This window comes from Zingiber officinale, chromosome 3A (genome assembly GCF_018446385.1).
Source record: "Zingiber officinale cultivar Zhangliang chromosome 3A, Zo_v1.1, whole genome shotgun sequence".
Classification (NCBI taxonomy): Eukaryota; Viridiplantae; Streptophyta; class Magnoliopsida; order Zingiberales; family Zingiberaceae; genus Zingiber; species Zingiber officinale.
In genome coordinates, this window is record NC_055990.1 from 104,550,097 (window position 1) to 104,622,185 (window position 72,089).

Here is a 72,089-nt window from a genome sequence, read left to right on the forward strand (position 1 = left end):
GTAGTAGTTTTGGCATGTAGGGCTACATGCTTTTCCTTAAAGCCCTCATGCTTCCTATTCTTATGGTAAATCGCATTAAAATGATAAAAATTTGACCTAGCATGCTTTTTACCATTTTGCAAGGAAATAGGCTCAACGAAAGTTACCTTCCTTTTTACCTTGGAGGCTCCCCCTTGACTAGTGCCTCCTTGAGCCTTGACCACTTTCTTCCCCTTGGGGCATTGACTTCGATAATACCCTTTTTGTTGACACAAGAAGCACACAATGTGCTCCTTGCTCTTCTTTGTCCCGGGGGTGGTCACCTTGGGCTTCTCCTTGCCCTTTTGTGCCACTTGGCCCTTCTTCTTGGCCAAGTTGGGACACTTGCTCTTATAGTACCCATGTTCCCTACACTCAAAACATATTATATGATTTTTATTATTAATTGAAACATTTATACCTTTGCTTGTAGGGGTGGCATCTTTTTCTTTGGATCCGGAGGTAGAAGCTTCCTCTTGATCGGACCTTGATTCTCCTCCATTTGATTTTTCTTGACTTGTGGAGGTAGAAGTTTCTTCCTCCTCTTCTTCTCTTGACCCGGATGTAGAAGCTTCTTCTTCTTCTTGATCCGGTGTCACCAAGGATTGCTCCCCCTCAATCTTAGAGGTGAAGGCTTCATCATCTTGAATATGAAACAAGGAGTATGCTCCCTCCTTGTTCCCTTCGTTGCATTCCCTTGAGGATGAAGCTTCTTGGATTTCCTCTTCTTCCGAGGTTGAGCATCTCTCAACCTCGGAGTCCTCCTCTTGGTCTTGCTCCACAGAGTCACCCTCTCTGGATTCTTCATGATCTTGTACAGTGGAGGGGATCTCTTCATGAAGCTTGGCCAATTTGCTCCATAGCTCCTTTGCATCTTCAAACTCTCCAATTTTGCAAAGGATGGTGCTTGGCAATAAATTGACCAAAAGCTTGGTCACTTTGTCATTTGCCTCGCACCTTTGGACTTGCTCCGGGCTCCATTTGCTTTTCTTTAGAACTTTGCCCTTTGAATTTCTTGGAGCCTTGAAGCCTTCCATTAGAGCAAACCATTGCTCTATCTCCATCATAAGAAAATTTTCGATTCTTGATTTCCAAGAATCGAAACTCGTAAGTGTATGGTGGAGCCACCCTTGTGTCAAATCCAAGCCCATCTTGGAATTGCATCTTGAAGTTGAGCTTGATAAAGTCTTGAACTTGAGGAATTTGCTCCAACTTCTTCACCCTCTAGCTTTTCTTGATATGCTTGACCCTTCCGGCGATGATTCCGGTGAAGAGCGGCCTTGCTCTGATACCACTTGTTAGGACCAAAAGTAGCTAGAGGGGGGGGGGGTGAATAGCTCGTCGCGTGCTCGTTGCTCGGTGTTGCTTGTTTCTTCAAGAATGCGCAGCGGAAAATATAGAAACAAACACAAACACGCTAACACTAGGATTTTACTTGGTATCCACCTCACAAGAGGTGACTAATCCAAGGATCCACACCAACGCACACACCCTCCACTATGAATAACACTCCTTTATGGTAACTACCAAAGGCGGAGAAGCCCTACAACACTCTCAATACAAGAAGAAGAAAGGGAAATACAAGTTAAGCAAAAGCTTACAAGATGTGCAGTAAAAACCCTAACCCTAACTTCTTCCTCTTGCAATAGATCCGCCTCTTGACTTGGAAAGCCTCCAAGAACCTTCAAGAACTGGCGATCACGTGCTTGTAGAGAGCTGTGGAGGAGCTGGAATGAATCTGAGAAGAGCGCGTGAAGAGATCGAAGACCACGCTCGCTGCGGCCTTTAACGACGCCAACGGTCGGATCCCGATCGATTCGAATGTTCCCAATCGATCGGGAGGCTTTGGATCGATCCACGGATCGATCCGAGCGCCTCTGTGCTCTGGAATCGATCCACGGATCTATAGCGCGAAGCAGCCGCGTCCCAATCGATCCACCGATCGATTGGGACCTCTGGATCGATCCAGAAGCTTTCTGTTCGCTGGGACAGGTCTGGATCGATCCACTGATCGATCCAGAGCCTGGATCGATCCACTGATCGATCCAGCACTTGGTTTTTGTCCAAAACCAAGTCCTAAACCTCCCAAACCAACATCCGGTCAACCTTGACCTGTTGGTATGTCATGCCTAGCATCTAGTCACTCCCTTGACCTGCTAGGACTCCCTTACCAAGTGTCCGGTCAATCCCTTTGACCCACTTGGACTTTTCTCTGTGCCAAGTATCCGGTCAATCCCTTTGACCTACTTGGACTTTTCTTTCATGCCAAGTATCCAGTCAATCCTTTGACCTACTTGGACTTCCCAACACCAGATGTCCGATCATCCTTGATCCATCTGGATTTTCCCTTGCCTGGCTTCACTCACCAGGACTTTCACCTAGCTTCACTCACTAGGATTTTCCATCTGCCTAGCTTTACTCACTAGGACTTTCACCTGGCTTCACTCACCAGGATTTCCATCTGCCTAGCTTCACTCACTAGGACTTTCACCTGGCTTCACTCACCAGGATTTCCATCCGCCAGCTTCACCACTGGACTTTCACTTCACTCACCAGGATTTCCATCTGCCTAGCTTCACTCACTAGGACTTCCTTCTGCCTGGCTTCACTCACCAGGACTTTTCTTCTGCCTGGCTTCACTCACCAGGACTTTTCTTCTGCCTGGCTTCACTTACCAGGACTTTCATTTTGCCTAACATCCCAGTTAGGACTTCTCAGTCAAGTATCCAGTCAACCTTGACCTACTTGACTTTTCTTCAATCAATATCTTATTGTCAAACATCTAAACTCAAACCAAGACTCAGCTTGGTTACCCAGGTCAACCTTGACCTGAGGGATATTGCACCAACAGATTTTAGGTCAAGTCAATCATGGAACTCATAATTCAAATTTTTTTATGGTTGACTTGAGACCTTAAAGGGAAGCACTTAGCCTTGATAGAAATACATGATAAAGAGGGCTAAGTAGAGATTACCTTTATCTCACAATGACTTGCTAGGATGATACAAAATAATTCACTTATGCTTATGACATTTTGATAAGTTATGAAATGTATCAATTTTAGTGATCATAGGACAACTATGAGGAAAGCAAATGTTTAATTAATGGGCATCTAGCCCATAGATCATAGTTGGATATTTTAAATATTTTGAAAATAATTCTATGTTTTATTTACTGTGGTAGAGTTATGTTGAAACATATAATTGCAAAACTAAGGCTCAAATTGATACAAACCTTCATGTTTTCAAGGTGTTTGAGTTTTTATCAAAAATTCAAAAATATGATGAATTTTCATGAAAACATATTTTTTTTTTTCTTGTTAAAGAACATTATAAGAAATATGTGCTCAAAATTTTATGATTTTTTGAATTTTCTGAAATTTTTTATGCATTTCTGAAGGTGGCTTCAGAATGCTGAAAATTGGTTTGGGTTTGTGCCAATCGACTACGACAATTAGCAGTCGACTGGTAGCTATTTTCCAGCACTATCAAGAGTTGGTTTTGGATAATTTTATGTCCACTTTGATACCTTGGTATATGTACTTGTTTGGTATAATTTTTGATAATGTCAAAGGGGGAGAAATGGGAAGGTTTAAGTTATTATGTGTAAAACTTGAAAATTAAGGATGAGAGCATATGTTAAGGGGGAGCTTGGGCTTTATGCTTCATGTTTACATATTGCTTGTAATTTTTAATGTTATTATTTGTGCCTAACTTAAACATATTGCCATATATAAAAAATGGGGAGATTGTTGGTGCAATCGACCCAAGTTTGATTGGTACGATCATGGTTTTGATGTGTGTGTCAAAGAGTTTAAATTAGACTTTCATATGTGTTTGATATGTGTGTTTGAGTCTTGCAGGACTTGGTGAAACACACATGAGGAGCTTGGTGCAGCTAAGCTTGGGAAGCTCATCCTAGGGCTCGGATCCTTGAGTCGGTGAAGGATGATGTGGAAGACATCCGAGAGACCGTCGGACGAGGAGCAACGGAATGGAGCCGAGGGAAGCGGACTTCAAGACAACGTCAAGGATGGCACAGAGAGGAGCCGCGGGCTTGGGTGCATCTGAGGGACGAAGGCCAGGGAAGAGGGTTTTAAGGGCGACTCCGGAGAGGATGAGTGTGAGTGTGTAATTGGGTGCAGTCGATTAGTGTTCGACTGGGAGCAAACAGAAACATTCTGTTCGCTCAGCCAGCAGCTACCAGTTGACTGGTAGTTTTATCAGTCGACTGATAAATGACCGTTGGCAAACCGTTGGTGCTGCAAAGTAGCTATTGGCTACCTCCAACGGTAGCACCAGTCGACTGATGGTTTTGTCAGTCGACTAGTGCCGAGATGAGTTGATATGATGATCAACTCTCTCCTCTTATATATAGAAAGCTTTGGGGCATGAAGGATGTTACTGATTATTGTTGAATCACTCCTTGTCATTGTCTAAAGCTTCCAAGTCATACTCTCTTCATCCTAAACCTAAGTTCATCTTCTAAGAGGAAGAGGGTCTTTGTGAGAGGTTGTACTTCACCGAGAAGGAGTAAGCTCTAGCCGGAGATTGTCGGAAATTGATCCACCGAAGGATCAAAGGTTTGTCCACCTCAAGTAAATGTCGTGGAGTAGGAGCAAGTAATCTCCGAACCACGTAAAGGAACTGTGTTAGCATTTGTATTCTTGCTTTGCTTTCATTGTTTTAATTTTAGTATATTCCACTTGCATAAACTACCGTGTAGAGAAGCGATCGATTTGGGGGTGTCGTCTATCTAACCCCCCCCCTTTAAGCCGGCCACCGATCCTCCTACAGATTTAACTTTAATCCATACTGTCGCAACGTGCCACAGGTTTTCTTCATATCCGAGATAAGGTTTGTTGCTATAGTAGACTTGATAAGGATGACGTCTACATAAACTTCCACGTTCCACCCGATTTGCTTCCTGAAGATCTTGTCTATCATCCGCTGATAAGTAGCTCCTGCATTGCGTAGACCGAACGACATAATTGTATAACAGAAAGTACCATCGGCTATGATGAAGCTAACTTTCTCCTGATCCTGGGTGAGAGGGATCTAGTGGTATCCTTGATAAGCATCAAGCATGCAGATCCTCTCACAGCCCAAGGTTGAGTCCACCATCTGGTCGATCCTTGGTAGAAAGTAACAGTCCTTAGGGCTATCTTGGTTGAGGTCTTGGAAGTCGGTACAGACCCTCCACTTATTATTGTAGGAACTTTCGAGCCGCAAAAACTGCTTTTTTGCGTTGCGAAAAACCTCGAAGTTCTTGCCACGAATCCGTGCGAAGATAAAAATTTACATATACTTAGTTTTCTCCTAGATCTACACTAGATCTGCATGGTAGAGATTATACCTTTGTAGCGAAGTCCTTCGCTTATCCCGCTCGTCCAAAAGTTGCTGAATCTCGTAGAGTGTCAAGTGAACACTCCTCTATATGTATCCACACAGACAAAAGGTGGATAAAAACCACTTAGAGTGTGCTAGCACTCTTGGTGGTCTCGGCAATGGAGGATGAGAGGGAGAAGAGAATGTAGAAAGGAAGAAGAAGACTTGAATTAGCACACAAATTGCTTAATGCCTCACTCATGTGGTCGGCCACTTAATGGAGAGGCTTAATGCCTCACTCATGTGGTCGGCCACTTAATGATGTGGCCTTGATGATGTGGAACGCCATCATTGGCCAGCCAATGCCAAGTCACAAATGAGGTGGCATTTGGTCAAGGCAAACTTGACCATTCATCTTCCCTCTCAAGTCAAGTCAAACTTGACCTCTTATCTCCCATGGTTGATCAAATTCAACCTTTGATTCAAGTTAATTTAATTTAATGAATCTCTATTCATTGCTTTAAATTGACTCAATAAATCATAACCTAAATTAGACTCATTGGACACATGAATCAAATTGAGTCCAACTCAATTAGTCTAATTTGGATTACTCTTAATCTAATTTGGTTCATCATATGAACCTAATCCTCTTGGTCCATCATATGAACACAATCTCTATCTAATTGCCCTTTGTGTGTGACCCTATAGGTTCTTGTAACGTTGGCAATGCTCCTAAACCCATTTAGAAGCATAAGTAATGAGCGGTATCTAATAACACATCATTACTACCCAAGTTACAAGAATGTTGAGATCCAACATCACCTTATGACTACTAATTGTGACTCTCACAATATATGATAATGTCCTTCTATCCTTGACATCTAGATTGATCAACTGAGGCATAGACCGTGTCATCCTCTAATCAATCTATATCTTGAACTCTAAGTAGACTCACTATAATCAAACGAGCTCAATATCTCATATTGACTCATTTGGGCATGACCATGCACTTAGTGGTCTCACTCTATCAAGAATCATGATGTCACTCCCGTCATATAGGAGGGATAGATCTCATCTACATCACTCACATCCCTTCACATAATTTGTTACATACTCAGTAATCGCCTTTATAGTCCACCCAGTTACGGGTGACATTTGACGAAGTCAAAGTATGCAACTCCTTATGTAGGAAACCATGGTGACTTCAGGTCCAAGGACTCATAGTCATATTAATAGTCACATGAGAAAGTATATGACATTCATATAACGTTCCATGATACTTTCTCATGGCGGGTCATTCAATATACATTGTCCAATGCATACCCATGTGTCAACTTGATATCTCTATATCCATGACTTGTGAGATCAAGTCATCGAGTTGACCTACATGCTAGTCTTATTGCATTAACATTGTCCCTGAATGTTAATACTTGACTAGGAATGATTAAGAGTAATGTTCTCTATATCATCTCACTATCAATTCAACCAATCGATTGATATAGATAAGAACCTTTTACTCAAGGACGCTATTATACTTAGTTATTTGGCACCAATACAAGTAAGTATAATAACCATAAAGAAACGTCTTTATTAGTATATAGGAATATGATACATCGAGTCTATACAACAATCATCATATGATTGGCTCTAGAGCTCTAACTAACAATTATTAGGTTGGACACCAGGACCATGTTAGAGAGCTAGGGGTAGAAATTGTACTTCTCTAACATGTCCTGCTTTTAAGAGCTGATCAACTTCAGCTCGAATGATCTTATTTTGTTCGGTCGAGAAGTTCCGCTTCTTCTACTTCACCGGTCGGGAATCAGGCAGGAGGTGTAGCTTGTGCTCAGCTACCTTGGGCTTGACTCCCGGTGGCTCCTTGGGGGACCAAGCGAAGACATCCCTGTTGCGCATCAGACATTCAACCAGATCCATCTTAACCTCGATCGACATGTCGCTAGATATGCGGGTGATGCTCTCCAGATGCTCAGGATAGAGCTAGACATCCTTCCAAGGGATGGGCTCTTCGGCTATAGGAAGAGGCTCCTCTTGGATGACGTGGATTCTCCCATCCTGGGTTCTTTGAGCTTTGCGAGCCTAAACCTTCACCATGTCGACGTAACACCTGCAGGAGACCAATTGCTCGCCCTTGACTTCCCCAACATAATCGCCCGAGAATTCCATCTTCTAATGGAAGGTGGAGGTTGCCACTCGGAACTCGTGCAGTGCGATTCTTCCTAGGATGACGTTCAGGAGAATGGAGAATCTACTACAATGAAAGTGCTCCTCCATATCACCAATGGTTCGCTACCCAAAGATATGGTTGGCTTAATTTATCCCATTGGTCTTACCTCATTGCCAGCGAACTCGTACAAGGAAGTAGCTACGGGTAAGCGTCGATCTGCATGCCTTCGAATGCATTCTTGAACAGCACGTTGACAAAGCTTCCGGTGTCAACAAAAACCCTGGCCACACGACTGTTGGCGATGACAACTTTAATTATGAGGGCATCATCATGAGGGAGCTCACCAGCGTCGATCTGCATGCCAGGTCTTGCGGCAGAAAGCTGATTACGGGCCCTGCAACTTGTTCCCAGCTACACCCCAATGCATGTATCTCTAAGCGGCGCTCATGGGACTTTCGAGTTCGGGTGGAGTCTCCATCAGTGGGCCCCCCATAGATCATGTCAATCTCCCGAATGACGATATTTTCCCTATTTTCTTCTTCCGGGGATTCCAATGGCTCCTTGCCCCGACTTGGCTCCTAGGTTCCTTGACCTGCATTTTCGGGCGGGGATTTACCTGATTGCCCTGTGGCAGCAGGCGAGTTGGCTAACAGCTTCTGAAGCTTGGGTGCGATCTCAAGCGAAGGCAGGCCTAGTTCAACCACCCGCCGAGAATCTCAAGCGATTTGGACGCAATCTCCAATGGAATGGGTGTTGAGCCTATGACAGGTACAATAATGGGACCCCCACTGATCGGGTCTGGGGGCTTGGACAACTTCTACCCGTTGCACCGCCCTAGAATCTTGATCGAGCGAAAATCTTGGTCGGGCATCCTTGGAACGGGAAAGGGTTGAGCTGGAGGTTGGGGCGGCGCCTCTTCTTTGATTTGTTGGCAGAAGCAGGTGCCTTGTCTACTTTCCGCCGAGCCACCTGGGCTTCTTCTACATTGATGTAGTTGGATGTCTTCCCCAGCATCTCATCAAAATTCTTTACTGGCTCCCGGATGAGAGCCCGGAAAAACTCCCCCTCCACCAGACCGTGGGAGAAGGCTCTCATCAAGATCTCTGAGGTAGTGGACGGGATGTCCTGGGCTACCTGGTTGAAGCGTTTGATATAGCTTCTCGAGGGTTCCGCAGACCCTTGCTTGAGTGCAAAGAGACAGTGGTCTATATTCTGATATTTCTTGCTGCTGGCGAAATGACGCAAGAAAATGTTCCTAAAATCCTGAAAGCAGATGATGGATCCATTCAGCAATCCATTGAACCACTTTTGTGCCGAGCAAGAAAGAGTGTTTAAGAACACTCTGCACTTGATGGCGTCGCTATATTGATGCAGCAGCGCAGCGTTCCAAAATTTTCGGAGATGATCCTCTGGATCTTTACTACGATCGTATTCTCCAATACCTAGGGGCTTGTACCCCTTCGGTAGCTTTTCCTCGAGTACCCTTAGAGAGAGGACTATGACTTTCCTCTTCTTTGAATCTCTGGGCGGGGAACTCTCGGTCATAAAGACCTGATGTTGCTCTTTCTTATTATAATAGTTGGGCCCTTGTTATAATAATATGGACCCTTATTATAATAGTCTAGGCAGGGTTCGCGATTGAAGGCTTGAGGAAAATCTTCGGGTTGTTTCCTCTTAGATCCCCTGTCAGAAACGAGGGTTTGGTCCTTTGAAACTGCAGGCATCTTGTATGGATGTGAAGCAGTAGTGTGTTTTTCGGAAGCCGCTCACCTCTTGGCCTCCTTGAACAGTTCGTACTCTCCTACTGTCATGGTGACATTGATCTGTATCCTCCATCGTCATGCTCCAGAACAGGTGAAGGAAATTCCCACAGATGGCTGAGATAGCGTCGGTATTGACGGAGAGACGACTTGGGCACACCTAGCGTATGTGCACCGAAAAGACGCACGTGGAGCTTCCAGACAGTGATGAAGAGGTCGGCGGTACTTAGGCTCTACGCACACTCAAACAAGCACACGAAACGTTAGAGACCAGAAACCAGGGAAAAAGCCCCCGACGTAGGTCCTCCGATGCTTAAGTCAAGTACTTTTCCACCAGAAGAACAGTGTATGAAGGAAAAAAAGAACTGTAGAAGACGAGTACGTATATGCACGTACCTGCTCAAGGGAGAGGACCTCCTTTTTATATGACAATGCGTACCTCTGGAGCCTAACCAATATCAGAGAATGTCGGGTGTCGGACGATGGAGGCCACGTGGTGCCCTCTCATTGGTTGAAAGAAGGTTCCATTCTCGGGCAATGGCCAACCACTGGAATATTCCCTAGCTGATGACGGTTATTCTCTGACAGACGGTTACGATTCCCTGACATTATTTGTCTCTTAGCACTTTCTGTCCTGCCCGAGTTTGGCTACGGACAGCTCGGGATGACCGTTCAGGTGTGTCATTTGACTCGAGTCTTGATAAGGGGGGTGAGCTGTGGCGAGGGTCCCATCTTTCACGCTTGGATCGTTGAAGGGCCGACCGGGAGTTGTCTTACTGAAAATACCAGGATTGGCTATGCGGCCCGAGCTGAGGAAACCCAACCAGTCGGGGCAGGTTAAGCATTACTCCAAGCTGCATCTTGTGTCTCAGATCTGGGACCCTGATCTGTCTGTACCCAATCGAGAATTATGCGACTAATGACGTTAGGCGGCCTAACTCCTGCTTTCCCCTCCTAACTGCTGACGGTCACGTCTCTTTGACTTCTCACCGCCTGGTCTTATCAAACTCCACCTTTATGCACCGTATCAATATGTATTCGTCTAGTTCTTTTGATTGTAAAAATACTATCAAATATCAATTGAAACTGACTGATTGACCTAAAGATCTCAGAATGACATAAAACAAGTTCATATGTATTCATCTAGTTCTCTTAGTTGTAAAAATACTATCAAATGTCAATTTAACCAAATATATTTAGAATGGTAATTTTTTTAACACGAATGTATTAAAAAAAAACTAATCCGTGTTAAAAAAAAATCACTGTTCTCAATATATTGGATCAAATTAATTTTTAAATGGACAAATATAATAATAAAAACTAGACAAACTCATAGGACCTGGTTTTACGTGATTCTGAGCTCTCTAGGTCAATCAACCAATTTTAGCTGAAACTCTTTAGATTCATTCGGTCAAAATTGGTTGATGGACCTAGAGTACTCAGAATGATGTAAAACTAGGTCTTATAATTTCATTTAGTTCTTATAATTATATCCATATTCTCAAACATCAATTTGACCAAATATAATTTTTAAACATGAATTAATTTTTTAGATATATTCATATTTAAAAAATCATTATCCTCAATATATTATGTTAAATTGATATTTGATAGTATTTTTACGATCAGGATAACTAGAGGAACACATAGGAACTAATTTCATATTATTCCGAGGTCTTTAGGTCTTATCAGCGGATTTCGGTTGAAACCAGCCAAAACTGATTGATGGACCTAGAGACTTCAGAATGACACAAAATCAGTTCCTATGTGTTCGTCTTGTTTTCCTGATTGTACAAATACCCTCAAACATCAATTTTACCCAATATATTGAGAGCAATAATTTTTTGAATATGAATTAGATTTTTTGGACATATTAATATTTAAAAAATCATTACTCTCAATACATTAGGTCAAATTGATGTTTGAGGATATAGATATAATCATAAAAACTAGACGAACTTATAGGTCCTAGTTTCACGTCATTCCGAGTACTCTAGGTCCATCAACCGATTTTGGCCAAATGAATCTAAAGATTTTTTGACTAAAATCAATTGATAGACCTAAAGAGCTCAGAATGATGTGAAACCAGATCTTCTCAGTTCATCTAGTTCTTTTGATTATATTTATGCCCTCAAAAATTAATTTGACCAAATATATTGAGATCAGTAATTTTTTAACACGAATTAGTTTTTCGGACACATTCGTATTCAAAAAATTATTACTCAATATATTTGGTCAAATTATTTTTGATGGAATTTTTATAATCAAAAGAACTAGACGAACACATAAGAAATTTCATATCATTCCGAGGCATCTAGTCCATTAGTCGATTTTGGTCGAAACCGGCTGATAGACCTAGAGACCTCAGAATGACATAAAATCAGTTCCTATGTATTCGTCTAATTATCTTGATTGTAAAAATGCTATCAAATATCAATTTAACTATATATATTGAGAGCAGTAATTTTTTAAATACGAATCAATCAAAAATAGTTAAAAATTGATTCAACTAAGAATAATAACAGGGGTAAAAATTAAAATAGGTACATGATTTAGTCATTTATAAATTATTCTATGTGATTTAGTAATTTTAAAATTTTACATACGTACTTCAGTAAACAGTTGAAACTAATTTATAAGTTGAATAAATTAATATATATATATATTAATATCTTTTCGGTAAATTCGAAACAGTTTTTGGACATTTAGCCTCTAGAATATTAGTATCTTTGAACTCCAGACGTTTTACCGCATCTCCTTATTATAGAGATGTGTGACTCTCGCCCATACTTCCATCCGTGACTAGAAGTACGGGGCATCTAGAAATGTGATAAAAGGTAAATATATTCGTCCTAGCATCGTCGTCTCAAAATCAACACAAAGAGGTAAATCATGGTGATTGAAAAAGCAAATGGCAAGTGGAGAGAGTTTACACAGGGTGCAAGGATTTTCCCTCCGCCAGCCCCGAGAATCAACCCCAAGACAACTCAGCTAAGCCCGTGAGGACTACAAGGCATCTATAAATAAAAATGTGGAACCGCCACATCAGCGGCCCCCCTAGAGCCGGTCCCACGGATATGGAGGGAGGTAAATGCAGGTACACAGGTGGAAAGTGCATGGCGGAGACGTTAACCCCAGGCAGTGACACCCTGGGGATCGACCCCTAGACCTTTCAGCCACAGAACCATGCACTCCCCATCTGTGCTACGCCCTGGGGACTACAAGGCATCTATAAATGATCTGATGGGAGGTGAGCGAGAGTCAGACACCCCTCCCCATGTACGGGGCATCCATGACTAGAAGTAAATTGATATATAGAACTATTATTTAAAATTTTAATTTTATCAGAGTTTCGATTTACAATCGAAATGATACGATTTCGATATTATATTATATCGTACCAATATAATTTCAAACATTTTAAATAAAATATTTTTAAACAAATTATGAGCTCATGATGCCACCATGAGTCTGCAAAGGTCCACAATCATGGCACCTCAATGACCCTACGAAGGTCGTCAAGTCGTCGTGGGATGACAACGCCCTAATAATTCCACAAAGATCCTGACAGCCTCCGCAACCCCACGAGTGTCGCCATGAGATTGCAACACCCTTACAATCCGATAGAGGTTGTTGTAGGATCGTAACAGCCTATGCAACCGCATAAAGGCCGTCATGGGATAACTAGAGCCTCTGTGACCCTGCAAAGGTCGTCATGAGATCACAGTGCCTCTACAACCCTGCGGAGGTTGTCATGAAAGTGCTGGTGCCAAGCAACAGATGGAATAACAAATTCTGCCCATGCCTCCCAGCATAGTATGAAATTTTAAATCATGATTATAACACTTGTTCAACAATTTTTTTTCCTCTTTTTCAACATATTTGAGTACATAAAAATAAGAACTTTCACAAGCCTTGAGCTATGTATGTCTTTTACACTGTAATTGTAGCATTAAGTGAATAACACTGACCTCTCTAGAGAATAAGACTACACACACTCATCAAACCCCTGGATTAGTTGTAAGAGAAAGCTATCATTAAGTGGGATCCTGATTCTGAAACAGGAGCAAAATAGATGATCAATCTCTTCCCCGAACATAAAAAGAATATGAATAAGGATCCCCACATTCTGATCCTGATACATATGAACAATCTTTAGTCGCCTTGTGGACTTTGATAGTCTCTTCAGGCTCTAATGTCGATACCATTCGAAATTAATCCACTGTCTCTTTTTGGTTGCATCTGAAAGGGCCTCTAGCCTTCTTCACAAGGTGCAATGCAAAATGGAGTTGCTTGCCTTTATGTTGCCTCATTGACTGGTGTGTCGCCTTTATTATGCGTAGTACATGTACAAGCTGTTTGCAGCGGCACAGGCTATCAAATTTTCAGTTGGGTGCCATGCCAAGTGAAGCAATTTGATTGCGGGATCGAATGAGTTCCCATTGGCGTCGACACTGGGGATTTCTGCTCCTGTAGTTGATTGACGCAAAATGAGAAGTCCTACTGAAAGTGAAAGTAGTTAGCTTTTTTGCATGACTGACCTCGTCGGACGACGCGTGTCAAACTGCAAAGAGATCTGGAAGCTCTTGTAGCGTTTTGCGCTTGTTTCCTATCATTAAGTGAGAAAGGTAAATTGAACTGTCATAAGGGCATCAGGGCCAGGAGCGAAAACTATACATTTTAAAATTAACAAATTTGTAAAAAAAAACCTAAAATTTTAATAATAAACAACGACAACCAAATTTTATCTCACGAGATGGGATCAGATATATAGATCTTTTTACACCATTGAATTCTATTTCTTACTATATTATCATCTATACTTAAATAAATTTTATCTTATTTTATTGTTGCTAACTAAGCCTTTTTTGTCTTCCTCTTCCTCACTTAATATGTATGTTTGTCATACTTTCACATCGTCTAACTGAAATATTTATTAGTCGTCTAAGTACATGCTCGTACCATCTTAAACGTGTCTCTCGGAGTCTTTCCTCAATTGATGCAACTCCGACTTTCTCTCTAATTCTCTCATTTCTTATTTTATCTATCCTCGTATATCCACACATTCACCTTAACATCCTCATTTCTGCAACTCTCATCTTCTGCTCATGTGCTCGAGTCATAGCCCAACATTCAGTTCTATATAACATAGCAGGTCTAATTGCGGTTTTGTAGAATTTTTTTATAAATTTTAGAGGTACTTTAAAGTCATATAAAACATTTGACACTCTCCTCCATTTCAATCATCTTGCTTGTATTCTATGTAAAGCATTTCTCTCAATCCCTTCATCGTTTTACAAAAAAAAAAATCCTAAATATTTAAAGTTTTTGGTTCCGGACAACTCATCATTTCCTATTTTAACAATTATCTCATTAAGTATAATATTGATAAACTTAAATTTCATATATTCTCTTTTTATTCTACTAATCCTAAAACTTTTTCCTTCTAGTGTTTCCCACCAAAATTCTAGTTTAACATTTACTCCTTCCCATATTTCATCTACCAAAATAATATCATATACAAATAACAAGCACCACGGTATTGTGTCTTAAATGTATGTAATGAGTTCGTCCATAATTAATGTAAAAAGATAGGAACTTAGAGTTGATCCTTGATGTAGCCCTATTTTTATTGGAAATATTTCAGTTACTCCACCTCAAGTCTTTACTCTGGTCGTTACATCCTCGTACATATCCTTAATTAGTTTAATATCTGTTACACTAACACCTCTCTTTTCTAAAATTCTCCATATAATTTCTCTTGAAACTCTATTATAAGTTTTTTCTAAGTCAATGAATATCATGTGTAGATCTTGTTTTTGCTCCCGATATTTTTCAATTAGTTTTCTAAGAAGATGTATAGGTTCTATTATCGACATTCTAGGCATTAACCTAAATTAATTTTCGGTTATCGTGGTCTCCTTAATCTTTTTTCTATTACTTTTTCCTAAAATTTCATGATATGACTCATTAGTTTATACCCCTATAGTTTGTACAATTTTGTACGTCTTTCTTATTCTTGTATAAGGAAACTAGAGTATTTACTCTCCATTGATCAGGCATTCTTTTCATTTTCAATATCATGTTAAATAATTTTGTAAGTCATTCAATACCTTGTTTCCCTTGACACTTCGCACCTCTATCAGAATATCATCTGGTTCAATGGTTTTTCTATTGTGCATCTCATTTAAATCTTATTCTACTTCTGAAATTTAAATTCTACGATAAAAATTTAAATTTTTATACTCATTTGACCTACTTAAATTACCTAAGTTAAGTTGATGAAAATACCTCTTTCACTGCTCTTTTATTTCTCAATCGTTTACTAGTACCCTATTACATTCATCTTTAATACATTTTATTTGGATAAAGATCTCTTGTCTTCATTTCTCACACTTTAGTTATTCTATAAATATCTCTTTCTCCTTTTATATCCAAATTTTGATATAATCATTCAAAAGTTTCATTTTTTTACTTCATTCACTACTTTCTTAGCCTCTTTCTTGGCTATTATATATTTTTTAAAATTTTCCTCGTTCTTACAAATATATAATTCTTTATAAGCGGTTCATTTTTCCTTCACTTTCTCTTGTACTCTCTTATTCCACCAAGATTCCTTATTTAATGGTATATGTTCCTTTGATTCACCGAGTACACTCTTAGCTTTCAACTTTGATACCATTTTATCCCATATTGTATTAGAGTCACCATATATTTCACTTAATACTTATACTCCTACCTTCTCTTTAAATATATTTTGTTTTCCATTCCTCAACTTCCACCACTTAATTCTAAGAGTCGTATATATTTTCTTTCTATTGATATTATGCTTGAGGCGTATACACAACACTACTAACCTATGTTGGATAGTTAAACTTCTCCAAAGATGACCTTGCAATCTTTACAAATCTTTCTATCCTTCTTTTCCTGACCATAAGAAAATAAATTTACGATTTATTATTTCCACTTTTGAATGTGACTAAGCGTTTTTCTCTTTTCTTAAATAATGTATTAGCTAACATAAGGTCATATACTATCGTAAAATCTAATATAGTTTTTCCTTTTTCATTTCTCGTTTCAAACCCATAACTCCCATGTACAACTCATATTCCTTATTTTTCACTCCAACATGCTCATTTAGATTATCTCCTATTAAAATCATTTCATTTGGCGAAATATTTATAATACTTCATCTAAGTCGTCTCAAAACCTTAATTTGGTAATTTCATCTAATCCTACTTGTGGTGCATATACGCTAATTATGTTCATAATTTCTTTCGTCACTATTATCTTAAGGGTTATAATTTAATCCGTTTTTCTAACCACTCCTACAACTTCATCCTTTAATGAACTATTTACAACAATACCACTCTATTTCTTACTTTACTCCTTCCTGTGTACCATAACTTAAAACTCAAATTCTCTATCATCTTTGTCTTCTCGCCTATCCATTTTGTCTCTTGTAAATACAAAATACTAATTTTTCTCCTAATCATCGTATCTACTATCTCCATTGATTTACCAATGAAGGTTTTTATGTTCCATGTTCCAAATCTCCTGCAATGCGTTCCTTCCGAGGAACAACCTCGCATTAGCACAATAGTTTAATTGATCTATTCATTGAACATTTGTCATAGTTTTAACGCTGACGGATAACCTAACGCAACCCTTCTCTTTTATCCGAGCTTGGGACCGGCCATGACTAGTTCCTCATGGGCGGAGTTTCCTAAAATTTTTAAATGGAAAAAAAAATAGCCCCGAATTTTAAATTGCATCACAAGCTCTCTAGCTGGCATATATTGTGTGGTATTTAGTGAATGAAAGAATGCCCATTTCCTCTCTTTCAGCTAATCATATGTATGATGTTTTCTCCCAATCGAAAATAAATCATAATATTCTCTGATAGTTCAATTCAAGAAGAAAATTATAGTGTGTATCAGAACCTCAGTCACGATTGACTACTTAATTTAGTAACTGAAACGAAGAACTGAGGCCTTACCTCATTGGATTTTTACTGGCTTCTAAAGTTGTTGATTCGTTGCTTCCAGGAACACAGCCAAATACACGAAAAAGGTTACTGCAGTTGAGCAATGCAACATTATCAATTTGCAGGACTAAAAAGCTCTAAAACAAAATTTTTATAATCAATATACTCGTTATCAGAAGGGTTGGTAAGTAATCATAATACCTGTAAGAACCAGTTGCCACACGCAACCCATCTCCACTAAGACAGCATTCAAATTTGTCAAAGATGGAATCATTCTCGTATAGATCACACAACTGCATCAACAAAAAGAATAATTTCATATTGTAATGACCTATGTAACAATCAATTCCTACAACATGTTCTTAAAAAGAGAGATATCAGATAATCCACCCTAGGCCTCAAGTACTCATGAACGTCAAAGGTTGCGACTGGAGCTGAATCCATGTTTATATCCCAAAGCTGTAAACCCGCAAAAAAGAAAAGGAATTATGGAAAGGGAGTTGAAGGTGAGAAAAACAAAAGATCATATACTAGTGTAACATTTCCTTAGTTGAACCAAATATTAATTGAAGAACAAATGGAAGAATAACATCTATGTCAATGAAAATTCCAAGGAAATTATTGGACATACTACCATGGCATAAAGTATTTGCAACAACTAGAAGCACATGAATTCTAAGTCACTTTACCATTGTTTCCCGGGTCTGCTAGCAATCATACTAGAGAAGAGCTTCAATGTTTCTAGATTTTCTTACTCCAACTATTTTTTAAAAGCAATTGTTAAATTAATGCTGATGCACAACATCATATGAACATTATGTATAATAGAGTGTGTATCAAGAATTGCCCCTATAAAGCACAGGGAATTGCAGTTAGTTATGTTGTGATGGAAAGATTCAGTAACAGATCAGTGAACGTGATTTCATTTGAAAACTTCACACGTACATGATTATATATTATAGAATCTCTAACTTCATTCTAGGATTAGGAGCTTCATAGTTGGCTAGATGATAATGGAAAATCATTCCCCATCCGTTTCTTTGCCCCTTTTCATTTCTACCCAAGGGAATGGAGGGAAAGTGTGGGGTTCCACTCACGTTTTCGCTCACACCAGTTTATCTCTGCACTTCTTCCACTGCAGGAAACCAGTGGTAGAGAAAAGTAGTTCATATAGTTGATTCTCACTCAATGTGATATAGTTGACTCCAATTTATTGGGGATTCTTAATTTCCTACATTTGTCTATTAGAAAAAAAGACTGAATCTAATAACATCTGGACTGACTCAAAGGAGGGTGCACTATTCTTTTAATCTTGAATATTTGAACATAGAAACTCTAGTACCATTTTGAATTTGTTAGGATCATCACTTATTTCTTTTATATTCTTGGTAGGCACCTGACATCTCACGATTGTTGTTGAACATGTTTCAAGTACCATGGATTTCCAATTGCACTAGAAGACAGATCAGCAGTGCATGGATGAGCACTACCACTACTTATTTAATGAGATTTTTAAGCTCGGTTACAACTGTAAAGAATTTGTTCATAGCCTTTAGTAAGTACAGCCTAGGATCGTGATAAAACAACTTCCACACCATAATTTTTTAATCACCAACTAAGCAAGAATATGTTATCTGAATTTATATACTTTGACTTTCAGAATAGATGCCCCTCTCATGTATGATGTTAATGAATATGAAGATTGGATGAACATGACCTGATTGGTAGGAAATTTAAGTAGGAGTTTCTTTCTTGCAGTACAAGACCCTAACAAAAAAAAAGGAAAAGTGAAGAAACAAAAATCTTCTACAAAAAATAGAGGGCAAGGACCTTGAGGGTCATATAATCACGACTTAGGATGTGTCTTCCATCGTTTGCAAATTTGATATCCGAAATAGAGGCAATGATCTCAGTGAAAAATGATCTTGAACCAGGTGCCTCATGATTCTCAAACCTGTAAAGAAGAATGTGATAATAGCTACATATAAAATGCATGTAACTGAGTAAATCTAGATTCATGTTGTATCTAAAATTTTAGTCAAGAAACATTGAGCTTAAAACAAGAGAGGAAAATTACTTACAGCATAGAATGGTTATCACATAATGCTGATTGACGCAAATCTATAAGCCGGATAGATCCCTTTGAGCTACTATATGCTAACATATTACAATGGACTGGGTGGAATTCAGCACAAGTTATAACCTCTGAAATTTAATAGAATGTAGATTTAGTGTTATAAAGAATAATGGCCACTAGAACTAACAAAACCTAAAAGTAAATAGAGAATAATGGATGAAATGCCACTGCCAAACATGTGTCCGTAGAGATATGTTCAAGAACTATCCACAAGACAATAGTTCACTGAATTATGACCATAACAAAAATGAAAATTAGATAAAATAAGGTTGAACACCCAAAAAAATGGAGTAAGGTTGAAAATATCAAAAAAAAAAAAAAAGATTGAAAATATTAAAAAAATGGAGTAGGGAGTGGTCATCTAAATTCATAAACAAAAAGACTTGAAGGAAAAGAGAACCGCAACGAAAAATGTAAATGAAGATGACATGGAGCAGAACAACTATCCATGAAAAATGAAAAGGGAAAAGGGTTATGCAAAATAGGCAGCATCAAGCATGCAAAAGTGCTAGATTGCATTTTCAAAAGAACGTAGTTCATTTTAACCATAGCTCCCATGTCTTCCAAAGCAAATTATTTTAAGACTAACATTTCAAGTCATCGGTACTTGCAAGTATAGATTAAATACCTGTTAAATCTTCCATATTTGCAGGTTTGACATCAACAATATTAAAGCTCTGACTGCTAATTTCCAAATTCCACAAATTTATTCGAAGATCATCTGCTGATATAAATGTCTCACCATCACTGTGAAGCAAAAATTGCCAATGAGTTCAGAAAAAAAAAATTCAAATATAATTGACTAACACACAGACACATTAGACAATGACACTAATGTGAGCACGTGCAGTAATGCACATATTATATAGGCAAAAGTACACGTAAGGATCAGAAGCGGATAACGAATCATTTGTCTCAATTTCTGGGTGTGAGCTACAAAAGATGTTATCCTACAAGTGAGCTCCATGTAAAGTCATTACGTCTTAACAACTCAAGGTGGATCTCCTTTATTTAGGTTGAATAATTCTTCTGAAATGCACATACCATTGCACATTTTACTCTAATTAACTCATCTAACTGGAAAATTTATTTGTCAGATTTATGGTAGTATGTCAATCTTGAAAAGGCACACAAAATTTGAAATAGGGTAATTTTCTTTAAATCATTCTAGAAGAATAGAATATATTGCTAATTGAAGAACGAACTTTATCCAATGCAATCCATACATGAACTTTGAAGTTATTTATTTTTCAATATTCCATCGAATTAAACGGATAGACAATGACAGAAAGCTATCTAGAATACTTGATAAGCACTTTTCAGTTTAAAATTCACCAGTGCTCTTAGAACTGTGTTGCTTCTAGCAGCAGATCTCTCCCGAATTGGACCAGCAAAAAAAGTAATAACAACGGGAGGAAGCAGGTAGAAAGAGAAGAGGAGAATATGAGAGAAAAGAGTAGGAAAAAATATTTAGAAACAATGCTTTATAAAAGTTTGGTTGGGCAATATTTATAGCCATTTGATAAAATAGGCTTGTTGACCATTATGAATCATGTAGAGCACTTGAGGTTTCTATAGAATTTGAAAATTTGGATCTATGTTCAATGGATAGCACATTAAGATTACCATAATCCAAAAAAAAGGAATATTTTCCTATGTATACAATGGATTCTATTAACAGGCCACAATCTTGATCAACTCTCTTGGCCTTATGTCAACTTAATTAGACAGAGTGAAAAACTGGTCACTTCTAGGGAAGTTCCAGTATGTGATTAAATTGAAAAATTAGATCCTGTATAACATGGCAACAGAAACATAGTTCGTATAATTGACAGAGATGGCATATTCAAAGCTAAGTTAAATTACTCCATATACAAAATTACAATTCAAAGAATTCAAACTGAGAAATAAGTAGATTATGCAACTGATATACTAATAATTGGATCTGAATGAACCTGTTAGTTGAAATAGAGTTTATGTGGTAATCATGAGCATGAGCATATATTCTTCGACATCTCGCAACAAGGCTCTTCTCATGGCTAGTCACCTACACCACAAGTAAACATTTGCATAGAATAAGTCAATTCGATCAAATACAACGGCTCAGTCAAAATTTCCTAGCTTCAAAAGTGTACTGATAGCCAGATATGGGATTGAAACAGGTCATGTTAAAACAACTTGACAGAAAAACAAATAAACAATACACAGAATGAAATAAGAGAATTATCAAGGCAAAATATCATTTGTATATATTAAGGTTTTGATCCAAGTTAACAAACTATTGTCAATTTCCAGAGTAGCAGGCGATGGTTGAGTACAACTACCACTGGCAAACGTAGTGAAGGAAACCCTCCAGGAGGGAAGGATAAGTCATTGCTCAGATACGTGCTTCCGGAGCATCCATTAGAAAGAGATGGAGTAGGACTATTTGTAGTTGAGCTACCACTGCAGCCATTTCCGACAACCCTTGAAGCATCTAAGCTCATCTCAGCAATTTGTTTGACCTTCTTTTCTTGTACCTGTTAAAATACATCAGAAGCAACAAAAATGAGATAGAAACCAACCTACAGTAGTGGTAATTGTTGAAATAAGGGCGCACAAATGGCATACTTAAGAGAATTAAAGAAGAATAAAACTAAGAAAGGAAGGAAATATCAAATATAACAGAGGAACAAGCATATAAAAATGATTAGTTTAATCCATCCATTTATGCTGTTAACTCCATAAGCAATGCATGATGGCAGAGCATGCTTATCATATTTCAGTAATATATTCACCATTCCCACAACAAAAATGTTACAGATCAGAACTAACTTTCAACATGTAACAAAAGTACAACAAAGAATTCCCAGTGATGGGATATAGTATACACACTAAACCTTATAATATAAGAAAAACAATAAAATTATTGCATAGACTAAATTTTGACAGAAGAATAAGCAAATATCTTTACTGAGGATTGTGCCAATAAAATAAGGTAAGCTATATAATAATAATATGCTTTTTATTACATTCTTAAGTTTGCATAGTTTGGTCATCTGGACCAAAATTACTCCGTACAACAGCTACATAATATACAAAATCTGTTCCATAACCTTTTTAAGCGTGTTCTTCATAAATTCCAAAATCTCTAAAATTGGTAAACCAATATTTATACCTCAATGAAAATGTCCCAGTACAGAACCATTGCTATGCCAATTCATAACAGCAGAAAAAGAAAATCAAAATTGTTGCAGAATTTTGATCTATGGTTCACAGAAAAAGAGTAGTGTATTCAAGGTTTAGAACTGGGTTACCAGCGAATGAGAATCTGCTCAGTAATCAATATGTAGAACATACTTGGGAAAGAATGGAAAGGTAAAGACAAGTAAATTTAAAGGAATAACAAAATGTTTCTACAGAGTTAGAATCTATTAAATTCCTAAGCCATACAGAGAATTCAAGATATGCAAGGATCACCTTTTTAAAACAAGAAAGGAAGTTAAACTTTACCTTCCAGTATTTAATTGTTTTATCATTAGTTGAGAGAAGTGATAAAGCACCATTAGCTGTTTGACACCATCCGATTTCATTAATCTTCTCCTCTATTTCCAAGCTTTTGAGATAGTCAAACTGAAACATGAAATCAAATAAATTGAGGCATATAACTAATTGATTTCTCGTGATAATGTGATCCTCATGAAGTACCTCTGGTTCATGGCTTTGAAACTCAGTTTTGTAGCGAAACTCAGCATGCCTACTAATCTGATAATCCTGTGCCTCTAGATCCTTCCGAGAGCCAAGCTGCAGATGAAAAGATCAAATGAATAAAGAATAATGAAAGATATTTCAGTCACATGAAAAAGCACAAGAGGGGAGCAGTGATGAACATACATTTCTAGTATCTGTCCTCTCAAACAAAACAACACGGCCTCCTCTATCTCCAGTTGCAAGATGGTCTCCAGTTTTATCAAATTCTATTGCTGAGATGATATCCACTTCAATAGAAAAAAGTGCATGTCAATAGACAATGTGTCAAGTAACGGTCAAAAAACAAAATAAAGATATTGCCATCAAGATGACTAATAAGATAATTATTGGCACGTTCAACCAAGTTGTATTTTTCTAAGCCCACTGTTGATGCACTTATTTACAGACACCATGACAGCCAATTTACTTCAAGTTGTCTGCAAAAATTTCCATTTTTCAAGTGATATATTTCAATAGGCACACATCACGTATGGATTTGGCACTCGGAAATCCTCATTATTTGCACTGCTTGTGTTTTTTTAAGACTTTCACTTCATTATTTCATTAAACTATCAAATCTTGTTTCTTCGGCAGCATACAAGCATAAATCTCCTTGATTTTATCCATTTTGTTAGCATACTGTGGATGAAATCTAGTTATTGAATTTGACCTCATGGAATATACAGGTGAAACAAATGAGGTACACTAATTTTTTTAGTTATGGTGCATGATGACAATCCACAGGAATGAATATTTTCCTTTCCTTTCTGAATCATATTCATATGTGTCATGAACTTTTTGTAAATTTTATGTAGTCTTTCTTCCTTTGTTCTTTAGTTAGATTAGTTCATTTGAAAAGAATCACATATTCAGTATTTTGATTTATAAAACCTTGTTGTCCGTTTTCTGTGTCACCCTAATTGATCTCCATGATAAATAGAAACCTTATAAAGAACTTGAAAAGTTTAGAAGCTCATGATAATAATTTCTCATCATATACTAACTAATTAATCTTAATTTAATTCTTGACCAATTGTGTTCAAAATTGTCGCTGTAAAAGCAAGAGGTCCAGAAATGTGAGAACCCCTAAAGAATCTCATTTAATGTTGGTCATGCCTGGTAACAAATTAGATTATTCTACAAATGAGACTAGCGAATCAAGAGAAAAGTAAGGAGAAATTACATTATAGAAAAGGTCATGCATTAAAATTATGAAACATCCAACCACGAGGGACAATGAGTATGGATGAACATTAGCTAATGAAATTAATAGAAAGGGAAGCACAGGGATGAGAAATGAGTGCGTAAAATTTTCCCAGGATAAGCACCAATCAGACACAAAATTTAGCAAGGTAATACTTCATCCAGGAAAATCATGTATTTTGGCTCGATCGTCAAAATCGAGCCTTTTTATTGAGAACCCATAATACGTTAGACATCAGAGATTCAGTTGCATCTTCGAGATGAATCAGGAATAAACCCGGTTTGCATTTTGCAACGTCAGAATCAAATCTAACATCAAAATATAATCTTTTTGTAACTCCTTAAGAAATCCGAAAACTCGGCTCCAGCGATCCAACATTAAAAAACAAAAACAAAAAAAAAAAAAAAAAACCCAAGGGATCTGATACAGCAATAGTGGCGAAGCAAAGATCTAACCTTCCTGGACCTCCTCCCCCGATAGGCGCTCCCCAAAGACCTGCGAGAACTTCCAATCCAAAGGCGGCGTCACGGACGACGATGACGCCGCCGGCCCACCTTTCTCGCCACTGTGCCCGTTCATCTCAGCAAAGGAATTCCGGCGAGATCGGATCGGGTCCAAACGGCATCAACGATCCCGCGCATGGATCAGCGGTCAGGAGCGGCTGGATTCGGAGCCGATTCCCGAGTCGGACATGAGGGTTTTCGGGCAAATGGGGCGGGGGCGTTGGCGGGGGCGGTGGCGATGGGGACAGAGACGGAGCAGAAAATAGAAATAATAATAATAATAATAATAATAATAATAAATAAATAAGAGAGGAAAAAAAAAGGCCCTCGATCCCTTTCTCCTGCTCTCTCATTCCTTTGGTTTTGCTTTTCTGCGTTAATTAAAATAGTTAATTTTAAAAATACTCCTAATATTTAATTATTTTAAAATACCGCTATATATTTTTATTTTATAATCAGGCGTTTTAACTTGTCGACTAAACTTGGAAATAAATAGTCCTCCATAATTCATCTACCGAATAAATTTAAAACATAACTTTTATTTATTCTTTTTAGTAGTTTACTAGTGTATCATATCCGTGGGACAGTCATTAATTTCTATTGACTCAATGGTTTCAGAGATAATTATGCACTTGTCCCTGTAATTAATTGTCAATATATATGAAAAAACTCAAAAATTTTAAAGAATGTCTTTTGGTCGTACCATAAAAGGATATTTTTTTTCAAATATTATCAAATCGACATTTATGTTCTATAATTTTTCATCGATAATTTTGATGAAGACGCCCCTAAGATTTTAGATTGCCCAAAGGGCACCCTTAAAGATTGCCCAAAAGGCACATCCTCTCTTTTCTTTTCTTAGACTAAATTAAACTTTAATTTTAAGTGAAATACTATTTTAATTTTTTTAAATAATGATATATAAAAAATAATATATAATTAATCAACTACTATTTCTCATAATCTTTAATAAATTTATCTATTGTTATTGAGTGAATCCAATTAAGAGATATCAACTTACATTATTTATTTTCTATAATTTTTTTAGATAATTTAAGTGTCCAAACTTTGCCATTAACTGTCGCCTTATATATGATAAAAAGTGAAACTGTCGCCTTATCCAATCTCCCCACACTTCCTTAAAAAGAGATCAATCATGGGTGAGACAAGCAACAAGCCATTTCACATCTGCTAAAAATCAATTCCAAATCAATCCCGAACTTATATGTGACAACACTCCTGCCTAACGGCTCCTCTCATTACAAGGGCAGATGTGTTGCCATTAACTGGACTCTGACCCAAAGCCAAATTGTTGGGCATAAGGATCGAAACCTGCTCTCTCTCAGGGCTCGAGGGATGACGATGTTGCGATAGCCAATTGTCGTAGGCTTGGTTTGGATTCATCAGTGAACCAAACTACCTTTTTCATCAAGAACTTTACTAAATCCAATCGACAATTGTCATTACAGAAGATTCATTGAATATATGAACTCAACAAATGTGCCTTCATTTATAGTAACGAACAAGTCTCTACTGGATGAGGATGTGTGTGCCCTCTTCATTCACAGTAGTATCGACTTGGGCCGGTGACTTCCTTACTAGAGACTTGGGGAAGTCGATATCATCTTGCAGGCACCTTTGTTGTGGATGAGACAGAAGCATGCACATTTGCTTCAGTATGACCCGGGAATAGCTCTGCCCGCTCTCGAAGATGAAGCCTTCGTATTCACTTACATGTTCAAGGGCGTCGACCAAGGCATCGTATACTTTCTGGGGGCAGTTCTCTGTGCTAGGCTTGTCGTGGAGGTAGATGACATCCATGGTAAAAAATTTCTGGCTAACCGGCCATTGATGCTGGGGACAAACCGATGATCTGCAGTAAATGAGTATCTGAAAGCAAGATGATTTTACCTTAGGCACGAAGTTCAGATTTGGAGCCTATAAGGAAGGCAATATAAACATTGGAAAAACATAATTTCAATGTTGACATTACTGAAAAAAATAGAGCGCAGCAGTAAAATTGTGACCCGGAAATAGAAGTCACGGGTTTAAATCATAGAAACAACCTCTTATAATGTGAAATAAAACTACATACAATAGACTCTTACCAGATATTCTGACAAGCTTTTAAATTTTGCTAGGCGCTAGTCGGGCGGCAAACCAGTGCCTAAAGCCTAGGCCGCATAGGCGGGGACTAGGCGCCGCTAAACGGATTCCTTGGAATCCCTTAATATATGTGAATTGTGGACGATGTCATAAGTAAATCTAAATAGTCTTAAACAAGTTCATAGCAATGGAGATCTAACTATGTATGCTGAAATAAATACAGATTTTTCAATACCAAAAAATGAAAAATTAGAAAAGAAAACTAACAGTTTTGTGCAAAAGAAATATAATAGACTCAATAAATACAAGCAAAAGAAACAGTTGAACAGTAGAACATGCAGTAAGTCATCATAATCATGTAGTAAATAGTAGAACATTTATCCAACTCGAATTTTAAAACCTTACTATAAGTTAGAACAACTTTAGTGGTGGAAAACATTAGAAAATAGTAGCAAGAGTTCAATTCAAGATTACATCATTATGAACCACTAAGTAAAATATAATTGTTGAATAACATAAGTCATGTCTTAACAAAATGAGTTCAAAATTACACAACTAATAATATGTCATAGACTTATATTTATTCTACTTCTCCATAATTTTCAATAACTTGTTTTTCATCGAACACAAATTCAATATCATTATTGTGATCTTCCTCTTCTTCAAATGCAAAATCATCTTCATGAAGTTCTCTCACTCTAGAGCTTTTTCGTGGTTGTAGATTTTCATCTGCTCCACTTGCTTCATCAACCATTTGCCAAGTGAGCTCGAAACCTAGTTCACTTTCATCATCTTTCCCACCATCCACAATCCAACTCTATGCATTTGAAGCATCTTTTGCAAGGACATCGATATTCCTTTCTTTTTCTCTTTTTTATTTGTTCAACAATCTAGCATTAAATTGGACAAATAATAGATTGTTCAATCTGTTGGCATTCAACCTATTTCTTTTCTTTGTATGAATCTTAAAAAAAAAAAAAAAATATTATAGTTAGTTCATGGATATAAACTTTAAAAATTATAGTACTTTAATTAAAGACTGAAAGTTTAAAACTTAATCTTTCAAATGTATTCCAATTTCTTTCACACCCAGATGAACTTATAGTTAATAAAAGTATCCTCAATGTCACCCTTAGCAAGTTGGGTGTATAAGCACTGTATGTACTCTACCATGCACATGGATCAAATATATCATCATTTTTTTCACGTGCTTTTGCTGCCAATGCTTTTCCAAATAACTTAGTTTTATCTCTATATTTTATAAATTCTTATTAATAATTGTATCTTGTAGATCTAACTCATTGGCATGTAAAATTTTTATGCATTCAAAAATCCCGATCGCGGCCTCCTCATAAAGAGCAATAGAACTATCATTATAATAAAAATAGGAATTCAACAAAAAGGCAATGGTATGCAATGATGTATCAAGTCTGTCCTTCATTTTTAACTCAATAATGACTACGATAAGCTGATAATTTGATTCCACGTTGTTTAGGATCACCTTGATATCTTCTTTAGCTTGAAGAAGCTCCCCATATAGAAATTCCATCGATGGCTTTCTATCTCCATCTACTAATCGAAGAATTCTTACCAAATGAGCAAATATTTTTAAACAAAGTGTCACACAATTCCAAAAACTCATGCTCATCATTGTAGAGTAAGTCAATTTCCCTTTGTTTGTTTTTGACCATTTATATTTCTCCCACATCACTTGTAAACATGACCCTTAAACTAACTTTTTTTTCAATCAAACTTTGCAATGTGAGGAAATTAGATACAAATTTGGTAACTCCTAGTCGGACTATGTCTCTCTTCTTTATGAAACTTCTCATCATTAGCAAAGTCTTACGGTGAGCATAGATGAAAATGGTAAAAGACATGGCTTGCTCAAAACCTTTTTATATCATGGTAGCTTGCTAATACTTTCAACCATGAGATTAACGGTGAGTTGCACATGAACTCCAAAAGATCCCTGGTCATTTTTCTCTCATCAATTTAACTGCAGTCATATTATTGGTGGCATTATTTGTTACAATCTGAACAATATTCTGAGCTCCTACTTGTTCAACATACTTGTCAACATATTCAAAAATAAGTTTAGTTGTATGTGTCTCGTCTGAAGACTCCTTAGACTCTAAAAATGTGGTACCCAGCTTGCAATTAATACACATATTTAAGATGCTTCTTTTTCTATCACTCCATGTATCTGTCATGATCGAGCACCCATTTTTTGCCCATTCTTCTTCATATTTGTTTAGCAACTGCTTTGTTCTTTTAACTTCGGCTTTCAACAGTGGATCCCTAAGTTGATATTAAGTTGGAGGCTTAAATCCTGATCCAAATTGACCCACTGCCTCCATTAGTTGCTTGAAGCTATCATTATCAGCATTGAATAATATTCCATTTTCATAAATCATTTTCCTAACATATTGTTGAACTTGTTGAATTCTCTCTTTGAAAAGAGTCTCATTTTATATTTTTTTGGCGAAGCACTTTACTCCCACTGGAGCCTACATTTTCTGGAACAATTGTCGATGCATATCTATCCATGGGGCTAAGTAGAAGAGGTTTTTTAATTCCATCTATCCCTTCAATTTCAGGACCTTCTTCGTCAAGAGAAATAGTCACCTCTACTCTGCAACCTTATTCTTCTATTATTTTGTTCTTCTTTCTTTCTATTCCTCCCTTCTAAAATAGTATATTTGCACTTATTTTTATCTTCTTGAAATGTTTTTCGACCAGATACATTTCCAAGTATATTTGTTATGTGCTCCTTGATCCTATACACTCGACATCGTTTTTTCATACAACTTGTATTTAATTTTGTCGAGGTTCTAAGGATCAATCGACATCCCAAACTCTCATCCAATGTCATTTGACTTTCTCCTAAGAATTCTGAATTTAGATTGGGTGACAGATACTGTCGAAGATGGATTACTTGCCATTATGATAATCTGAAAAAATTATATATAACTTAATAAAATTAATTATACGATATAAAATATAGCATTAACAAGTCAAGTCTGAGAATATTTTTTTATATATCTTAATCCAATTAATAAAATTTATTAGATATTTATTAAAAAAATAAATTTTAATCTGCTATATAAATTACTAATATTTATCAAAAAATTAAATTTTAAATATATTATTTATATATTTAAATCTGATTATATAAATTAATTATGTTTATTAGAATTTTAAATATAATTTTTATATATTTAAATCTGTTTTATATAAATTAATAATATTTATTAAAATAAATTTAAATTTTAAATATATTTAATTGGGATAATTTAATTAGGCTTTATGAAACCCTATTGAAATTATCCCAGCTAGGAGTTGTTTTATTTTATTAAATCCTAAGAACAGTATCGTGGTCACGCGAAACCACGCCATGCGAAGACTGCAACCACCGGACGCCTCACCGAAGGCGCCCGGCGAAGTTCGATGTTGCTTCCAACGGCACTGGAAGAGTCGTGGAAAGCTTCCGATGCCACAGCATCGCGAGATGCCGACGGACACATCCTGTGATGCTTCCGGTAACTATGGACGCTTTCGGAGATACATCCGGCGCCACCAGAGACGTGCCGCAACAACAACTCAGCAGGATAAACAAAAAAAAATAACAAAAACAAAAAAAAAAGGAAAAACTTACAGGAAGCGACGAAGCCCGAAGCCGCAGCGATGAGAGAAGACAAAGAGCCTCTTCACGCAAATGAGCAAATTAAGATTTTAGATTTACAATCATATTAAAACTTAAAAGCCTAAAATATCATCGTTGCAAGGCCCGCCGAGGCCCGTCGAGAGCCGCCGAGGGCCACCTAGGTTACCCGCCTTGTAGGTTTCCGACACGGCCTGCCGCCACACAGCGCCTAGACAACCGCCTAGGACGTTTTTTCAAACACGGTATCCTGCATTGATGGGAATTTTGTGCATCGGGATATGACCGAAAAAGACATATCAGAAAGTAGCCCCATGGGCAAGTGAAAGAACAAAAAAAAAATAAAACAAAGCGATCCGGTGCATAAAGCTCCTACCAATGTGGGGATCTCATAAAAAGATCTATTATATAGAGTGTTACCCTACTTTACAAGAGATTGTCTCCGTGACTCGAAACTATAATCTCCATGTCACACGGCAGCAAAGTGCAATAGCAGTTTTGAGCAACTTACAAGTATAAAACACAGGAATGAAATGAGGCAATCGATAACATTAGGGATGATGTAGATTCAGATGAAACCATCTATTCTATGCCAAGAAGGAAAATGATTTCGTAATAGAGCAAGAGGTAAAGCAGCTGAACCACAGATTTCAATAACAAATCCTTGGAATTCTAATTAGTACCAAAGAAGAAAGAGACATTGAGAAGAAAGAGGCAGAAGCGATAGTTTAACTAAACAGAGGCATTCAAATAGCTAACCATTATTGACAAAAAAAAATTGGAAATTATAATGCATGCTATGTCGCAAGCTATATACAAATGCAACCATTGAGATATCACATTTACCACTCTGAAGAGACGACTCTGGGCACGGGATTTTTTGGCTTCATGGGTTGCTATACGAAAAAGTTGTGTGATATCAGCAAACCCGTATGATGTATCAGCTGCAGTAAGTGCCCAAACTGCTGGCAACAGCAAATCAACCTCACTGCTAAAATCCTTCCTAACCTTCAAAACATAACAGCTATCAGCACTTGATGTCACTAATTCAATGAAAAAGTAAATAGTAATTCGGTCACACTTAATTGACGATAATGAATAATTATACTACCATGCTACTCTATCCACCATTGTATTGCATTTTCCTAGGAATCATGTTTAAACACCAGGCAAGAGACAAGTTATCAGCAATTAACTTTAATAACTGTTAGTCTTCAGTATAATGTAAGCTATAACCTAATACAACAATCATACAATCAGCTAACAATTACCGCTTAGCAGCAATTGAGAAACAAGGCTCCATGGTATTTATGAGAAGCTGCGCTACACAGTTGTTGGGTAAAAGATATTTGCCTAATTCTCACGCTTGATTGTGAGTCAAGTCATATACGACCGAACTTATTGATGCTGCTTTATTGGCAAGATGCAGAAGGATGTTTAATTGTCTGACGTCTTTAATAGATCAGAAGAAAAGAAATAGATTATAGTGTCAAATTCCTATGACTATGTTTACTTGGAGGGAGGAAGATGAAGAGAAAGGAGAAGAAGGTCATGAGTGGGAGGAGAGAAAGGGGTGATCCAGTATATTTGAGGCGGCGGTTTTAACGGAGAAGAGGTTTGCCAGGGAAAGACTGTTTTAACCCTGCACAACTGTCGTCAACACCCACCACAGTGCACTCTGCCATGGTCAGCCTGCTTTGCGCCCAATGACTGATCTCTCCTTCAACTACAGCAGGCTCATCCCTTTCAATTTCAACCGCATCATTGATGTTGCGCAATCTTCACGATGGTCTCTGACTGATGCAATAGCAGCAAACTCATTAACCATAAAAATTAGGTATGACAATTTCCTCCAAACCTGATAGAGAATCGAGGATATTGAGAAATTTTTTTAACTCAATAAAATAATCAAATATAAGGATTTTCGGATTCGGGTATGAAGACAGTCCAGTAGAATCTTACTTAAACCTGACCCAAATACCCCTATATCGAATGATGTCAATGTCCTAAAATCCCATGTAAATAGGGGTGAGCATTCGGTTAATTCGGTCCATAAATTAACCGAATTAACCAAAAACCGATTTAGTGTTGGCTAACCGAATCAAATCAAAGTTTTACTAAAACTGAATTAACCGAATTAGTTATTTCAGTTAACACCGAATTAACTAAATTTGTTTAAAATAATAATAAAAAGAATTTATACAAAATTAATATCAAATTAACCGAATTAACCGAATGTTCACCCCTACATGTAAAGGTTCTTGTCTTTTAACACAAGAAGCCTCTTGTAATTTAGCTCTCCAAGAATATCAAGAAAACCAATACTACTTGATTGAACGAGTCTTTATCTAGAAGAAACTTTCACAAAAGAAGATCTCACTAACAGACTTAGATATTCTGGGATACTTATTGTCTTCCACATTGATCTTGCCCGCGAATGTCGATGTGTGATTCAGTAGTGAATTGGCTATCGTGTCAACTTAATTGTCAATCACCAAATAATAATGAGGATGATGATGTGGTTGAGAGCATAGATAAAAATACACAAGAAGAAGGTTAGAATGACGGCCAGGGTTCCCAGGCACATTCACTCCGACACTCAGGTTAGAGGAAGAACATGAATATTAGGATTTTGATGTACATAGGTGTATCTATGTATACCTTGGATGTCGAAAAGGACTACTTTTTATAGAGAGAAAGCACACCTTTTTCCTCAATTCCAATCTTCATGTTATCATTATTTAATTCCTTAAATAATCTCCGATTTTTTCCTACTGCTGCCTTTTTCCTAGAATAACCAAGATTAATAGACTTTTTCCTTTTATTCGAATCCTCACGATGTCATTATTTAATTCCTTAAATAATATAAAATTTATTCACACCACTGTCTTTTTCATATAATAATCCAAGATTTACACGATGGTTGTTCTTTTCCTAAAATAGTCTCTCCTACATCATTCAGGATCTGGGAGACCCGAGAGACTGAAGAACCAAAAGGGCCAAGAGGCGAGAAGGCTGAGCCGAGTCTGCCGAGAGACAAGTAGGCTATGGAGGCCCAAGAGGTCAGGAGGCCAAGGAGCCACCCGAGAAGTCATGAGGCTGAGAAGCCGAGAGGTTTGAGAGATCAGGAAGCCTAAGGAACCAAGGTTGAGAAGTCGAGAGGCCTGAGAGGTCAGGAGGCTAAGGAACCGGGAAGCCCGAGAGGCCAAGAGCCGAGAGGCCCAATATTCTTATTGGAACCACCTCAACAGTTTTCACCAATCCTCTCTTATCTATGTGACACCTACTAATCACTCCCCGGATAACAAGTCTCCCCTTCAAGTTTAGTCGAAGGAGGCAAAAGGAAATGATCGTATCTGCCTCGACTGCTTAAGTCATGTGGCAAAATTCATTGTATATTTACGAAGAGATTATGCATTAAATGCTAGCATTAATGCGGCCACTACTTTTCAGCATGTCGCTTGTGTCATCCGCCTTGATTCCTGAACTCAGAATGCATCAGCGTGCCTCCAAGGTTGCATCACATTAATGTGATAGGACTCACGGCAAAGAAAACTAAGCGTCTTTTAGCAAGTAATGATTACCTTGAGTTTTTATTTGTCCCATGTGCCCGATCGTTTAGTGAAAAATCTATCCCGCCTTTCAACAGTAGAGATCTAACAGTCCTTCTTGAATGAGTTAGGCTATCTTAGGTCAGATAAGAACGCTTCTATACACTCTTGCTGATTCTCTCATCGTCGCTTATTCGTCTTCAAGTTTCTTCTTCACCCAGGAAGTGATTTCCATCCGTTTTTATTATCCTTTCTTTCATTGATCCCTTGGTAGTGTCTACCATGGCTAGTGAATCTTCTTCCGCTCTATGGTATAGATACACTGCTTCGAGTTTTACTTATGCATCTCTAGATCAACCGAGGACGGCTTATGGAGTCCTAGTTGATTATTTGTTAAAGCTTTCAAAATGGCCGATCGTCCAAACCGTCCTCCAGGCTTTGAAACCTCCTTTCGAAGCCACATGTTCTCTGGTATAGATACACTGCTTCTAGTCTTACTGATGCATCTCTGGATCGACTGAGGATGACTTATAGAATCCCAACCGATTATTTGTTAAAGCTTTCGAATGGCCGATCATCTAGAGTGTTCTCCTTCAGGCTTTGTAACCTCCTTTCGAAGCCACATGTTAAGCGGTCTACGTTTTCCTATCCTTGTTTTCTTCATTGAAGTGTCACAATATTTTCATATCCCGTTATCGCAGCTTGACCCTAATTCTTTCCGTATTTTGATTGGGGCGCGATACTATTTTGTTTGTATCGCATTCCACTGTCTTCTCGCCTTTTCCATTATTTTTCTTTTAGCCGAAGAAGATGAAGGATGTGGTCTTCTTCTTTTCTTCCCTTCCCATTCTGGATTAATTTGATTAAGGAGTTCCCTTCATCACACAAGGGATGGAAATCCCAATTCTTTTTTTTTGTTAAACCTCCAGGCTCCATTTCCTGGCCAACTCAATGGCAACGAGAATTACTTCCTTCTACTTTGAAAGACTACCATGCGAAACTACCATAGTGCGTCCCAAAAGTTGCTTGGTTTGTAATTCAACAGCAATGTCCTACTTGAGAAAGGACTATTACACATGTTTGGGTTTAGCCCCAAACCAGCTCATCTTATCGCTTCATTTGGTAAGTGATTCTATCCGAGAGCAGAGTCGATGGACGCTGGGGATGTGACCCTCCCGTTGATTGGTTGAAGACTCTGCAAGCGTAGATCTTCCACCGACGTGAATATGCAAGCACAATGCTGAGCTGGGGAGGGGTTCCCCGGCGATGGCCCTCCGACGCTCCAGTAAGATCTCCGGCAGAAAAAAGTAGAGCAAAGGGGAAACGAGAACTATAGCTACAGTGAAGAAGTGAGCATACCTCCGTCGAAGTCTGGGGGTCCTTATATAGGGCTCCTCAAAGGCGCGCACACGCTCCCCGAGGCGTGCACGCTCCTCAAAGCATACCTGGAATGGATGTGTCAGAAAAGCGTGTCGGACACCATACCTTAATAGCACGAGCATATCTCTGACGTGACGATAGAAGTCTCTCCCGTACGATTCTCTGTCTGACCATGCTGGCCATGCCTCTTGTTGGCGGCACTGGTTCCTAGGAAGATATCGCCAACTGCTCCCCTTGTCTGTTACCGGGCCGAGCGGAGGAACCGCTCGGCTAGCGCCTTCCCCAGGCCGAGCAAAGGAACCGCCCGGCTAACGCCCTCCAGGCGACACCCAGGTCGGACCGACTTGGATGTCCGCTCGGCCGGTGATTTGATGTCCGAATCCACCCTGTCGAGCGAGTGAGCCTTAACTGTCGGGTTGACGACGTGTCCCTTATTAGCCGAGTGGGATGGTCGCTCGGTCTCCGTCTCTTCTTGCCTTTGCCTTATGAGCGTCGGAAACTCGGCGTTAGGCCGAGCTGTCGATATGTCAGGTCGGCTATTCTTCCCGCTGCTCAGGAAGGTAGCTCGCTCGATCGGCCGCCTGCCCTGGATGTTGACCGCTTTGACTTCCTACCGGGCGAGCCTCGTCTTACCACCGGATCACGTGCCTCCCCCTTAAGTCTAGTCGAAGGAGGCTGCAAATCTGACTGACTGGACAAACAGCCTGGTGAACGGTTGGCCGATCGGCTAATAGATGAGTCGGATCCCGCTCGATCTCTGTGGGGCTGATCTTTCTCCCCCGGTCGGTGCTTCGTGCCTTTGTACTTAGTATTTTGGATACTTTTCCTCACCGCTTTCGAAGGGGCGCGAGTCGGTCAGCTAATGCTGACGCCGTCTCAATCTTCTCGTGATGCGCGCAAATCACTTCCATTAAGGCCGAGCACGTGCCTATTAAATGTTGCCTTGTGGGAAGACGCCACGTGTCGTCGGCGCAATCACCGCACGTTCGAGGTGGCAGCTGCTGATGTGACGTTTGGCGGTTCGAATTCAACGGTCGGATGTGCACTTCGATTCCTGTGCCCTAGATCGGACGGTGCCGATCGATCGCGCCCATCTTTATAAAGCTTTAACGTCGCTGCTTCTTCCTTTGCGTTCTATTTCTGCTCTTCGACCGTTTGCTCCGACGACTTTGCTTACTCCCAGTGCTCCGGCAACTCCCAATTTTCTCCCCCGGCGCTCCATTTTCCCGTAAACTTTGACTTCTGTTCCTTCGTCTTCTCTTCCGGCCTTTACCGTTTTCCGGTGTTCCGTCATTCTGTTTAGTGAACCTCTTGTCAATCCTGCTTCGTCTTTCCGTCGACCCCCTTAGCAAATCCTTCTGCTTCTTTCTTTTCTGACTATGGTCAGTTCCTCCCAGCCAGTCGACCCGATCCCTGGTCTCTGGTATACCACCATGGAGATCAGGTTTGATGCGGGCGACGCGACACACCTCATTAGCGCTTTTGACCTCCCGCCCGACCACGAGATCGTCCTGGCCGGTCCGTCCGATCGGCTACACAACCCGCCGACCGGCACTATTTGTTTCTTCCGAGACCAGTTCGTGGTCGGCCTCCGGTTTCCGATTCATCCGTTCATAACTGAAGTTTGTAATTTTTTTCGAATCCCGCTTGCCCAGCTCGTCCCCAACTCCTTCCGCCTGTTGTGCAGCGTGGTGGTGTTGTTCCGCGTGCACAGCATCCCACTGACCCCTCAGGTCTTCCACTACTTCTACTACCCCAAACAATCCGAGCTGGGCACCTATCTGTTTCAGTCCCGTATTGGCCTGGTTTTCTTCGACAAGATGCCCTCCTCCAACAAACATTAGAAGGAGTACTTTTTTTATTTAAGACTCCCCGAACCACTTCCGAACTCAATGGCAGACCACCCTGCCACCCCCGCCCGAGCTGATGAGGTACAAGACGCAACCGGATTACCTCCACGCCGCTAATATGTTGGCCGGGCTGAAGTTCAACATCCACAAGCTGCTACCAGAAGGCGTGATGTACATGTTCGGGCTAAGTCCGAGCCGAGTGAAGCTCCCGAGCAGCCTAGGTATGGAATTTCTTAATTTTCTTCCTTTGAGTCTAACTGATTATGTTCTTCTCTTGCAGCCGACATCATGATGCGTGTTCGAGTAGCGGGTATAATGAAGGCTAAACAGGCCGAGATCGAAGCAGCTGCTGCTAAGGAGATGGAGCGGCTCGGCCTGACCCCGGTCGGCTCGCAAGAGGGCACAGTTGGGGAAAATACAACTGCAGGCGACGGGACCGCCGAGCGGACGCCCAGCGTGGGAGGGGCAACCGAACCAGGCTCAGTTCACGGCGCGCCGCCCGTCATTCCTGCTGAAAGATCGGGGTCCTCGGGCGACGAAGTACCGCTCTCCCGCAAGAGGCGCCGAACGGAGGTGCCATCTCGATCTACTACTTCAACCATCCAAGCTTCTGCGGGGGAAGGCGTCCCATCCCTAGCCCCCGCAACAGTGGAGGCTACTTCCTCTTATCGGACTCCGTCCGTGGCTGAGCTACAGGAGCCGCTCTCCGTTCAGCCAATCACCTCGCTTCCTCCGGCTAGGCGAAAGATAACCCGATCAGCCATTCTTCCCGTCCACCCTGCCCAAGCCTCCGGTCCGTCTGCCTCTGCCCAATCAGCGTCGGGTGGGAGACGATCCGTCACCGCCATCCTTCGCCTGCCGACTGAGGATCTTCTAGCGTCGGGCGACCAGCCCAACTCTCCCCAACATTAAGTCTACATCCGGGGTCGGCTAGCCCGCGTCTGGGAGAAGGCGAGGGCGCGAGCGGCCATGAAGCCCCCGGTGCACTGGCTGACAGCCATTTGGAGATGCCCACCGGGGTTAGTATTTGCATTAGTTCATAAGTTACCTCCGCTCGGCACTAATTTCCGCTCGACATTAATTTATGCTTACAGTACTGGGTGGAGAATATCGCCATGTGCCAGCGGCTGGCCCAAGTGGAAGATGAGCTGAAGAGGCTCAAGATTTCTGGAGAAGCCTCTTCCCAAGGACCATTGCCCGCCCGTCTGAAGGCTGAGCTGGAGCAGGCCCAACGACTCCTCACCGAGGAGCAGCAGAAATTGACCGAGCAGGCCAGCAGGCTGGGCCAAATAGAGGCACAATTGAAGACTTATGATGGGATGCTTGACCTGACCTCCACGAGGAAACAACGGGCCATCAGAAAAGAATAAAGAAGCCCGACAGTTGGCCGAAGATCTGAAGAAAGTAAAGGACTCCCTATCTACCAAGCGGGAGAACCGCTCGGCCAAGGAGGTGGAGTTTCAAAATCAAGTGAAGCGTTTGGAAGAGGAGTTGGAGGCCTCCCGTGCTACCCTGAAGACCTATCAGGAGGTCGAACAAAGTCGCTTTGCCGCCTGGAAGCAACAGTACCGGCGCTCGGACGAATTTCTAGAGAAGGCGACCAACCGTATCGTCCACTCGTTCGAGCTGGCCATCAACGCCACGCTCATCCAGCTGAAGGCAAACGGCCACCTCCCTAAAGCTTTCTCCGACAGGGATGTCAACCGAGTCCAACTTCTTGAGGCTATTCCTGACGAGGCCTTTGACTGTATTGAGTCAGCGAGGAGTCTATCAGAGTGTTTTTTGTAAGCCATCTTTTGTAAGCCTTAACTGTATTCCTGCAGTTTGGCAGCGTCTATCAATGAAATCCTTTTGCGTTTTTTTCATATGTTGTTTGCTTGCTAAGTATTTGGCTGCGTAGTCCCGCACCCATGCTATTATTGAAATATTCGCTTGGGATCATACCTCTAGTTTTAGCATATGCGCTAGACGATTTTCTAAGGCCGGGGATTTTATAGTTGCCGCTTCGACTCTAGGGTTTAACGTCGTCGTTCGACGATCTTCAAGGCGGGGTTTTTATAGTCGCCGCTCCGACTCTAGGATTTAACGTCGCCGCTCGACGGTCTTCAAGGCGGGGTTTTTATAGTCGCCGCTCCGACTCTAGGGTTTAACGTCGCCGCTCGACGGTCTTCAGAACGGGTTGGGTGCTCGACGATAACTTTGTAAACCTTTGCTTTAGCTTTTAATCGTGCAGCTAAAGGACGCAGAGAACGAAGATTACATGGTATTAGTTACATCAACGCACCTTTCACCCAGCTCAGTACAGCTGGAGGTGGTTTGCACTCCATGACGCTCTAGCCTCCGCCCGTCCTCGTCTTCTAGGTAATAAGCGCCCGACCGAAACTTTCCCACGACCTTGAAGGATCCGGCCCAAGGAGCCTCTAGCTTGGTGACATCCCCGACTAGCTTCACCTTCTTCCATACGAAGTCGCCGACCTGAAAAGATCTAGGTATTACCGGTTGTTGTAGTTCTGGCACATCCTCTGTCGGTAGACCGTCAGCCGAACGACTGCTTTGGCGCGTGCTTCGTCCACCAAGTCCAGCTCCAGGAGTCTCCGCTCGGCGTTCTCTTCGCTATACTGCTGCAGACGACTGGACTCAATTCCAACTTCAACAGGGACGAATGCTTCGCCTCCATAAACCAAGTGAAACGGTGTCACTCCCGTCCCCTCCTTTTGGGTCGTGCAGATTGCTCATAGCACGCCCGGAAGCTCGTCTACCCAGCTGCCTCCGACGTGGTCGAGCCGAACTCGAAGAATTCGCAGAATCTCCCGATTGGCGACTTCAGCTTGTCCGTTGCTTTGGAGATACGCTACGGAAGTGAAGGCCTACTGAATCTCGTAGCCTTCACACTATTCTCTGAGATGTTGCTCGGCGAACTGTCTCCCATTGTCGGAGACGAACCGACGCGAAATTCCGAATTGACATATGATGTGTTGCCAGATGAATTTCTGAACCATCTGCTCGGTTATTCTTGCGAGCGGCTCGGCCTCGACCCATTTGGAGAAGTAGTCTACCGCGACGAGCAGGAACTTTCGTTGGTCGATCGCCATGGGGAAGGGCCCCACTATATCCATGTCCCACTGATCGAACGAGCAAGATACTATGAACGTCATCATCTCTTCTGTGAGGCGGTGCGAGAGGTTGTGATACCTCTGGCAGGACAGGTAGGTGGACACTGTCCGAGTGGCATCCGCCTGGAGGGTTGGCCAAAAATATCGGCCAGCAGTATCTTCCTGGCCAACGACTGACCGCCCGGGTATCCTCTGCAAGTTCCTTGATGCACCTCCTGTAGAATGTACTCGATGTCTTCTGGTCCGACGCACTTGAGTAGGGGCCGAGAGAAAGCTTTCTTGTACAGTTGATCCCCAATCAGTGTGAATCTTCCTGCTCTCCTTCTTAATAGATGAACTTCCACCCAATCGGACGGTGTAATTCCCGATCGCAGGAACTCTATCAGCGCCGTCTTCCAGTCGTTTGGGAAGGCGAGTCCTTCCATCCGATCAACGTGTGTCACCAGAGATACCTGCTCGATCGGCTGCGATATAACAACAGGCGATATGGAGCTGGCTAGCTTAGCCAGCTCGTCTGCCACTTGATTTTCCGCTCGGGGTATCTTCTGAATAACCACCTCCTGAAAGTTGGCTTTTAACCTTTCAAAAGCTTCGGCGTAGAGCTTGAGTCGAGTGTTGCTTATCTCAAATGTTCCAATGAGTTACTGAGCGGCTAACTGAGAATCCGAGTGAATCAAGACCCTGATCGCTCCGACATGTCGAGCGGCTTGCAGACCTGTTATAAGCGCCTCGTATTTGGCCTCGTTATTAGTTGCCCGATATTCTAGCCGAACGGACAGATGTATCCGTTCTTCTCCCCTCAGTAGTACACCGACTCCGCTCCTTTACCGAGTGGACGATCCGTCCACATATATCCTCCAAGTGACTTCTGGCTCGAGATCCTGTACCTCAGTGACAAAGTCCGCCAAGGATTGTGCCTTGATGGTCATTCGGAGCTGATACTATATGTCGAACTCACTAAGCTCCATTGTCCATTTGATCAGTCGCCCGGATGCTTTTGGATTGAGGAGGACTCGACCCAGATGGTTGTTTGTCATTACTATGATTGTATGCGCGAGGAAGTATGGTCGAAGCCTCCGAGCGGCAAGCACCAACGCAAAGGCAAGTTTCTCGAAACCAGTGTAGCGGGATTCAGCATCTTTTAAGATATGACTTAGGAAGTACACTGGTTGTTCCTCGTCGTTCGGCCGCACCAACACCGAGTTGACAACGTGCTCGGTCAAGGATAAATAAATGCGAAGCGGCTCGTTGGCAGCTAGCCAATACAGGCAGAGAATTCAGATATGCTTTTAGTTCTTCAAATGTCTTATCACACTCTTCATCCCATTGGAATTTGGTAGCTCGGCGCAATATCTTGAAAAAAGGGAGGCTCCGGTCGACAGACTTGGAGATGAATTGAGATAAGGCAGTTATCCGATCGGTGAGGCGCTAAGTTTCCTTCAAATTCCTTGGCGGCGGCATATCTTGCAGCGCCTTTACCTTACTAGGGTTCGCCTCGATGCCCCGCTTAGTGACGATATAACCGAGGAATTTTCCACCCTTTGCGCCGAACAGACATTTGCTCGGGTTCAGCTTAATTCCGTATGCGTAGAGCGTCTGGCAAGTTTCTTCTATATCTGCGCAGAGGTCGGCAGCTCGGAGAGACTTAATGAGTATATCGTCGACATACATTTCCATGTTTCATCCGATCTGCTGCCGGAACACCTTATTCATGAGCCTTTGGTAGGTAGCCTCAGCATTCTTTAGTCAGAACGGCATCACGTTATAGCAATAGGTGTCGTCTACTGTGATGAAGCTCACTTTCTCTTAGTCCTCCCGAGCGAGCGGTACTTGGTGATATCCCTGATACGCATCTAGCATGCATATCAGCTCGCACCCAGCTGTAGAGTCCGCTACCTGGTCGATCCTAGGCAGTGGGTAGAAGTCCTTTGGACAGGCCTTGTTGAGATCTCGAAAGTCGATGCAGATCCTCCACTTGTTGCCTGGCTTTGAGACTAGCACTACATTCGCGAGCCAGCTTGGAAACTGGACCTCTCTGATATGGCTGGCCTCCAAAAGCTTCTCTACCTCAGCTCGGATGATCTGATTCTGCTCGGCGCTGAAATCCCTTTTCCTTTGCTTCACCGGTCTTGCATCCAGTCGAACGTGAAGCTCATGCTGCGCTATACTCGAGGAAACGCCGGGTAGTTCATGCATGGACCTGGCGAAGATATCATGATTTCGCTGAAGGCATCTGATCAGCTTGGCCTTCTGCTCAACTTGCAGGTCGGCTGCTATGAAAGTCGTTGCCTCCGCCCGGCTAAGGCGTATCTGCACCTCTTCTTTCTCTTCATAAACTAGAGTACGAGGTTTTTCGGTTATGGCGTTTACCTCATGTCGAGGAGCTTTCCGAGCGGACTTAGCCTCCGCCTTCACCATCTCGACGTAGCAGCACCGAGCAGCCAGTTGGTCTCCTTTGACTTCCCCGACCCGGTCCTCTACGGGGAACTTGATCTTCTGGCAATAGGTCGAGACTACCGCCCGGAATTCGTTGAGGGTCGACTGGCCCAGGATGACATTATAGGCTGATGGGGCGTCTACGACGATGAAGGTGGTGGTCCTGGTCCTTCGGAGCGGCTCTTCTCCAAGTGATATGGCCAACCTTGTTTGACCGATCGGCTGGACCTCGTTGCCGGTGAACCCGTACAACGGATTGTCATTGGTAGCAACTCGGCCCAGTCGATCTGGAGCTGGTCGAAGGCCTTCTTGAAGATGATGTTAACCGAACTTCCTGTGTCAATAAATATGCGATGAATAGTGTAGTTGGCAATTACCGCACAGATAATAAGGGTGTCGTCGTGCGGTACTTCGATCCCATCGAGATCCTTGGGACCAAAGCTGATTTCGGGCCCGTTCGTCCTCACTTGGTTGCATCCTACAGCATGGATCTCCAGTCATCTAGCATACGACTTCCGGGCTCGGTTGGAGTCTCCTCTGGTCGGTCCACCTGCTATGATGTCGATTTCACCCCGAGCGGCGTTGCTTCGGTTTTCCTCCTCCCGAGCGGAGTGCCCGACTTGCCCGCGTGAGGCTGGGGCGCGGTCGTCACTCCTTGCTTGATGATGATGTCGCTGCTCGGGTGACCGCCTGATCTCCTCTCATCGCCCGGTACTCGGCCGCCTATATCGCAGTTCGGGGGAAGGCGATCGACGGCGATAACTCCTGGGAGTCGGCTGGGCGACTACAGGGACTCCACTCCGCGGCAGTCTCAGGTGTTGTCGGTGACGGATTGATGGAAGACACAGAACATAGGAGTCCATACCTTTACCTTGGGCCTTGGTCGTTCGGCCGCCACGTGCTGGACGACGTGTGCCCTTGCTTCCTGATGTGGTCGTGCCACATCGGCTCGGGGCCCTCTTGGAGGCTGATGGCTGGTTGGCGGCCTTCGTTCGGCGTGCACAGCCGGTTCTAATGGCGCTTCTTTCCTCCACGTTGATATACTCGTTGGCCTTCTTTAGTATATGGTCGTAATCGCGAGGCGGCTTCCTGATCAGCGAGCGAAAGAAGTCTCCATCGATAAGCCCTTCGATGAAGGCATGCATCATAATTTCGGATGAGACCGTGGGGATGTCCATGGCCGCCTGGTTAAAGCGTTGAATGTAGGCCCGTAGAGTCTCTCTAGGCCCTTGCTTCATAGAGAACAGACTGACATTGGTCTTCTGATACCGCCTGCTGCTCGCGAAGTGGTGGAGGAAAGCCGTTCGGAAGTCTTTGAAGCTCTAAATCGATCCGTCCGACAATCTTCGAACCCACCGTTGTGCTGAGCCAGATAACATAGTGAGGAAGATTCGGCACTTAACTCCGTCGGTGTATCGATGAAGGGTTGCAACGTTGTCGAATTTGTCGAGGTGGTCGTCCAGATCAGTTGACCCATTGTATTCGCCGATCGCCAAGGGTGTGTAATGCCATGGCAGGGGATCCCGCAAAATTGCCTCGGAGAATTGGCGGTTAATCCGCTCGGGAGACGAGTTGGCTAGGGACGCTTTACCTTTTCTTGCGTCCCGAGCGGGAGCTTCGTCCGATGAGGACCGATCCCGATTCCCTTGCGCTATCTCAGATGGCGTCTGGAACAAGGCTCAATGGAATGGAATTGAGGCAGGTGGCGCTTCTACCTGCGTGTCGGTCGGACCTTTGTTTTGCCCCATATGGAAAGCTGTTTCAACCGGTCTTCTTGCGCCGCTTGGCCTTCAGATGCTGAGGTTGCTTGTTGCGTCATCCGATCGACTAGCGTCTTCTGTTGCTGCTCTATTATCTTGGTCGCTCGCGCCTGTACGAGCGCGTCGAGCTCCTCTTAAGAGAGCGTCACAATATGCTGGCGTCCAGCTTCTTCCATCTTCTTGGCTCGGATTCAGGTGCGTTCCCACAGACGATGCCAATTTGATCCTATCCGAGAGCTCAGTCGATGGGCGCTGGGGATGTTGCGCTTCCATTGACTGGTTGAAGACTCTGCAAGCGTAGATCTTCCGCCGACGTGGACCTGCAAACACAATGCCGAGTCGGGGAGGGGTTCCCCAGCGATGGCCCTCCGACGCTCCAGTAAGATCTCCGGCAGAAAAAAATAGAGCAAAGGGGAAACGAGAATTATAGCTACAGTGAAGAAGTGAGCATACCTCCGTCGAAGTTTGGGGGTCCTTATATAGGGCTACCCAGAGGCGTGCGCACACTCCCCGAGGCGTTAACGCTCCTCAAAGCATACCTAGAATGGATGTCAGAAAAGCGTGTCGGACGTCATACCTTAATAGCACGAGCATATCTCTGACGTGACAATGGAAGTTTCCCCCGTACGATTCTCTGTCTAACCATGCCGCAGGCCATGCCTCTTGTCGGCGGCACTGGTTCCTAAGAAGATATCGTCACCTGCTCCCCTTGTCCTTTACCGGGCCGAGCAAAGTAACCGCTCGGCTAGCGCCTTCCCCGAGCCGAGCGGAGGAACCGCCCGGCTAACGCCCTCCAGGCGACACCCAGGTAGGACCGACTTGGATGTCCGTTCAGTCGATGATTTGATGTCCAAATCCAGCCTGTCGAGCGAGGGAGCCTTAACTGCCGAGTTGACGTCGTGTCCCTTATTAGCCGAGCAGGATGGTCGCTCGGTCTCCATCTCTTCTTGTTTTTACCTTATGAGCGTCGGAAACTCGGCGTTAGGCCGAGCTGTCGATATGTCAAGTCGGCTATTCTTCCCGCCGCTCGGAAAGGTAGCTTGCCCGATCGGCAGCCTGCCATGGATGTTGACCGCTTTGACTTCCTACCGGGCGAGCCTCGTCTTACCACCAGATCAGTAAGAATCCTCATCTTCCCAAGTTTTGATATCTAACTGAAAATATATTATTTTTTACTGACACAATGATACGAGCATCTCTGACTAAAGGGATGAAGTTTACAACGACAGAGATTACCTAAAAGCATGTCAAATAGAGATCATCGACCTCACAGAGACAACCCCTGGGGAAGGAGCATCACTAGCTCCAGCTACAGCCCCAACAAAGGAGACTTCCCGATTAGCGGCAAGGCATCAAGCCTGATAAGTCAGTCGAGATCTCCTACTGGTCGACCTAATGCCTCGATACCAAATTCATCTGTAGAGTCAAAAGCTCCCCTCAGGATTTCAAGAAAAAGGCGTTGCTCGTCCGACCCCTGGACCAAACAAGGAGATCCCTTCTGTTGAGTTATATACTATAAGCCTAGCTTTTGTATGAACATCTGTTTTGAGATATTTTGAAATAAGAATCACCTTGGTCAAATATCTGCATTTTATATTTATATATATCGATGCAGTTGTCCATTTAACTTATATTGCAGATAACATGGTGTGTGGTGTCATACAAAAGATCATGTTATCGGTTCCTTATAAAATTATAAATAGTAGCTCACAACCAAGATGGATAGGGACAAACCATTGGAACGGTTACAGTGTAATTTGATATTAATTTATCTTGACTATATAATTACACTAGTACACTATGTGTGTATTGAGCAGGAACATTTGAAGTTGTTCGATTTATACTGACTATATAAAAGAACAGAACCTCTATTATTATGGATGTGCGTACTCTTAATCCCGATATAATAACAAACACATATACTTAGTATTTATTTATTTAACTTATCAATGAGTGAGATTTATTCATTAAATCAATAGGCCTGATAAGTTGGGAGATAGTATCATTTATATGGTATGTTGTTGATTATAAAAGAAAACTGTGTCCTATTTATTTAGGTTGTTGATGTCCCCTTGAGGAGCTCATAAGGATTATCATGTAAATCCTACAGGTGGACTTAGTCCGACATGATAATAAAGTTGAGTGGTACTACTCTTAGAGTCAGATATTAATTAAATGAGTTGTCAGTAATTTATTTAATTAACGGACATACGATATCTTAAACACAGGGAGATTAACGCACTCATGATAAGTAGGAGCTCATATTGTAAATATGGGATTAGTGCGGTAATTCAATAACTTTAGTGGTATGGATTATTATTGATGAACTTGAGTTGAGTGTTCAGGTCGAACACAGAAAGCTCAAGTCCATCAGGAGGCTAAAACCAATTCCTCCTCTCGGTCCCTGTTGTAGTCTCTATATATATAAAGTCTCACGTCCACCCAAGCTCTGCTTCTTACCCAAGCAAGGGGTTGGCCAAGCCTTGCTTGGTGCCCAAGCATAGGGTCAGTCAAGCATTGCTTGGTGCCCAAGATAAGGGTCGGCCAAGCCTTGTTTGGTGCTCAAGCAAGGGGCCGACCACAATAAGAATAAAAGGGAGATTTTATTTAAAACAGAATTTTGTAAAAAAAATTCCTTTTATAGCTATTTATAATGGTTTGAAAGAAAGATTTTAATTTTGTTAAAATCTTTCCTTTTTATAACCATTCATAATAGGAATAAAAGGGAAATTTATTTAAAACAGAATTTTGTTAAAATCTTTCCTTTTTAGCCGCCAGCAAAGATTATAAAAGAAGAAAGGATGGTGCCCAAAAACTAACCTAAGAATCCTCTTCTATTCTCTTGTGGTCGGCGGCATCTTTCCCTTCCTCTTCATTAGGGTCGGCGCCCCTTTGGAGAAGAGTTTACTTTGTGGCCGATTGCTTAGAGAAGAATAAGAGAAGGAGACATCATATTCTAGCATCTCTTGGTGACCGAAAGATTGGAAACAAAAAGAAGGAATCGGGTGATTTTGTCTTGGTAGATCGTCGCTCACATGACGTCCAAGAGGAGGAGAGAAAGACAGCAGAAGATCAAGAGATCTTAACATACGAGGAAAGGTACAACTAATTCTTATTCCGCAGCGCAATTAGTTTGTTTATCTTCGTATGGATCCTGAACACCAACACAAGAGGCTAGCGATCTTGTGCTTCGATCAAGGTGCGCATTGATCAATCAAGAACTTGCTTGATTGATCAAGCACATGTCTGGTCGAGCATGTGGGTTGCTAGGAAAGGTTGTGTGCTCGTACAAATTTTTGTACAGGAGATTTACACAGAATGGAATTCCCAGCGCCAACACCTTCGTCCCTGTACAAATCCCTGCGGATCATCAGTACACATCAGGAGGCCACCCGATCACCACTAGTCTTCTTTTCGTGCACCTCTCTCCCTCTTCTAAGACTCCAACTTCCCCTCCTATTGAAACGAAAACTCTTCTCATAAGAGCGAGCTCTTCACATGTTCCCGAGGATTTGCCAGATGAATGTGTCCCTCTCATGGAGCTTACCCAAGACTCAGTCCAAGGAGAGCACAGAATAGACCTTTCTATTTGCGGTCTTGCCGAGAAGGCGGGGAAGCAGCGACCAAAGACATGCTCATCTGAGCCTTAGTAGAGGAATTTTTGCATGATGGGGCTAAGCAGGTGTCCCCATTAAAGATTTTCAGCCAGAGATATCCTTAGATCCGTCAGGGTCGTTGAGATCTGAAGGCCTGCTTAACTAAACTGGAGACTCAATTAGCTGATGCTCCTTCCCAAGAGATTTAAGTTGTAACTCGATAGAAAATAATCGTTGCACAATCGGAGATTGATCGCTTGAAGCAACTACAATTCGACCCCACTTCTGATCAAGACAATCACCCAACTAAGAAGAGGGATAGTGGAGGCAATGACTAAAATAATCAGTCTGACACATAGCGTGAGTTAGCTACAAATGGAGATAGACACTCTAATGAATGTCATAGCTGATCAAATGAAATTGGAAGTTGTCACAGCTGAGGCATTTATTCAGGCTGGTTTGGATGCTAGCCAGCGAGAGCTAAGGATCATGAAGATGGAGATGGGAGTTACTCGAGGGGAGGCTGAGTTGGTTAAAGCTTTGGCAGAAATCCGTCATTGTAATCTAAAGGTTTCCCTATCGCCGTTGTGGATGCTCGAGCAGAGGTGTGAAGCCAAGAGGTCTCCCTGCAAGCCTCCGTGGAGGAGCTGGAGATCTAGAAGAATCAATTGGAAGGCAAATAGGAGAAGACAAGGGTTGGGCCAATAGAAAAAAATAAATTCCTTCAATCAGAGAAATTTTATAATAGGGAAAGCACTTGTTTCATTCGAATGGCGCAGCATGGCATTAACGACACCTTGAAGCAGTTGGTAGAGAACGAGAAGTTTCCCGCATACTCCCCCTCCCGGTCATCGATATTTTAAAAATTAATAAGAGCATCCCTGATGAAGATGCTACTTATTCTTTTGTAATGGTTTTTTGTCTGTATAATGGAGGTTTGAGAGATGTGTTGTTGTCTGTCGTGATTATAGAGGCGAGGATCTCAACCCCGTCTTTGTCTGAGTCCTGCGGAGTTTAGGCCCAAAAAAGAAAAAGGCAATATAGTACTCGCGCGACCCTTATATGAAGAAAAGTCCGCTACCGCAGTCTGGAAGATAACGACCCCGACTTCGTCCAAGTCCAGAAGAGTTTAGGCCCTGAAAAGGAGGAGGCGATATAGTACTCGCTCGACCCTTGTACGAAGGGGAGTCCGCTACCGTGGCATGGAGGATCTCGATTCAAACTACGTCCAAGTTCGGAGAATTTTGGCCCTGAAAAGGACAAGGCGATACGATACTCACTTTACCCTTATATGAAGAGGAGTCCACTACCACAGCCTGGAGGACCTCGACCCCGACTACGTTCAAGTCTGGAGGAGTTTGGGTTTGAAAAGGACAAGGCTATAGGTACTCGTTCAACACTTGTAAGAAGGGGAGTCTGCTAACGCAGCCTGAAGGATCTCAACCCTGACTACGTCCAAGTTCAAGAGAATTTGGGCTCTGAAAAGTACAAGGCGATATGATACTTGTTCGAAGGGGAGTACGTTACAGAGTAACCTGGAGGATCTCGACCCTGACTCATCCACGGGAGTTTGGGCAATATCTAAATCTTTTCTTGATCTTAAAGAGCTAAAGGAATCTAATGATATCCTTGATGAGCATGCAACATGCATATGAGTTAGCAAACGAAAGTAGAGTCTACTAGTTGATCAATACAGGACAAGGGTAGCATTCTTTTGGGCATGTTTTATTGAGGTCACGAAAATCGATGCATAATCTTCATTTACCTCCTAGTTTTGGTACCAACACCACATTAGCCGCCAAGTACTGAATTGTACCTCCCGTATGTGTCCGACTTCCATAAATTTGGTGATCTTCGTTTGAATTACTTGATCCTACTCCAATGAGAAGTTGCGCTTCTTCTGCCGAACAAGTCAAACTTCCAAAGGTGTGTTTAGTCAATGAACCATTACAATAGGTTAATTTGACTGATAGGTTGTACCTCATGTCCTGTGAAACCATACAAGAGAGTGCATAGGATGAAGCTCCTCTCCATCCAGCTACTGATCGAAAGCAGTTTTACAAATGATGTTAACAGAACTATCGATATCAATTAATACTTTTTCACTTTATAATTAGCAATGAAGGTTTCAATTACTAAAACATCATCATGGAGGCCCGAAAGATAAAACTAGCCACTAAACATATCGAATTTTTCGAAGCATAAATTAGACAAGGAAAAATCTCACTTCAACCTCATATTACCTTCAAACTACTTGTTTTCCTAATAAAATGGAATATACAAAAACTCTTAGGTTGCGTTTGGTAGGGTGTAATCTGCCTTGTAATATAATCCAGATTACATTACAAGATTGATTATTTTGTTTGGTTTCATTTTTAACTTGTAATGTAATGTAATCTGGATTACAAAATGTAATGAAGTTTTGTAATCTGGATTACAAAACAAACACATTATAATCCGATTACATTACGAGGTCACCTTTTAACAAAAATTTGAATGTCAAATATACCCTTAGTCTGTCGCCGCCCATCTTCGCCCGCCGCCACTGCCACCGCCCACCACCGCCCCCCGGCGACCGACGACGGCCGGCTACCGGCGGCGGCCGACGGCGGCCGACGGCCGGCGACCGGTGCGGCCGACGGCCGGCGACCGGTGCGGCCGACGGCCGGCGACCGGCGGCGGCGGACGGCGACCGGCGGCGGCGGACGGCGACCGGCGGCGGCGGACGGCGACCGGCGGCGGCGGACGGCGACCGGCGGCGGCGGACGGCGACCGGCGGCGGCGGACGGCGACAGCGGACGGCGACCGACGGCGACAACCGCCGATCGTCGTCCGGCGACCGGCGGCAGCGGACGGCGACCAGCGGTGGCGGACGGCGACCGGCGGCAGCGGACGGCGACTGGCGGTGACGACCGCCGGTGAACGACGGCGACCGACGACCAGCAACTGCTAGCGATGGCCGACGGCCAGCGACTGCCGGCGATGGCCGACGACCAGCGGCTGTCGGCGATGGCCGACGACTAGCGGCTGCCGGCGATGGCCGGCGACCGGTGGCGGCCAGCGACCGACGGTAGCGGCCACCGCAAGCTCCGACAGAGATGTAGCGCCCGCCGGTAGAAATCGTAGGATATTTTTGTCATTTTATAATAATACGAATTACATTCCTTATAAAAATAATGGACACCAAACAAAATAATGTAATCACCTTTGTAATCAAATATTACATACATTTTATTACCAAACGTAGTAATGTAATCAAGATTACATTACATTACATTACAAATTTAATTATATTACAAGCTCAATTACATTATGCCCAACCAAACGTAGCCTTAAAGCATTTCTTAGGATTCTTAATAAGATTAGAGGACTATTATACAACAAAACTTCAAATACAGGAAAAAAATACTTTAACCAATAAGATATTGAGCTTGTAAAACAAATCACAGAAATCGTTAAAACTATCCGAGTCCTAACGCTACCATTAGATACTGATTACATGGTAATAGAAATTGATGAACGTGAATATGGAAGGGGAGGAAATTCTACTTAAACAAATTTCAAAATATGATATCAAAACATCTGAAGTTTTATGTATATTATGCTTCAGAAAAAAATAAAGAAAAGGATCATTTAACTTCTGTAGATTACGAAATTCTGGTAGTAATTTATTGCCTTGATACATTATTCTGATAGTAATCTATTGCCTTGATACATTTATGTTTTTCATCTGCAACCAGCAAGAAATTACTATTGCAACTGACTGTGAAGCAATTATTAAATATCGTCAGTAGACAAAGGGACTAAGAAAGAATCTAAGTACAAAGAGATGACCTAAATCTACCAATACAATTACAAATCGAGGATTAAAAATTCATTAGGATCATATTAAGGAAATAACAATTAGCAAGCTTATAAGACTTTGACAATAACTTTTACTAGGTTATTACAGGACTTATGGATCGTCAGAAAAAAGTAAGAATTTTTTCTATGAAAATAATGAAATTTGGAAATCAAGAACTTCAACAATTTACTCGACATGAGGATCAATTTCATTTGCCTCAAGAGAAAAAACTTTATAGTATCCAAAATAGTTTCCTTGATAATATTTGGAATATCCCCACAATATCTAGAAGCATCAACTATAAAATTACTATAATCAATGCCTTATCCAACTACTTCTAAACAACAATACAGAAACTAGAAGGTAAGAAGTTTTCTTGCTACGACGTATTTTCTGGTACTCAAGCAGGAGTATATGTTGAATGGGAAGAAGTAAAAATTGTCATTCAAAATGTGTGAAACCTTCTTACAGATGCTTCTACTCTCTAGATAATGCTTTCACTTCCATTAGGCAAAAGTAGACCCTGATTTCTTTATTAGTCATCCAAGACATACTTACAAGCAACGAGCTCTTGAATGGAAATACAACCATCAGTCCCCATTCACTGGCCCTCTTACTTAACCTTGGCTGAACTTCAAGCAAGATAGCTTAAGGCAAAAACAGAAATTACTTCCGAGCAACTGACCTCAGAAAAAATACTTATGAGATTACCTACTACTATCCAGAAGATATTTCTACTTGCATTCGCAGCATGGCTGAAAAGTCAACTTTCAAAACCTTTTTGGACTTATGTGAGCTACTTAAAATACTTCATCCAAATCCCCCATAAGGACAATAGTAAATGATGCAGAATTTAGCTACAAACTTAAATGTCAGAAGCTCACTAAATCTTGTGCAAACTCAACAAACTTTGGTTGCCAATGGCAACTCCTTTATTCTTTCCAGAAAACAAATATTAATTATGAAAAATATACCCCTTATAATTTCAAAGGCAAATTAATTACTCCATTTACACTTATGGATTATTGGCTTCTCTGTAAACTTTGGATACATGACTTAGACTCAATACTTTCCAAAGGCATTGGGCAATATTTTAGCTCGTGCGCTTGAAGAAGAGACTTTTATCATCTATACATTCAAGAGCTCTCCATCAGAATGGCTAAACTTAAAAATTGAACCAACTATACATCTAATCAGAATAGATGTCTATGAAATAAATGGTCTCCAGTTGGAAATTCAAGAATATCCTTCAAATCCGGATCTTGAATGGTCAGAACTTAGTGAATCAGCCGACCAACTAAAACACAGGTGTGACTCTGTCCAAGGTAGCAATTGGCTATGGAACATACATGATGTCCCTCCAACTATCTCCTCGTCGGAGAAACATATACGGAGAAAATCTACTACTCTAGAGACATGGATACCAGATTTTTTTCGTTCAACTTTATTACTTAACATAAAACACTATACCAACATTACAAAAAGAAGGCTAAACGGTGGATTGGCAAGAAAATGACCAATTCAGCAAACTCTATCATGATTTACTCAGCCGCTCAAGCCGAAGCTACTAGCTCACAGACCCCATCCTTAGATTCTGTTGCAGAACAGAATCTTGACAATATGATGGAACCATAAAAGCAACGTAAGTGTTAACATCATTACAGATAGAAACTGACGAAACAAGCACTAATTATCTGCATCAGTTCGATGGATACTTGAGAGTATCCACATCAGCTTCCTTATCTAAAATGCATAATTTAGGATAAAAAAGTTACTTTATAAATTTGGATATCCATTTTTCACTACACCATATATCAGCTTCCCTATTTTTCTCTCTCCTCTATAATATTTAGGGAATGGAATCCATTCCTTAAATTTAGAAAAATATTATTCATAAATGCAAATTTTAAGGAATGGATAGGGTAGCTGATGTAAAGATTTGTTAACTACCCTATACAAATTTTAGGGCAAAATCTTTGGATAAGGTAACTGATATGGATGCTCTGAATAGACACTTTACTCTCCACCTAACCTACTTTATTCTCCACTCAACAACTTACTTTATTGCTCACTCTACTTGTTGTACTCTTTATGTACAATTCCTACCCTTAGTGGTATTTTTGAATTTTAATATGATAGCTTAAAAAGCTTTTCTAGGTAGCAGAAGGCTCTGCCTTGTGTTAAACTTAGTCTCATAAACCTTCCTCAGTCTTTGTCTAAGTAACTCCATTTTGAAGTAATTGTATAAGGAATAACAGAATATTGGCCAATAAGACCTGTACAGACTAAGGTAGACAATCAGCCGAAAAACCTGAACATAGTTGGGACAACGGTTCAACTGTAAGGTCCTTTACAAGTGAGGCTCATTCAAAGCAAACAAGTACTAGGTTAAAGAACAAAGTATCCTTTCTGCTGATCTAGACCCTCAACCCCTCCCTCCCAATTAGTATCAGAGCCTTAAGAATATGTGGATCATAATCCAATGAATGACTTCTACTATTACTCACTTTCAGACATTAGACTACTTAGATTTGCAATCCTGAGCTAGAAAGATTATAACCTCTGACCACTTTATACACAGCTGTTACATCAAATCCAAGACATTTAATCACTGTCTACATGATGAAAGAAAATCCATACTTAAATACCATAACAGATTTACTCGTCAGTTTAGGGAGTTCGCTAGCAACTCAACAAAAACAGGCAAATCACATACTAGAACAAGTATTCAATAACTTCATACAACAAACACAGACTGTAAGTGACTTAAAGAGAAATATAGACTTCTTAAAAGAATTACAAGATTCTTTAAACAAAAGGTTTAGTCAACTTAATCTACTTAGCATTCCTACAAAGAAAAAAATATTAAATTTCTCAAAACTTATTGTAGAAAATAAACCTAGAAATTTCGGACTTCAGTCATAAGATTTAATCGTTCTTCTCCTCGGTCAGGAAGGTGAAGTGGTTGCGTTCTATGATGGCGAAAAATTGAAATAATAAAGAAAATATTCCTTGATTGTATAATCTTCTAGGATTAAGTGAGTTTAATTGTTCATTCGAAAATATTATTACATGTCTTTCTATATCCACTAAGTCTTCTAATCAATGAGTAGAAGTACTATTATGTTTTCTGGTTATAATATTATCTAACCAAGAGTTTGTGTTTGTTTCAGTTCTTCCTCCTCCTATTGTTTGGGAAGGACCTGTGAAAGTTTCTGTTTGTGTTTGTGTTTGTGTTAGGCTCATTTTGACGGTGGGGTAGAAATTAAGAAGGAATAAGTTTTAGGTTATCTTCTAGGAATTATCTTTCCTATAGATAACTTGCTTAAGTCCCTGGTTAAGGTGTCTAGACTTTCCTTCAACTCAATAGCCTGAGTTGTCTTCTAAATTTGTGTTTCAACTTGTAATAGTTTATGTTCTATTAAAGCAAGTATGTGATATAGAGATGTCAATAATGCTATTTTTGTATTATTTTGTTGGATTATAACTTGATCACCTTTTCTGGTTAATTCAAGACTAAAATATCTGTTTTCTTTGGTCTTAGAAACTGATTTGAATATTCTAAAGCTTCTTCGTAGTAAGTATTTTCAAAGTTCAGTTTGCTCATTTATATTCAATTTCTTCAAGTATAGTACGTAGAAGTTTAAATTCTTCTTCCACTTGTGTTTTATTTGTTGTAATATATTCTTTTATTTGAAGTAGTACAGCTTTGGACTGAAGTTTGAAATTTTTAGGTTTATTTTCTTCAATAAGTTTTGAGAGATTTAATATTTCTTTCTTGGTAGGAATACTAATAGATTAAGTTGCCTAAACCTTCTGTTTAAAGAATCTTGTGATTTTTTTAAGAAAAAAATACAATTGTAGGTGGTAATAGGATATTTGGATAGGGTATGAATATTCGATCCTTCGACGAGTATGGGGATGAAAGTCAAATACTTAATGGGGATGGGGGTGGATATAATAAATGGGGATGGAGATGGAGGATAAGGAATCCGACCCAAATTCGACCCATTGTCATCCCTAATAAGAATAAATAAATTAGCCCATCCTCCGCTGTGATCCCTATCATGACTTCTTGCTGAATCCCAAACACTTCCACTCAAGTCCATGACAAGATGTCTCGCCTTGCTCTCCAATACTGCTTCCCAGCCAAGGAGGCATGCAGGGTGGGCCATTCACAATGGTATTTTCAGCATTAGTGTAGTTTTGGCATGCCTTTCTCTTCCCTCTTCCACGCATTCACAATTTCAACTTCAATAGACTATCCATCAGATCTATCCCATTGTGTAGTTCCTCGAAATTAACAGTGAAAACTCAATTCTTTATGATCCATTCTGTCATGCCTTCTGCAGTTTATGCCAAAGTAGACAGGATCTGGGAGAAAAGAACTCATTGTTGTATTCTGAGGTTTATCAATTGCTATGCCTTTAAAAACAATCATTTATATAACATTATTTTTTTCTTCAAATAACTCATTATTCTTCTGTAGATAAATAATAGGTTCCATATTCAAATGAACAAACTAGATTGCCAATCATACTTCAATTTAGGTACTTCATTCACTATTAAGCATATTAAAAAATCTATGACTTCTTCTAGATCCCAAAATCAGGTTCTGCAGTGAAGAAAAAGGCAATCCTCATGGACAAGGCTCCAGATCTATGTGGGGTTGGCCTAGGTGGGAAGAGCATATATCCATAATCCAGTAATTCAATGAGAAAATAAACAATTTTATTACTTTAAGAACTTTTTGGAAAAGACAATGAATATAGCACCAGCATAGTAATCCTAAGGAAGACCATAATATCACAAGCAGTCCAGAAAAGGCAATGTCAAAAAAGGTTTTTATTCTGTCTTGCTGGAAGCAATGTCATTACAACCAGAAATAAGAGACGGGATTTACTTTAGGGAAACTGATAGAGACTTTATCAGTGCCTACTATCGACAATAAAGTTTGTGATTGTCCTGTATTACAATAATTCGTCATTCCTGGGGCAACTCCTAATGCTTTTTTGAACTAGAATGGGGTATTAATAATGGGTTTGTGATTAATCATCCAAAGAGAGGCTCATTGTCAAACTTGTCAAGTGGATCAGGCTTGAACCATGCAATGGATTACAAGAAATAAGAAGCAGAAAAATATCATGAAAAAAAAAACAGAAAAACGATATGGAAATGCCAAGGAACTAACCTTGAAGACCTCAAAACATAACCTTGCTCCAGTATCATGCTAGAATTTTGAACAAATGAATTACTAAAGGCTTAATCTAGCAGTAAAGAGCTCAAATGATAAATTTAGAGAAGTATCACTATGACAAAAAAAAATTCCGTGCCATTTTCCACTTGCCTAGCCAAAACAAAGGAAGTACCCAAGTCGAATCAAACAACCATATGGAAATCAGAACACCCTAATGACCTCACATAGCTGATAGTAAATTATATACAGAAAATGAGAGGAGAAAGCTAAGATGGTAAATAAGGGGAGGACGAACCCAGGAGACGGATTGCGTGAGGATGGACAGGGCGAAGCGGTGATCGGGATTCATGGTGTGCTTGGCGTGGATGAAGAGGCAGATGGCCTGCTTGATGGCGTCGAGGCGTGTGATGGAGCGCCCCTTCGCCATCTCGGCCTTGGACTCCACGTCCACGTCCACGCAGAAAAGCACATCTTCACTGTAGTACCGGGACGGCGTCAGGGTATAACGAGGAGGGGGAGAGGACACGGGGATGGTGGAGCGAGAAGGAGCAGCAGCAGCCAGCGGCGATCCCTCCATTCTCGTCGCCCTTGATCACCTTCGATCGCCAGACGCTGATCCAGCGCGTAGCCCTAGAGGTTCACTATCGACTATTGGAGACGGAGGACAACCCGGCAGAGACCGGAGTCACCAGATATACGGATCTGAATCCGAAATGTTATTGGGTATTGGATCCTCTGATTCAGAACCGGATCCAAAGACCGAAACAAATTTGCATATTATCCCGGCTGAAGTTTCAAAATTACCAAAATCTATCGTCTATCAATTAGATGGATAAGGTAACGATAAATTGTAGTCAATTAAATAATGAGCTAAGCGAAGTTATTGGGAAGCTTTCTTACTTTATTAGAATTTTACCTTACCTTTCGATCCAAAGTTTATAGTATTTGGATGTCTAGACGATTGGACTGTGTGTTCATTGTAGTATTGACTACAGATGTTAGAGGGTACATGGTTCATAGAAAGGAAAAAGAATGGGAATGGAATTAATAGAAATGGAGAATGGGTATGGATATGATTTGAATCCGAATAATATTTTGTTCTCATTCTTCTCCTTTTGCTAGGTAATAGCTCATTCCCATATTTAGAGTAATAAATCTGTGGGACCCACCACCAATTCCCCACATCAAACACCCCCTTTCAATCTCTTTCCAATTTCTCATTCTCATTCCATCCAACCAAGCACCCCCTTAGTTTCAACTTATTCGAGTAAATAATGATTATGATTGATTTAACTCTTTTGATATTAGTTTATGGTATTGTATGATATTTTCTTCTAGTGAGATGATGAATTAGGGATATTAGGTTAGGTCATCCATTACAAACAGGATTTACCTAATGGTTGATGAAAAATTTTTGTAAAATCGGATCGGTCATCCTCAGGATTAATCGCCCTGAAAAGTTAGATAATTGGTGCTAGTTAAAAAAAAATAGAAATTTATTTTTAGACCTTAAGGGCTTTGGTACAGTAGTTAGGCACTCCAGCCATTAACCAGATACCTAAGATTCAAATCCTAGCTAGGTGTAAATGAACCAAGCCGCTCATGAGCTATTCAAAGCTTGATTCGATAAAAGCTCGTTTAAGCTCGTTTAATGAGGCTCGTTAAGATAAACAAACCAGTTTCCCTAGACAATAAGGGTTTGAATCTCACCTATGACACGTTACACTTGAGAAGTTTGAATTATTTATGACACTAAGCCATCCGCTAGGATTCATTTGAACTTCCCAATTTATCCCTGGTGGCCGATGGAAACTTCAGTCTGGTTGGGTGGTCACCTCTAGAATTATCAGATTGTAAAAGTTAGATACTTGGATTATCAAAAAAAAAAATATTTTAGGTCACCCCCAAACATAATAATAAAGTAGGGTTGTATACCCACACACTTAGGGCTCGATATGCTCGTTGTGCTCGAACTACTGGATTGTTGGGATGCCATGTCAAGAGATGTTGTTCTTCCGAATTTACCCGATAGGTGAACCAAGGGGAAGGCCACCCTACCTCTAGGATTAGTCGGTTGAAGGTCGGGATGTAAGTACCTCGTGATAGTTTTGATGTGATCAACCAAGTCGGTTCTATTATGTTTTAATGCTCTGTATCTAAGTATGCAGGAACTTAGAAGCACAAGAAGTCCAATAAAAGACAACTAGCAAAAGGAGGGTACAAGAGATAGTTGATGAGCTCAGTGTGTCCGAGGGACGAGGTACTGTAGAAAAGTACACTGGCGGACAAGAAGGAGGCGCGCAACATTTCCGAGGGACGAGAAGCCGGAGCGAAAAACTACTCAAGAAGGCTGACAAATGGGTTTGGGTGAGCCCTATTCCAGACGGACGAAATCGCCCAAGTGAGAGAAATACGCTGGCAAAAGAGAAAGAAACGCGCGGCGATTCCAATGGACGAGAAGTCAGATAAAAAGATTACTCTAGAAGGGCAGAAAATAAATTTAGATAAGCCCTATTCCGGATGGCTGAAATCACCCAAGCGAGCGGACCCGGAGCGAGAGCCTAGACCTAAAAGTCAATAAGGAAATTGACTTCGGTTTGGGTGTCTGGACCAAACCGAGGCGCCTGGACGGTATGGGCGCCCGGATCACCTGGGCACCCCCGGGGAGCCTTGCCTAACGGGGGTCGTAACGCCACCATCAAAACTCAATATGTCATGATCCGTTGCGATCCAAATAAAATTTTATCCACGTCCAGGTGTCTGAAACCCTTCTAGGCGCCCGACCAGGGCTATAAATATAGCCCTAATCTCATAAGCTAACAGCAACACTTGAAATCAATTCCATTTGAGTTTGTTGGATTGAGTCACACGTGAGAGGGAGGGGTGAATAATGTGGTTTTGAAAATTCATTCTTTTCGATTTTGAAGTCAAAGTGTGCGGCGGAAAACTAAGTTAGAAAGCAAGCAAAAGAATAAGAACACAAGCGGTTTTACATGGTTCGGAGTTTTCGACGACTCCTATTCCAAGACTCAGGTCATGCATGCCTATTGATGGATTATCCATTAAAATATCTCTTCCAACATAGCTGGAAGAGGGGATCGAGTATAAAGAAAGTCGGAGAAGTGTAACACACTACACTTTTCGTTTATAGAAATTAAGTACAATAAAAGAACTTTGGTTACCAAACAATGTTTAAAGTTGGTCGGCTCAAGCTTAGTGTTTGGTAGGCTTCTCGATGACAGTCAGGCGTAGAAGAGTCGTAGTAGGGCAGCAGCAAGAGGCTAGAGCAGTCGGAAAGCCGTTTGGATGCATAGAAGCTCGTATCGAAGGTATCTTTGAAGCTTGCCCAACCCCTCCTTTTATAGCCCTTTGGAGGGGTCTCTAGAGCTTATCAAATCTCAAGAATTTAGATTAGATGAGGAGAATTTGGCCTTATCCTTTATTGTTCGAATCTGGTCGATCCAAGGCATCTTCATCAAGTTGGTTCACACACTAATCTTCCGGAGGCCATATCTTTTGACTCCGAGCTCAGAATCAAGATCTATCAATTGTCATGCGTGCAGAATTCAAATATCTACATTTGTCTCTACAACATAGAGTTAGAATATATGCATGAATAGGTTATATATATTTATGAGTTAGATCATGTATTACCAAGACCAGATCTAGTCAGGGTCTCAATTTAAGTTTCCAAAATGGGCTTAAATTGGACTGACGCCTACTATCCTTTGAACAGGGGCATGTCCTCATTTAGACACTCTCCTCCAGTGACTTACCTCTACTTATCCAGTGTAGAGTTATCTTTCAGAATTACACATCTGGACTTCAGGAATCAAACATCTCAAACTACCGGAATCACACATCCGGTCTTCTCTAGTGGGGAATCGCACATCCCAACCTATTGGAATCGCATATCCGGACTTCTCCCATCGGGAATTGGATATCCCGACTGCCAATCGAGAATCGAATATCTCGACTATACTTTCTTCCAATCGAGAATCAAACATCCCGATTGTCGATCAAGAATCGAACATCCCAAAATCTGCACACTTAGTAAATGCATTAGATTATGACAATGCCTAACTTAACTCATTTGTCATTCATCAAAACTTGAGTTAGATAGTCAGTGCAAATTACACCAACAATCTCTCCCTTTTTGATACAATAACAACCTGAGTTAGAGTTAGGAAAAATAATACAGAAGGAAATAGCAATAAAAACTAGCAAGTTTTGTTTTATTTCCTTAAGCATTTTCGGGTTAGTGTTTTCAAGTTTTCACTTGTGTTTTAGTTTTTCTTATTTAATTCTTACCCTCCCCCTTTGGCATTCATAAAAATATATGCATGTAAGTACACATGGGAGTATAATTTCTTCAAATATAAGCATAAAAATTATTTTTCAAACTTTTTACAGAGGACTTAAACAAACACTTTTCAAAGCATTTTTCAAAATGAATATTCGAGAAGTATACGTGTGTTTTTAGGCAAGTTTTGAGAGTGAAATTTTAAAAGAAGATTTTTAAAATAGGTTAAGAAAAACTCCCTCTGAACCTGATATATAGCTAGAAAAATATGCATATTAAATGTTAAAGAAGAATTTTAAAATAGGTTAAGAAAAACTCCCTCTGAACCTGATATATAGTTAGAAAAATATGCATATTAAGGGGGCGTTTGGTTCTTTCCTAGGAATAGGAATCGGAATGGGAATCATTGTATTATGGAATGGGAATGGGTATGAGCATGAATATCACTCTTAAAAGCAATGTTTGGTTAGTTGTATATCTTCTATCGGAATAAATCAAAGTTTCCTTTTTTACCCTTAAAGGAAAATAAGAGAAAAAATTAGATGTGAGAGAAAGATGAATGTGAGAGAAAAATATGATGAAAGAGAATGATGAGAGAAAAAGTATTATGAGAGAGAAAGTGTGATAAGAAAGAATGAAGAGAGAGAAAGTGTGATGAGAGAAAATGAAAAAAGAGAGTGTGATTGGAGAGAGCATAATGAGAGAAAATATGATGTGAGAGAAAGTATGATGGGAGAGGATGAAGAGAGAGAAAATATAATGAGAAAAAATAAGAAGAGAGAGTGTGATGAGAGAGATTGAGGAGAGAGAAAATATGATGAGAGCGAAAGTGTAATGAAAAAAAGAGGAAAGAGAGTGTGATAGGAGAGATTAAGGAGAGAGAAAGTGTGTGATAAAATGATGAGAGGGAAACTATGATGAGAGAGAAAATATGATGAGAGAGAACAAGGAGAGATAAGTGATATGAAAGAAAAAATAAATAAATATATTTTGATATTTGATATTAATGGAGAAAATTTTAGTTTTAAGTCAAGGGTATTTTTGGAATAAGGGAATATTTTGATTGATGAAAATAGGGTAATGGCTCATTGAAGGAGAGGTACATGGAAATGAGTTATTACCCAATTTCAAGGATTCATTCCCTTATTTGTATTCCTATTCCTATAATCCAAACATTAACAATAGCAATCAATGATTCTCATTCTCATTTCCTACTCCTATTACCCTAAATCAAACGCCCCTTAAATGTCTAACTGTTAGTTACTAACTAACTACCAGAGGGTAGTAGTGTTCACTTAGTTAGTTAAGTTAAGTAAGTGCATCCAGGTAGTGTTTGACTAAAATGGATTACCTAACCTGATCACTATAATTTTAATATTTTTTGCCCAGACTTATATTGATGCACTGATATAAGCATCTGAAGTCCAGACAATCTGCCTATACATCTCACACCGTTCTAAGTTTGTGAATACACAACCAAGGTATACTTATTGTGTTTGTGATATGCTCAAGTCCTAGAATTATAGGAACATGCTTTATATGAATTTAATCTAGACTAAGGCTAAAAATAATTTTGAAATACTATAAAAATAGAAATTTTTAGAAAAATATAAGTACAGATTTTTCTAAGATTTACAAATCATTTTAACAAAATATTTTGAAAATGATAGTCCTAGTCTATTGTGCACATTCCTAGTTTTCTTCGTAAATTACTGAAGTAAGATTCTTGTAGTGGTTTAGTGAACATGTCAGCCAAATTTGACTTGGACTCCACATAGTTGAATTCAACGACTCCTTTGGTGACGTAATCTCTAATAAAGTGATGTTTAATTTCAATGTGTTTAGTTCTTGAATAACGCACTAAATTTTTAGTTAAGTTAATTGAGCCAATGTTATCGATATGGATTTTTACATTTTTATATTCTAGGTTAAAGTCTTTTAATGTGTGCATAATTTATAACAGTTATGCTACATACTCACCTATTGCTATGTACTCGACTTCAGTAGTAGATAAAGCAACACAGTGTTATTTTCTACTAAATCAGCTGACAAGTGATAGTCCTAGTAATTGATATCCACCACTTATACTTTTAAGATCCAGTTTATAGCCGATATAATTTGAGTCAGAGTAATCTATTAGTTTAAAATTAGGTGTCCTAAGGTACCAAATGCCTACATTTGGTGTGCCTTTCAAATATCTAAAAATTCTTTTTACATTAGTTAAGTGGGATTCCTTAGCACACGTTTAGTATCTAGCATGCATACTAACTGCAAATAAAATATTAAGTCAACTTATAGTTAAGTATAAAAGGTTGTCTATGATACTCTTATAATATTTTAGATCTACTGGTTTCCCATTTGGATCACTATCTAAGTTTCTATTAGTTGCCATTAGAGTTTTTATTTCTTTGGTATTTTCCATTCCAAATTTTTTAAGTAATTCTTTGATATATGTTTGTTGGTAAATATAATTTTCTTCGTTAGTTTGTTTAATTTATAATCCTAAGAAATAGGTTAGTTTACCTATTAGGCTCATTCAAATTCTTGTTCCATTAAAGTTATGAATTATTACAAAAATTCTAAGTTGATTGAACCAAAAATTATATCATCTACATATACTTGTGCTATGAAGATGTCTTGTTTGAGTGATTTTATAAATAGAGTTAGATCAATTTGGCCTTGGGTGAACCCTTTGAATATTAGATAGGAGGTCAACATTTCATACCAGACCCTAGGTGCTTATTTAAGACCATACAAGGCTTTCTTTAGTTTAAAGACATGGTCAGAATGATATAGGTTTTCAAAGCAAGTGGTTGACCTATATAGACCTCTTCCTTTATTAGCCAGATGGATTTAATATCTATTTGATAAAGCTTAAATCCTTTATAGGTTACATAGCTCAATAGCATTCTAATAGACGCAAGTCTGGCTATGGGAGCATATATTTCATAATAATCAAGTCCCTCTACTTGACTTAACCCTTTAACTACTAGTCTAGCCTTGTTTCTAACAATTTTTCCATTTTCACTTAATTTATTTCTGAATACCCATTTTGTTTCTATTGCCTTTTTATTATCAGGTAGTGGTACTAAATCTCAAACTTTATTTCTTTTAAACTGTGCTAGTTCTTCCTATATGGCTATGATCCAATATGGGGTAAGTAGGGATTCTTCTAATGCTTTGTGGTTGATTTTAGAAATTAGAGATATTTAACTTAGGTTTCTAAATGAGGATCTAGTTTGAACCCTTAGTTTAGGATCACCTATTATTTATTGGGTGATCTGAACTTACTCTGATTATTCTAGACTTTGTTTGTGTTTGTTCATTTTCTTGTGGTTGATTTTGTTCATCTTCGTATTCATTTATTGGGTTTTTGCTCCCCCTAGATTAGTTTAGTTCTAATGAAATCAATTGGTTGATATTGAGTTGAGTCAAATTCTTTGGTAGTTTCATTGAATTTTACATTTGTTTTCTCAATTCTTAGAGTTGTTTTATTATAAACTCTATATCCTCTACTGTTTAGGGAATAACCTATAAAGATTCTATTTTATACTTTTGAGGTAAATTTTCTTATATATTCTCTTGTGTTTAATATGTAAATAGGACATCCAAGCACCTTAAAGTATTTTATGCTCGGTAATTTATCATAATAAATTCTAAATGGAGTTTTATTTTATTTTTTATTAATTGTTGTTCTATTTTATACATAGCAAGTTGTACTAACAACTTCTGCCCAGAAATATTTTGGTAGTTAATATTCATTAAGCATTGTTCTAGTGGCTTCTTGGAGAGTTCTATGTTTTCCTTTCGACTACTCCATTTTTGTTGAGGTGTGTTAGGACAAGAGAACTCTTGATGATATCTATTTTCTAAGCAGAATTTAGTAAACCTATGGTTTTTAAATTCTCCACCGTTATCACTCCTAATTATTTTAATTTTTAAGTCTTTTTCGTTTTCAATTTGTTTACACAAATTACTAAATATTTCATAAGTTTCATCCTTATTTTTTAAAAATTTTATCAAAATAAATCTTGAGTAATCATCAATTATTACTAGATAATATAAATTTCTATTTATATATTTTATTCGATGTGAGTCAAATAAATCTAAGTGTAATAATTCAAGTATTGAATTAGTTTGGATTTGATTAGTTAGTTTGTGAGTTGATTTGATTTGCTTCCCTTATTAACATATATTATAAATTGTTGAGTCTAAGTTAGCCAATTTTGATAGTCCTCTAACTAAGCCATTTAGTTTGGTGAAGTTTCTAAAGTTGGTGTGGGACAGTCTTCTGTGTCATAGCCAGGTTTCCTCCTTTTGTGTTAAGTGACACTTAAGTAAGAAGCTTGCTAGGTTAATTGTATAAATATTTTTATCTCTAAATCATTTTAATTTTATTATGGGCCATGCCATATGTTTAAGTAAGTATTCAGTGGATGTAAATCTAACTTTATACTCCGAATCACACAATTAACTAACACTAAGTAAATTGAATTTAAAATTTTCAATCAGTAATACTTTATGAATAATAAAATTAGATTCTAGTTCAATGTTACATATTTCAATTATCTTTAGCTTGTCATTGTTTCCAAAGGCAACTGTTTCTAATCTTTTGAAGGTCAATTTTGTGAACATAGATTGATCCTCGGTCATATGTTGTGAGCAACTAGTGCCCACTATCCATTTAGATTCCTACAAAAGATGGGAGAAAAGACTTAGCACTTGGTTGATCTATTTTTCTTTTAAGTTTAAGTTTAGTTTAAAGAAAAAAACTTAAGTTTAATTAAAGTTTGATTTTTAAGTTAAGTTTAATTAAATTTTTAATTTGAGTTTTAATTTTTTTAGTAAAGTTTGATTAAGTTTTTAAGTATAGTTTTTTACTTTGAGTTTTAATTTTATTTTATTTTATTTTAATTTAGTTTAGTTTAGTTTAATTTAATTTTAATTTAATTTAATTTTAATTTAATTTATTTTAATTTAATTTAGTTTAATTTAAATTAATTTAATTTAGTTTGAGTAATTTTACGTTAATTTAATTTATTTAAATTTAATTTAATTTAGCTTAATTTAATTTTAATTTAAGCAATTTTATGTTAATTCTATTTTAATTTAATTTATTTGAAGTTAATTTAATTTAATTTAGTTAGTTTAATATAATTTAATTTAATTTAATTTAGTTTAATTTAATTTATTTGAATTTAATTTAATTTAATTTAATTTAATTTGATTTTAGTTTTAATTAATTGGAATTTGAATCCTTAATCATTTCACATAATTTATATTTTTAATCAGGGAATCTTATAATTTTGTAAGATGAGTTAAGTTAAATTTTAAGGTTTGGTTTAACTCTGCATTAGATTCAAATTTGGCTTTGGATTCAATAAATATGCATTATTTGGATAAACTTCTAAGTTATAGTGAGTCACTTTGACATCGTTATAGTAACCATGTCTTCGATTTTTTCCAACTAATTTTATCCACTAAACTTAGTATAAAACTTTCATCTAACCAGTTAGGATTATTAGTAAGGGGTAGCTTTAGTTAATTTTACTCAACCAAATGCACCAGACCGAAGTGATATCTTCCTAGATATGCATAGACAAAACTTCCTTAACCTACTATCATAAAAAACTTCTCCAATATCGTTTATTAAGTTAAACTTTTATCCCTTTTTAACTTAGTTCTAATCACCCAGCCGGGTAAATTTTTATTTTTGGAGGTGACAACTAGTTTGGAGTATCCCCGAACGGATCAACCGATTGTTATATGAAGAGATCTTACAAGACCCTTTGCCCAAACACTATACCCTACTGGTGATCGGGACATACAACGGATCGACCAATCTAGATGATCATTTGGATCGGTTTGATAATGAAGTCATGCTGCACCAGTATACAGACGGAATGAAGTGTCGAGTCTTTATCACTACCCTCTCTGGATCGGCGTAGCGTTGGTTTAGAAGATTGTCGGACGGATCTATACACAGCTTCGAGGACTTCCGAGCTGCCTTCTTACATCACTTTGCCAGCAGCCGACGCTATCAAAAGATGAGCGTCAGGCTCTTCTCTCTGAAGCAAGGATCGAAAGAAATGCTCCGAGCGTACATACAATGTTTCAATCAAGTAGCCATGGATATCCCCTTGGTCTCATCCGACACAATGATGAACGCCTTCACTCAGGGGTTTGTCGAGGGAGATTTCTTCTGATCGCTCATCAGGAAGCTGCCCAGTGACTTCGACCACATGCTCAAGAAGGCCACTGAATATATAAATATGGAAGAAACCCAAGTGGTCAGAAGAAAAGAGGCGCCGACCGAACCCTCGGCGCCGACCGAGCGACGACCATCAAGCAATCATCAGCTGCCCAAAGGGCCGAGGGCCAAAGGAGCACGACCACACTAGGAGACCAGGACACATGCCGTACAACATGTGGCTTCCGATCGACAGAAGGTGGCAAAAGCCAAAGTGTGGGCGCTGATGTTGTGTTCTTTCTACCAGTCGGCGACCACAACATGCGTGATTGTCACGGTCTAACGCCAATCATCATCCAACCGGCCCCAAGAGGATACCGCCGTCGATCTCCTTCTCCTGATCGACGATAAAGACATCGATCTACCGGGCGGGGAAAGGATGAAAGAAGGGCGCCCGAGCGGTACCATCAACATCAGCGGAGGGATGACACTGATCCCTCCTGAGGTTCAACCGAGAGAAACAGACCCTTTGCTTGGGAAGAAGAAAACAGAAGCTGTTAAAGTGTATACTAAAAGCCTAGCTTTTGTAAACATTTATTTTTGAAATAAAAGAATCACATTGGTCAAATGTCTACATTTATTTGTGAAGTGTAGTTGTTCAATTAATTTATATTGTAGATAACATGGTGTGTGGTGTCACACACAGAAGATCATGTTATCAGTTCATTATAAATTATAAATAGTTGCTCACGACTAAGATAGAAAGGAACAAACCATTGGAATAGTCGTAGTGTAATTAGGTATTAGTTTATCTTGACTAATAAATTACACTAGTACACTCTAAGTGTATTGAGTAGGACCATTTTAGGTAAGTTCTTTTTATACTGACTTAATAAAAGAACTAAACCTTAGTTATTATGGAAGTGTGTGCTCTTAATCCTAATATAATAACAAATATATATATTTAATATTTATTTCTTTAACTTATCAAATGGTGAGATTTAGCTCGATAAATCAATAGGTCCGATAAGTTGGGAAATGATATTACTTATAGTGTGTGTTGTTGATTATAGAAGGAAATTGTGTCCTAGTAATGTAGGTTGAGAATGTCCCCAAGAGGAGCTCATAAGGATTGTCATGTTAAACCCTGCAGGTGGACTTCGTCCAACATGACAATAAGGTTGAGTGGTACTACTCTTGGACTAAGACGTTAATTAAAGTGAGTTGTCAGTAACTCAATTAAATTAATGGATATTCAACATCTTAAACATAGGGAGACTAACACACTCATAGTAAGAAGGAGCCCATAATGTAATTTGGGATTGGTGTGGTAGTGCAATAATAACTCTCTAGTGGAATGAGTTATTATTGATGAACTTGAGTTGTTTGTTTGGGGTGAACACGGGATACTCAAGCTCGTCGGAAGGTCAAAACCAATTTCTCCTCTAGGTCCCTGTCGTAGCCTCATTAATGCCTTAAATCCACTCATGGAAAAGCTCGTCTTGGTGTCCAAGAGAGGGTCAACCCATGGCTTGGTGACCAAGCCATATGGTCAGCCACTTCCTCCTCAATAGGGTCGGCCTCTTGCTTAGTGCCCAAGTAAGAAGGGGCTGACCACAATAATTCAAAGTAGGAGGGGTGTTTTGAATTTGTGAGATTTACAACAATTCTCTTTGTAGAAATCTACAAGTTTTAAAAGAGAGATTTTAAAATATAAAACTTTCCTTATTTGAATTAGGTCACATGGTTTAAAAGAAAGTTTAAAAGTTTTAAAACTTTCCTTTTTGAACCATCCTCATGGTTTTAGAAAAAAAAAGAGAAGTTTTAAATTTTAAATCTTTTTAATTTTGTAACCATGTTTAAAAAATAAAATTTTAGAAGAGAAGTTTTAAATTTTAAAACATGGTTTTAATTTTTAAAACTTTCCTTTTTTAATATCCACAAAAGGAAAGATAGCTTGTAAAATTTTATAAGAAGATTTTTTCCTTTTATAAAATTTTATAAAAAAATTATTTTTCTTGGTGATGATGTGGTCGGCCACCCTTGCTTGGTATCCAAGCAAGGGACCGACCATTAAAAGCATCTAATCATCCATGATTCAATCAATTGAATCAATGATTGATGATTGAATCAATCAAGAGGAAAGAAAAGGAAAAATAAAAGGGGAAAAGGAAAAACAAGAGAAAGATTTTATTTTTTGTAAAAAGTCTTTCCTTATTTGCCTTGGGCAAGTAATATAAAAGAAGGGGAGAGGACAATAGGTTGCGATTCCTAATTTAACTTCTAAAGAACACAATAGGTTGTTTAGGAAATGTTCGACACTTGTACAAAATTTTTATACAGTGGAACCGATACGATCTTCCTAGGACCAACCAACAGGAGCAACGCATTTTGAGGAGAAATAGGCATGATCGCTAGGGGGCCGACCGACGGCGACTCCAGCCAAGAAGTCGTACGCTCGGTGGTTGGAGATCCACGCGGTAGGATGCAGCAAGAGAAGGCCGAAGGGCCCGATATCAGCTTTGGCCCCAGTGACTTGGAGGGAGTGGAGATCCCTCACGACGATGGGCTGATCATCCGGGTGGCGAGGTCAAAGGCGATCAACTGGCCGCTCGGCGATGCTACGTCGAGATAGTCAAGTTCGAGACGAGAAGCACTCGGAAGAATCTGCGCTTGGAGGTGAACGCAATCACTGAAAAGCCTCCTACATTGGTATATGAAGAAAAGGAAGAGTTTCATATCCACCCCAGCTGAGCAAAAGCAACCACCTTTATTGCTGCCGACCTGAAGGTGGAGAAGAAGGCAGAGTTGGTCGCCTGCCTTAGACAAAATCACGATATGTTCGCTTGGTCGACACACGAGCTTCCCGGTATCTCCTCGAGCGTGGATCTGCATGAGCTTCATATCCAACCGAACGCTCGGCGGGGAAGCAAAGAAAGAGGGACTTCAGTGGGAGCAAAATTTGATCATCCGGGTGGAGATAGAGAAATTGTTGGAGGCTGGCCATATTAGGGAAGTTCAATTCTTGAGCTGGCTAGACAATGTCGTATTAGTCTCTAAGATAGGAAATAAATAGTGGGTCTGCATCGAGTTCCGTGATTTAAACAAGGTATGCCCGAAGGACTTCTATCCCTTGCCCAAGATAGATCAGTTGGTAGACTTAACTACGGGCTGCGAGCTGATTTGCATGCTTGACGCATACCAAGGGTATCACCAAGTATCGCTCGCCCGCGAGTAGGTTTGTAAACAAGTCGAGCCGAGCTGAGCTTTGGGGTGTTCAAGCTTGTTTGATAAGGTAACCAAGCCGAGCCGAGTCAAACTTAAAATGAACCAAACTTTTGAAATGAGTGTTTAAGCTTGGTTTGATTTATTTTTTATGAGCTTGAGCTTGTTTGAAGCTTGACTTGAGTTTGGTTCATTTAGATGTTATCAAGCTCTCAATTCAATCTTGGCTTGAGCTTGGTTCAAGCTTGGCTTGAGCTTGGTTCGAGCTTAGTTCATTTAGATATTATCAAGCTCTCAATTCAAGCGTGTTTAATTTGATTATTTGAAACTTTTAGTTGTTTGATTGATTATTAAACTTGATAATTTAAATTTATTTATTTATCATATTGAAAAGAGTTTTATTAATGAATATGGTTCGTGAACATTGTTCACGAACATTGTTCACGAACGTTGTTCACGAATATTATTTACGAACGTTGTTCACGAACGTTAACGAGCTGAACACATATGTGTTCAAGCTTGTTTGTTTAGCTTAACGAACTGTTCAAGCTTATTTGTTAATTAATCTTATGTATATTGAACGAACATAAACAAGCTCTTACTAAGCCGAACACCAAGCTTGTTCACAAACGTTTGGTTCATTTACAGCCCTACTCGCGAGGACCAGGAGAAGGTCAGCTTCATTACGATCGACGGAACGTACTGCTACAACGTTATGTCATTCGGACTTAAGAATGTCGGAGCCACTTATCAGAGGCTGATAGGCAAGGTGTTCCGGCGACAGATCGGCCGTAATATGGAGGTATACGTTAACGACATATTAATCAAATCCCTCCGAGCTGCTGCCCTATACGCATATATTGAGGAGACCTGCTGAACACTAAGGGCTTATGGGATAAAGCTGAACCCCGACAAGTGTCTGTTCGATGCAAAGAGTGGTCGCTTCCTGGATTACATCATCACCGAGCGGGACATTGAAGCCAATCTAAGCAAGGTCAGAGCGTTGTAAGACATGTCGTCGCCT

At 40.0% G+C, this 72,089-nt stretch overlaps 2 protein-coding genes across 4 annotated transcripts; both read right to left on the reverse strand.

Annotated features, from left to right (window-relative positions):
• Positions 1-13,177: 13,177 nt before the first annotated feature.
• Positions 13,178-25,110, reverse strand: LOC122052212 (serine/threonine protein phosphatase 2A 55 kDa regulatory subunit B beta isoform-like). Of its 2 annotated transcripts, none has more exons than XM_042613633.1 (14): positions 24,803-25,110; positions 23,288-23,391; positions 23,102-23,197; positions 22,907-23,026; positions 21,739-21,933; positions 21,370-21,461; positions 20,043-20,161; positions 19,359-19,482; positions 19,108-19,231; positions 17,668-17,736; positions 17,479-17,570; positions 17,290-17,367; positions 13,832-13,899; positions 13,178-13,760 (listed from the first exon to the last, which is right to left on the reverse strand). In XM_042613633.1, the coding sequence occupies exons 1-14, from the start codon at positions 24,924-24,926 to the stop codon at positions 13,624-13,626; spliced, it is 1,542 nt and encodes a 513-aa protein (XP_042469567.1). In that variant the 5' UTR covers positions 24,927-25,110; the 3' UTR covers positions 13,178-13,623. The 2 variants fall into 2 exon arrangements, with proteins under 2 accessions (XP_042469567.1, XP_042469566.1); XM_042613632.1 differs by having other exon boundaries at positions 21,736-21,933.
• A 1,147-nt stretch (positions 25,111-26,257) lies between these two features.
• On the reverse strand, positions 26,258-58,018 carry LOC122052213 (BRISC and BRCA1-A complex member 1-like). 2 transcript variants are annotated; one of them, XM_042613635.1, is made up of 4 exons: positions 57,643-58,018; positions 57,342-57,380; positions 31,467-31,628; positions 26,258-26,740 (listed from the first exon to the last, which is right to left on the reverse strand). In XM_042613635.1, exons 1-4 carry the CDS (start codon positions 57,922-57,924, stop codon positions 26,381-26,383), a joined length of 843 nt encoding a protein of 280 aa, XP_042469569.1. In that variant the 5' UTR covers positions 57,925-58,018; the 3' UTR covers positions 26,258-26,380. The 2 variants fall into 2 exon arrangements, with proteins under 2 accessions (XP_042469569.1, XP_042469570.1); XM_042613636.1 differs by lacking the exon at positions 57,342-57,380.
• Between the last annotated feature and the right edge of the window lie 14,071 nt (positions 58,019-72,089).

Excerpts from the sequence above, each read along its gene's own strand:
- LOC122052212 (XM_042613632.1), bottom strand. The coding sequence starts at position 24,926 with ATGAACGGGCACAGTGGCGAGAAAGGTGGGCCGGCGGCGTCATCGTCG. Across the intron at positions 23,027-23,101 it reads TTCAAAGCCATGAACCAGAG|TTTGACTATCTCAAAAGCTT; the intron begins GTACTTCATGAG and ends TTCATGTTTCAG. Across the intron at positions 17,571-17,667 it reads ATGAGTACTTGAGGCCTAGG|TTGTGTGATCTATACGAGAA; the intron begins GTGGATTATCTG and ends TTGTTGATGCAG.
- LOC122052213 (XM_042613635.1), bottom strand. The coding sequence starts at position 57,924 with ATGGAGGGATCGCCGCTGGCTGCTGCTGCTCCTTCTCGCTCCACCATC. Across the intron at positions 31,629-57,341 it reads TATGTTTTGAGGTCTTCAAG|GTTAGGAAGGATTTTAGCAG; the intron begins GTTAGTTCCTTG and ends TATGTTTTGAAG. Across the intron at positions 26,741-31,466 it reads AGAGTCGTCTCTTCAGAGTG|ATACTCATTTACTGCAGATC; the intron begins GTAAATGTGATA and ends TCTTGCTTTCAG.